The 72089-nt window shown below is 45.3% G+C and overlaps 1 pseudogene; it reads left to right on the plus strand.

Annotated features, from left to right (window-relative positions):
* Positions 1-25785: 25785 nt before the first annotated feature.
* LOC149457417 (uncharacterized) lies at positions 25786-48424 on the plus strand (annotated as a pseudogene).
* Positions 48425-72089: the final 23665 nt, after the last annotated feature.

Raw genomic sequence — 72089 nt, forward strand, 5'->3', positions numbered from 1 at the left:
TGACTATGTGTACCACCAAAACTTGACCGGGTTTGGGCTTTTGTGTTGCTTGAAAAGCTGGTTTGTGACTTTTGATGGCTGAATTACTGACATTATTTTAGACTGCCTGAACACTAAAGAACATATAATTCTGGAAGCAATAGTGAATTCCACATGTGTATCTAAGAATCCAGGACCTTGAATATTTTGTGTGATGTATTATACTTCAGAAGTTACAACTGAAAAAAAAACGTCAAGTTAAAAGAGCAGTTTAATTTTTTTTTCTAGCAGTTATACTTACCTGTCCCTTACCAGCTCTAAGAGTGAAAACTCAGCAATCAAAGACCACTGATTGCTCAGTACTCAGTGCTCCATGAGCAGAGAGTAGGTGGCTGTCAGTCACTGCTCTCTGCTCTGCCCCCGATTGTGCTCACTGGAGCTCTGGGCTATGGAGGTGCCGGAGCAACTGGCTCAGGGTTTCAGCAGATTGCTGAGAGGCTGAGCCAAGTGCCAGTCCAGACACCTTGGTGACTTTAAAGTCATGATCTTTCCCCAGCCTGGATAGCTGAGTGATATAAGCCAACAGTGGGCTTCAGCCCAGTATCAGCCAATAATGGGTCACAGGAGTGCAGAACGAACTGCACTTCTGTGATCCACAGAAGAAGTACAGCCAAATGAGCTTTGGCTGCACTTCTTTAATAACTTTCATGAGTTCAGAATCCATTTCCTTTTGTTTGATTTTGAATAGACTTTCCAAACATGGGGAATTACTGTGACTGATCCTATAGAATGCCTACCCAGTAGACATGAAGTAGGGATTGGACAACTTGTTTGCTGATGCAATGGGAACTAGTTATTGCTTCAAATAAAGTGCATATAAACTCTTAATACTTATTTGGTCCGTTTTAATCTGTTAAATATTCTCAATAAAGCATTTTGTTATATTTGTTTGAGTAATGCTAGAAAATACCTGTTCTTGCCAAAATTATTGTCAGATGATAATTGCCTTTGATTTGTGCCTGTGCAGCAGTCTTATGTTTCCAGTTTACAGACTACAGAACTCCTCCCATTTATGTTATGGAGAAGAGAATGGGGAGAACTTTTTTTTAATCTTGTCCTGATTCTTTATAAATATAGTACTAAGAGAGTGTTGTCACCCGAGGACAGGAAATGTATTACTGGAAGAATCAAAAAATGAAAAAGAACAAAGCTTGAAATATGGAAAATAATGTAGGTATCACATCCAGGATTGGTATGCTGAAACATATTCAGTTTCTGATTTTGGGTTGGATACATTTTTATATATTTTTGCTAAGTGCATTGTGATTTATTTCAAGTGTTCATACCTTTCTGCCTTCTGCCCAGAATTAGCAGGAATAGGATTCTAAACATCTAACACCTGACATATGTTCAAACAAGAACAAAACACATCTGTAGTCATGGCATACATTAAGCATATGGCTGCCAAGAAAACAAGTGCATTTTTAGTGATGGAAGGTTTAAAGGAAATCTGTGCCTATAGAATTATGGGGGCTGCCATTGCCGAACTCTCCTTTTGAAACCCTGATTTACCAAGCTGTTATGCTAGTCTAAAAAGCTTCAGTGCTTCCTGGGCATGCAGGTCAGGAGATAGGGTACCGGTTCATAATAGATTCGAACTCCTAACAGGTTGGAGTCAATCACCATCACAAACCTATCCCTAATCTCATGGGGGGGGGGATTTTCAAAGGAAAGACTATGGAGGTCCACCATGGAGGGGAGGAGGGGGTCCCCAGTTCAGAGGAAGGGGGGGGTCCCTTCTTTCTCCAATGAGAGGAAGAGGTGGGTGGAGATCAGGCCCCCCGATGTCACACTTGGGCACCTATACAAGAAATGGGAAAAAAGAGGGAGGGGTTGCAGAGGGGGGAAGAGAAAAAAAGAAAAAAGAAAGAGAGGCTTAAATCAACGAATTTTCATCCTTAATGATATTGAATTAACTGAGGAAGAACTAAAGGTTCTTGAATTAGGACTTACATTTTCCACAGATAAACAATTGGATAAAATAGATACTTATGTGGATTTACAGAAATTTATCAGAAAACTCAACATTAAGAAATATTGGGATAAGAAAGGATTCAGTAAAAGACAGGATGAGGGTATTTATTTACATACCAATTTAAAAAATCAGTCGATCTTCAATCCTAAAATTAGTAATAATTGTTGTGTGGACACCTTTAAGAAAATGGTTGAAAATGATTTGGAGACTCTCACCATCCATTTTACTAGGAGAAAAAGAGATATCATTCAGGGCTTGAGCAATTAGAGAAAAATAAGAAGATTGTAATAAGGCCAGCAGACAAAGGAGCAGGGGTGGTTATTTTGAACAAAAAGGATTATTATGAGGAACTTGACAGGTTGATAAAAGATCAGGAGACTTATGAAGACCTGAAGGGGAACCCTACTATTAAATATAAAGCTAAATTGAAGAAACTAATAACTTTGGGTGGGAAGGAAGGGTTTTTGAATAAGAAAGAGAGCAGATACCTTGTCCCTGATGCCCCGATTACCCCTGTAATATATAAGTTGCCAAACATACATAAGGATTTAAAGATACCACCGGGGAGAGCCATAGTGAGTGGGGTGGATTCCCTATTCGCTAGGATAGGGGAATATTTGGACCAATAACTCCAGCCGCTTGTTCAGGAATCCCCAGCTTATTAATATTCTGAAGGAGGTGCGAATTGATAAGCCATGTGTTATGGCAAGTGTTGATGTCAATTCTTTATACACAAATATTAGACATAATGATGCTTTGAGAGCTGTAAAATGGTCCTTGTAGAATAATATTCATATGGAAAATAAACAGAGTTCCTGTTGCAAAGTTTAGATCTAGCTATAAGCCATAATGTTTTTTGGCATAATGGCAAATTTTATAGGCAAAAAACAGGAGTTGCGATGGGGGCAAAGTATTCACGCTTGGTAGCTTATCTCTTCATGAGTAAGTGGGAACATGAGTTGATATACAACAAAAAAAAAAGCAGAATTAAGGTCCTAGAAGAGATTTATTGACGATATTTGTATTATTTGGGAGGGGACTGAGGAATCTTTGGAAAAGTTCATGAAAGAAATGGCAATGAATAATTATAATATATCATTCACTGAGAGTATCAGTACTGATTCAATCAATTTCCTGGACCTTAGTATATTTAGGAAGGGGGATAGATTATATACACGCACCCATTTCCAAAAAGTTGACAGGAACGGGTATATTATAACACATAGCTGTCATTATCATGGATGTCTTAAAGCGATTCCTAAAAGCTAATTCATGCGAATCAAATGAAATTGTGATGAAGAATTAGACTTTAGTGAACAGACAGACATCTTAATTAAATGATTCGAGGAGAAAGGGTATAGAGGAAAAGAGTTTAGGGACACCAGGAACAAGATTAAGAATATGAGTAGTGATGAATTGTTAAAGAAAAAAGTTAGAAAGGGAGATAACTTTGATCTGGCATTTATTATGGGTTTCTCTAAACAACACAAACTAGTAGAGAATATATTTAGGAATCACTGGCCAATTTTATTGCATGATGAGGTATTGGGGAAGCTTTTGCCCAAGAAGCCCAAATTTATTTACAGGAGACCACCCACCCTGAGGACTAAACTTGTGAAGAATGTCCCAGATCCACCTTCCAAGAAGGTTACCTTCTTGGATCATGTGGATTTTTTTAAATGTGTGAGGTGTATAGTATGTAAAACAATGAGGGGTGATAATATTAAGAGAAATTTGCAATTTCAGTCTCAAGGTAGAGGGGATACATATAAGATTTGGAAATTTATTTCATGTGATAGTAACCATGTAACTTACCTTCTGGAAAGCCCCTGTCATTTACAATATGAAGGGAGGACAAGTAAGAGACTTGCCGTGAGGCTTGGTGAACATATTAGGAATATCAAAAAAGGTTTCAAACATCATAGCCTGTCTTATCACTTTAGAAAATTTCACAACAGGGATCCATCTTTGCTTAAGTTCTGTAGGATTGAGAGAACTGAACCCCACTGGTGTGGTGGTGACATGAGGAGGTCAGTCTCACAGAATGAGACAAAGTGGATTCTAAAATTAAGTACTTTGGCCCCTAGGGAGTTAAATGCAGATATATACTTGAATTGTTTCTTATCCAATTGGTAATTGAAGGAAGGAAGTGTGATTAAAATTATAGATGAATCCAACATTGATTTATTTCTATAAAGAGTATAATTATTTTTTATTAATTTTATATATATATATATATATATATATATATATATATATATATATATATATAATATTTTTATTTGATTATTTATTATATTTGTGTTAATTATGGTTCCATATCAAAGGTTGAGTAATTAATATTGCTATTTAAATTGATTTGTAGGATAGTTTTTTCATGTATTATGCTGATTTTAGAGGTAATGATATTGCATTGTGAATAGTAGCCATAGGATTCCGATCAGGAAGTGAATTTGCAGTAGGAGTGATCAGAGGCGTCTCTTCCATTAAAAGCAGTGAATCAAATAAGTGGGAGGAGTAGTGGGGAGGTATATCTTGAAGCAGGAACTGGAGATCAATGTCTGTGATAACGCCCTGGAGGAAGGGCGAAACACGTTGATGCAATTTCTGGTTCCAACAGAGGCTTCATGATGTCACATCATGTCTGGAGAGTGGAACACATGCTGGTTGCAGTGTTTCAAGAGCCATTTTGTTGGAGAGGAGAGCACATCTCCATAAACTGCTGCCAGTTTATTTTCTAAAGCTGATGTGATCTGCTATTTTGCTTCCATGGATTAATGTTGATGGGGTATGTTATCTGCGTGAGGAGTCTATATGTTTAAAAAGGCTTGACATTTTTTTTTTTAAATGTGAGTGCAATATGGGCATCAATTTTTTAACTAATAAAAGGTTTATACAGTATCACACTTGATGTTTCTGTTATCTCTTTTGCATTGCTATCCATCTATAGGTGATCGTTTGGAGATTGTCAAGCAAGGATTTCCTGAGTGGGATACATGTGTGGAGGTTATACCCCACCTTTAAGCCTGTTTGACGCTTAAGCCATATCAGCTAAGAGTCCATTTCATCTGGTGAGTGCAGGCAGGATTGGAAGTCACGGTTGGTGTGGGCATATTGGAGAGTTTTTTTTAACACTATTTTCTGATTGGAGCACAATATTCACTACTGAGTTGGGACTTTTGGACTTTTGTTTATTAATATATTTCATTTATTATTTATTTTTTGTACATGTTTATTTATTGTTTAATTAATTTATTTATATAATTTTTTTTTGCGCTGCGGTTTGGTCACACAGATCAGTTCTGACTTAAGTTTGATTTCACTCGTTGCCTACTTTTTTGTTATACAGAAGTGTAAAAGAATTGAAGCCATAGGATCAGCTTGTTCAAGGCAACTATCATTTTCAAAAGCAGGTTAGCAATGGCAGCTCTTTTATCTCTCCAAGAGAATGTTTCTTTCAATAAACACATAAAGAGCTTTAAAGGACAAACTGCAGTGCACATCAAGATGAAGCAGCTCTTGCTACTGAAATATAAAAGTTATAGATCTGATTACAATACTGTAAAATGTTTTTTTTTTAAATCCTGCAATTATCCTAATTGTGGTCACATAACCTGATAGGTGACTGGCAGAGAGAAGAAACCCTCCCAAATGGTTCTGGATTACAGAATCTCATAAAAAGAGATACAGGACACCCAGGAAGCAGAGAGGTAGAACTGTCAGTATTGTATGCCTGAATGCTAGCATAATAATGGTCAAGTCAGGCCAGATCACAAAAAATTCATATATAAAAGAAAAAATTAAGGATGTAACATTGTCATAAAACAAATCAGAATTATTAACAGGAGACAAGCTGGGAAATATGAGTTTACTAGATGCTGCTGAGCAGCAATAGATTAGAATTAGGCATTCCAGATACCAAGAAATGCAGTCACAGTAAAATAAAATATAGACTGGCAACATATGTGTCCATACATAGCACAGGAAAGATGAGGCAAGACTAGAAATCCAAATAGTTTATTGGGCAGTTTTGCACTGATTTGATTGGTGTGAACATATTACACTATTTTTGTTTTGTTTTTTGTTTTGTAAAAAATAATTGTTTGAAGAGGCTGAGAAGATTTAGAGGAGCATCTTTGGAAAACCATGGTGCTAAGGATTGATGTGCAATTGGAAATTTGTGTTTTCAATATGGATACACACAATAGGGGAATGGAGACTGCCACAGCCACAAGGTGTTAAATGGCATGTTATCACATACACATGTGAGCATATTTTGAAAGAACATTTTCTATGAGATTTGGGGTACTAAACAATTTGAATTTTCTTCATTTTGGGTATGTGTATGAAGATGTATGAAGCAGGGGCGGACTGACCATTTGGAAACTCGGGCACTGCCCGAGGGCCTGGGGTCAGTAGGGGGCCCCATGAGATGCCCCTGGTACCTTTTTCATTGGCTTTTTTGAGTTTGGGCAAGGACACAGGGGCCCCATGATCCCCTATTGTCTGGGGGCCCCATGAGTTGTCAGTCCGCCCCTAGTATTAAGAAAACAACTAGAGAAGACAGGGAGATAGTTTGCAGAATAAAAGCTCCATTGGACCCATTTACTATATTTGTGTAGCACCCTCCAAGGTAGGTGCTAGGATTAGATACATATGATTACTTATGTTTTTGATAGGTAAATATAATTGACACTCTGCAGGCAGAGTGGCTGCAATTATTGCTATCAGCCTATCCCAAAGAGAGGGGTTCTAATGCATGCTGGATAACTGTATATATTTAGTAAACACAAGGGGTGTTTACAATATATATACTCTGAGTACTTCCTGGGTAGGATTGCGCAAGCCTGGGAGAGTGCATATTGCGCTCCCAGGCAGTGGCTGTCATAGACCTCAGGTGAACTACCTGAGGGCCTGAATTGCTGAGACCTGATACACTGCGACACTGACTGAGGAGCTGTCTCCTGAAGATGTGGTCTGGTATCATGGAGGAAGGCATCCAGTTGCTCTTGGGCCTTGTGAATACAGACATCCCTAAGGATTTTAGAGACTGTGTCAGGTTTAACCCCCCCTGGTGCTAGGAAGTCAGCTGGGGGTTTAGCAAAGGGAACACTGGCTGGTGTTCTGAAGAGCTTTGTCCATCTGTCCACTGCTACTTAAAGGGACATTGCTCTGGGTTCTAAAGAAGTTACTGCTGTCACTGCTACTACTTAGTGCTACTGCTTAAAGCTGAAGGCTACTTTTGATTCAAGCACGGACTGCGATATAGCTTGTTCTGAAGGTCAGACTAAGTCCTCAATGTACATAGTTCCCAATTTGGAGTATCCCACGGGGAAAGTTATTTTCTATGAGATTTGGGGTACTAGCAGCGGCGGATGATATAGTCCAACTCTTATTCAGCGTCTCTGTGTCAAAGAAAACAATTGTGCAGATAACTTCTATTAGAAAATTATTCTTTCTTTCTTTCTTGATAAACTCCTCTTCCTCCACTTAATGCACTCAAAAAAAAATATAAATCACATATAGTGCATTATCCAATACAAAAACGCACTTACAAAAATAGTGAAAGTATGTGTAAAACACTCTACCATGTGTCCACATCTAACCTTCTGTCATCCTTACTCTTAGCCTCTTAAAATTTATGAAGAGCATCTGCAAAGTCCACCTTCATTCGTGGTTGAACGCCTATATCCGTCCAATTTTGTATGGAAAATGTACCTCCAAAGGAATTATATATAGTGTCATATCTTCACAGTAGCATACGTGCTCCCCTCACATCAAATGTAGCATTTCCAGTGTTGGTGAACACACTGACCACCACCTCCTATCTTATGAACCTTACCAAATAATAAAGTCCACTTGCACAAAGAGGGAGGAGGGAGGGGGGCTCCTGTCACTCCACAGCGTGTCCGATTCAGAATGGCATCATAACATGTGATAAAAAAAAAACTTAGGCAATAAATAGGGATATTGTTCTTTAATTATAAAAATATGCTCACAAACAAGCAAGGTGTCTTAGCATAAACTCCTACTGGCAAAATTACATGAAAACCTTTCCAAAATGGCCACTCCGTAAGTTCCTGTTTACGTCCGACATCGCGTCGAATGCCTCAGATGAAGTCGGAAGTGACAAAACGTGTCAGGATGTGACATTCTTTGGGCATTAAGCTCCCTGGCGGCATTCCCGAGTGTAGCTCGGGGTAAAGTTTCAGTACCACAAGCGGTAACCTCGAGCTACACTCGGGCTTACCATGTGGAACTGCTCCGTGATCCCTCGATCACTTACCTTGTCCTGCGCTCCCGCGATGTCCCTCCTGCAGTATCCTTGGCAATGTAATCTGGCAGATGTCGGCATCTATCATCTGGGTTCCGTCCCCTGCGAGCGTCGGGACATACGGGGGACGGAAATGGCGGGAAATTTGAAAATGACAAAAAGTGACATTCACTAAAATCACATAGTAAAACATTACTGTATCAAACCATTTCACATACATTTTGTCCCGAGTGCTTTGTCCTGTGCCCTGCCTGCATTTTTACTGTTCTTTCTGCCTGGAAACTGAGAAAAGTCCATGGCATCCAAAAAGTGCCCCTTTAGGTCAAAAGCGGTTTTAGACCAGCTAGAGAACAGCGATAGTAAATTAGAACTACTTGCAGAATTGAGTGATAATGATTTGTGGGGAAATTCGTCATCAGACACTGAAAACAATTTTGCGATTTTGCTCAGTGATGTGCAAACTTGGTGCTATATTTCAAATTTCAGTGTTTTTGGTTTGATTATTTTATTGAATTAAATTTATTATTATTATATTATTATTTTTTATGATTATTTATTAAATTATAATTTATGATTTCGTGTTTCAAGTTTTATCCTACCCGGGATGTTTACTAGACTCTTGCTCGGACAGATTTCAGTGAGTTATTCCTAAAAATTACAGGCCTACAATAAAAAAAATACATATTTCCATGCAAAAAAAGTACCGCTTTGAGCACAGAAATATGGACATAACCAGACCACTAGGGAGGTTAAGGTAAAAAAAACCTTCCTGCAAGCAGCTCCCCTCCCAGCCCCCCTAAATACTTACCTGAGCCAGATCTCTATCCAGAGCCTCTCTTAGCTCTCTCTTTTTCCTCATTGGCTTAAACACAGCTGTGTGAGCCATTGGCTCCTGATGCTGTCAATTACAGCCAGTGATAAGCAGGGGTGGGGCCGAGCAGCACGCTGTGTGTCTTATGGACACACAGAGCTGGCTCAGGAATAAGCATGCATGAATGCCCCCATAGCAAGATTGTTATGGGGGCACTGGGCAGGGGTGGAGGGGCTAAGAGCACCAGCAGGGGACCCCAGAAGAGGATCGGGGCCACTCTGTGCAAAACTATTCCACAGAGCAGGTAAGTATAACATATTTGTTATTTTTCTAAAAAGTGAGTCTTTAGGATCACTTTCATTTTTAGTCAATAGATCTTATCTTAAAGCCTACGTTTAAAGTGGTTGTAAAGGCTTAAGGTTTATAACCTTCAACCTTCTGTGTGCAGTAGTTCCCCAACAGTACTTACCTGAGCCCCATTTCGATCCAGTAATGTGCATGAGAGCCTTGGCCATCCCCATCTCTCACTCCTCATTGAATGAGACAGCGGCTGGAGCCATTGCCTCCCACTACTATCAATCATAGCCAGCGAGCCTATGAGGAGAGAGTGAGGGGCAGGACCGAGCCACGGCTGTGTGTGAATGGACACACAGAGAAGTATCTTGGAAGTTAGCCTGTGCTGGTGCCCTCATAGTGAGCTGCTTGCTGTGGGGACACTTGGCAGGAGGGAGGGGCCAGGAGCCCCAGCAGGGGACCCGAGAAGAGGAGGATCAGGGCTGCTCTGTGTAAAACTACTGCACAGAGCAGGTAAGTATAAAATGTTTGTTGTTTAAAAACAATGTCTTTACAATCGCTTTAAGTACTGCATAGTTTTAATCTGCTGGTGCCATGGGAATTAATGCAAAGGCTGGAACTGTCACAGGCATTTATTAAGAATGTGCCTCCCTTTTCCACCCTCTCCTCCATTTATAAACACTGTACTATAGTTTTGATGCATGAAAAGAGCTCTATGAATAGATGAGAAGGACCTTTCATTAATCTGCCTGTCCTGCATTCATAGATTGCTTTTCAATGATATAAACTATAGTACAGGCTCTATGAATGGAGAAGGGGGGTGGAAAGGCAGGCATAGTCTGCATTCAGGACCAGTGCTCACATTAAATTAAAGGAAATATTACAGCTGCAGGGGTATGGGGGAAGGTGCAGATGACTTTGAATTTCAACTAAGACACCTGTCACCAACACCAGCAAAGGGACACTTGCATTAAATGTATGTACTGTATTGTTTTATAAAAAAAAATGTTTTCCTAAACGTAGGCTTTAATAGTGCATTAAATGTCTGTGAAATACTGCGTCAAGCACTAAAGCAAAGTCCAAATATACTTCACTCTCAATTTAAAAAAGCATATTTGACAGCTTCTGTTTTTCATAAATCCATGCTGGCATTTTTGTATGATAATATCTTAGCACAGCTGACACATACTCTTGTATCTGGCCCCTCAACTATCTCTAATTACAGTTGAAGGTAATCTTACAGGTTTGTTGTTCTTGATCCCTTTTTACATACAAACACCACATTTGCTTTGCTCTTTTTCTTTGCTAGCAAGTCAATCATAAATAATTCTCTAAAAATCAGAAACGACAGTATGGCTTAGAAATAACTGAGCTCAGCTCTTTGAGGACTTGCGGAGGTAAGCCATATGGTGCAGGTGTTTAATTCACATTTAGTTTGTCTAATTGTTTCTGGACCATATCAATGCTGAGCCACTGTGGTGCATTTTAAACTGTGTCAACATCATCTTCATATTGTACACCAGCTTGGCAATGTTCCTTTGTATACACAGAGCTAAAGAAAGCATTTAAAACGATTGCTTTCTCTTCATGCCCAGAGGCCAACTCTGAACTAATTTTTAAAGCACCTGTGTACAAAAAGAACTTGCTTTGTTATTATTAATAAAATTAAAGAATGTTTAGGGATTTCTTACTCTCTTTAGCAACCTGCTATGAATTTTGGGCAAATTAAAGAAAAGACACAATTTAATTCGGGCATTTGTTCACAAAAATATAATTAAGGCTAATTTACACTTGCAATCAGGGGCGGACTGACAACTCATGGGGCCCCCGAGCAATAGGGGATCATGGGGCCCCTGTGTCCTTGCCCAAACTCAAAAAAGCCTATGAAAAAAGTACCAGGGGCATCTCATGGGGCCCCCTACTGACCCCAGGCCCTTGTGCAGTGCCCGAGTTTCCAAATGGTCAGTCCGCCCCTGCTTGCATTTAAGGCCATCAGTGAATTCCAGCATTAAGAATCTGCAGACTCCTACAGCTGGAATCAGAGGTGGTTGCAAACAACTGCAGCGTGGAAGCCCACACAAAGTATTGGAAGGCTGACAGGAGACATAGCTACAGTGGGAATCGAATGTTTGGGCACCCCAGCTAAAAATTTGTATTAATGTGCATAAAGAAGCCAAGGAAAGATGGAAAAATCTCCAAAAGGCATCAAATTACAGATTAGACATTCTTATAATATGTCAACAAAAGTTAGATTTTATTTCCATCATTTACACTTTCAAAATAACAGAAAACAAAAAAATGGCGTCTGCAAAAGTTTGGGCACCCTACAGAGTTAATATCTTGTACTGCCCCCTTTGGCAAGTATCACAGCTTGTAAACGCTTTTTGTAGCCAGCCAAGAGTCTTTCAATTCTTGTTTGAGGTATCTTTGCCCATTCTTCCTTACAAAAGTCTTCCAGTTCTTTGAGATCTCTGGGCTGTCTGTCACGCACTGCTCTTTTAAGGTCTATCCATAGATTTTCAATTATGTTGAGGTCAGGAGATTGTGAAGGCCATGGCAAAACCTTCAGTTTACACCTCTTGATGTAATCCCCCGTGGATTTTGAGGTGTGTTTAGGATCATTATCCATTTGTAGAAGCCATCCTCTCTTTAACTTCAGCTTTTTCACAGATGGCATCAAGTTACCATCCAAAATTTGCTGAAATTTTATTGAATCCATTTTTCCTTCTACTCGTGAGATGTTCCCTGTGCCACTGGCTGCAACACAACCCCAAAGCATGATTGATCCAACCCCACGCTTAACAGTTGGACAGAGGTTCTTTTCATTAAATTCTGCCCCTTCTTCTCCAAACGTACCTTTGCTCATTCCGGCCAAAAAATTCAATTTTAACCTCATCGGTCCACAGAACTTGTTTCCAAAATGCATCAGGCTTGTCTATATGTTCATTTGCAAAGTTCAAACGATGAATTTTGTAGTGAGGACGTAGAAAAGGTTTTCTTCTGATGACTCTTCCATGAAGACCATATTTGTACAAGTATCTCTTTATAGTGGAATAGTGTACCACAACTCCAGTGTCTGCCAGATCTTTCTGGAGGGATCGTGCAGTCAAACGTGGGTTTTGAATTGTTTTTCTCACAATCCTGAGAGCTGTTCTGTCTGATATTTTTCTTGGTCTTCCAGATCTTGCTTTAACTTCCACTGTTCCTGATGACTGCCATTTCTTAATTACATTCCGAACAGAGGATATTGACATCTGAAAACGCTTTGCTATCTTCTTATAACCTTCTCCAGCTTTGTGAGCGTCAACTATTTTCAGTTTCAGTTTTCTAGACAACAGCTTAGAAGAACCCATGGTGCTGATTGTTGGGGCAAGGTCAGATGAGTCTGGGCATTTAAAACCTTTGAGATTGACATCACCTGGTCTTCCCAGACGATGATTGAGAACAATCCATGACACTGGCAGGTCTCAGCTTGGCAAAGGGGGCAGTGCATGCTATAAATTCTGCAGGGTGCCCAAACTTTTGCAGACGCCATTTTTTTGTTTTCTGTTATTTTGAAAGTGTAAATGATGGAAATAAAATCTAACTTTTGTTGACATATTATAAGAATGTCTAATCTGTAATTTGATGCCTTTTGGAGATTTTTCCATCTTTTCTTGGCTTCTTTATGCACATTAATACAAATTTTTAGCTGGGGTGCCCAAACTTTCGATCCCCACTGTATGTGCTGCTGTTTTCATGTATCCATTCAGTGTTTACCTTAGGGACAGGAGACCGGTCTTGGGCACATTTAGTCGGCCTCAAGGGCCAATCATCTTTCTCTAACAGCATGTAGGTAGGTGCATTCTACAGTCTCCACTGCAGGTGGCACTTGTCTGTAACTGCAATGCAGCTAGAGGAGGAAATCAAGAGAATCTGAGCTTTTCTATGGTTACCTCCCTGTAGCAGCAATCGTTGTAATGTTCATTACACTGGATCCAGGTGATCCTAGTGGCTATCTTGGATCAAGCAGAATCTATTTAGAACTCTGACCTACCACATGTCTTGACCAAAAGTCAATTTAAAAATGGACTGAGCCGGGTAGATAATTATTTTTACTTACTCTATCCTCTGCTCTCCCATGCTCCAGCAGTGGACTGTCCCTTGACATCGTCATGTCCAATGTAGGGCTGTATTGGTCTTGGTGACATAAGGACTTTAGACCGAGCATGGGAAAAAATTGCTGTGGGGATCCTTCTAGTAGCATGAAGTAGCAAATGTTTAGGTAGGTAAATCTTCTTTTCTATGCCCCCCCCCCCTTGTAAAAAACAAACAGTTAAGCGTTAGTGCAGCCTCACTGCAAGGGAGAATTTCAAGTTTTCCAGAGCTGGACTTTAAGCACCATCTAAGATCCTGGATCTAAAACGTTTTCTAACTCATTCCAACTCCACTTTCAAGCATGCTTAAATCAAAAGATTGAGGAATGTGCTGCCAGAAGAACACTACTCTATTCAATAAAAGTCTTTCTATGAAGTCTGAGAAATTAACATTCTGGTAGGGTTGATTTCCAGATCTCCTGCAGCTCTTACTGGTTCCTTCTGCTAACATTCACATTGGTACTGGGTTCTTTAATGATATAAGGGAGAATGGTAAAATATCAGTAGATGAATCGTTCTGCCAAACAGCATGGATGGAGGGATCTGCACTGCTGGCTATTGTTTTCAGACAGCTACTACACAGCTGCCTGAATATCTGAACATTTATTGCATCTGATAAGATGCAGTCACTGTTTCCCGGATTTTTCTTTAGTTGACTTTTGCTGAGACAGGTGGTGCTAACAGGACCACCCAAGGTTTGAAATTCACCTGTTTTAGCAGGAATCAGCCAACATTCGAGCTATGCATGGCTAGCTTAAGTGAATGGTATTTGCTTTGCTAAAGTAACATGTATCATAAACATTTTTTTTTAAATAAAATACCTGTTTTCACAATGTGAATGTGTCTCAATGTTGCTTGTTTCCTGCAGCCTTTTGCAGGCAGTATTTATCTACATAGATATATCCCAGTAATGTTATAAATTTAATTTCTGATAGCGGCTTTCCTAATGGTGTCAACAGTGGACTGTGCCTTTTTAACATGTGCTAAAATGGCTACTCTTGCAGCTTGTGTGAGAAGGTCACAATACAGGTGATCACTTGAGAAACAAGGACGATATACTGTATACCTTATAGAAGAGAGCAGCTTGATTTTCCCATGCTAATATTGGCAACCACTGTCTAATGATAATCCCAATTTCTCAAACCGTATGTCTAGAGAAAGCTTCTTTTTAGTTTTGGATAGACTCAGAAAGGTTTAGAACCCCTAACAAGTTTTTACTACTGACTGGGGCTCAGTTTCCACTCACAGTGGCAGTGGTTTCACGAGATAGGAAGTGAAGGAAAGTCTTCAATAGGGACACATACATCAAATAGACTCTAATCTCACCCTAGTCTACCAGTTTTTGCCAGCGCTGCTGCTGGTGATTTTTCCTCCTGTAGGGACCCTGCCATAAGCTGGAAAGCACATAGTTAATTTTCTGTGTTTGCTTTTCCACCCTAAGCATTTTTCAATTTTGCCTGCTACTGTTAAGCCTGGTACACACAGTAAGGTTTTTTATCACTCAGTCCAGCAGGAGCTTGTGAGGAGATCTCTGTGCTATGTAATGTTATTATTATTATACAGGATTTATATAGCGCCAGCAGTTTGCGCAGCGCTTTACAATATAAAGGAGACAGTACAATTACAATACATTTCAGTACAGAAGGAATAGGAGGGCCCTGCTCGTGGAGCTTACAATCTAAAGGAAGGGGGAGGTGATTCAAAAGGTGATAGCTGCGGGGGATGATCTGGTGGAGGTGATTCAAGTACTGTGCTTAGGTGGAGGTGGGGTAGGCTTCCCTGAAGAAGTGAGTTTTCAAAAATCGCCTAAAGGCAGACAGGGTGGGGGCTGACCGAACATGCTGTGGTAGGGAGTTCCAGAGGATGGGAGAGACCCTGGAGAAGTCCTGGGGACGAGCGTGGGAGGAGGTGATGAGGGAGTTAAAGAGGAGGATATCATGGGAGGAGCAGAGTGGGCGATTTGGGCGGTATCTGTGGATGAGGTTGGTGATGTAGCTAGGGCCAGTGTTGTGGATGGCTTTGTAAGCTGTGGTTAGTACAGTTATTCCCCCCTCCCGCTCAGCTATTGTGCTCCGGCAGGGGGACCGAGCCTCCTCCTCCCAAGAACATACCGGTTAGTGCTGAGAGCACTGATCGGGTGTCAATTGGCTTCTGGTTTTCCAGCATGCTTGTTTGACAGAAGCCAGCCATGAGATCAGCTTCTGTCAAACAAGGGCCTGTACACACTAAATTTCGGTTGGTATCTATTGTACTGGCTGATTTTGTCCAATATTTGGCCTGTGTGTATGGGGCTTTAGGTGTCTCCGGCAGACAGTGAGGGAAGAATCAGTGACTGAGTTATGAATGTTTGTCCACCCCAGCCAGTCACTAAGGAGTTTGTTCAGTGGTGGAACTGAGGGAAGGGGATAACTGTTTGGAGCAACCTTTCAGGTTGTTTAACTCCTTTGGGCTCAGCCCCAGACAGAGACCATTTTTAATGCTTTGCTGGATTACAGTTGCCTTGGTCTGTCCACAGGGAACTGTGCAAGAAAATGTCTGCCATCTTTAACTAAATCTGTGTTGGTGAGTGACCAGGTAAAGCTGGGTAGAAGTTGCTGATGAACATAGCAAGAAAAATTCTTTGCTTACAGAATAATGTGCCTGTGGCTGATCTGAAGGGGTTAAAGTCAAGGTCAAGATTTTATTTACAAAAATAGAAACAAAAATACAAAATGTCTGTACAGAGAGTAATTAGTGCCCATTTATTCCCCCTATTTTATGCCAAGGATTCTGCCCCAAGAATGTATGCGCCCAGATGGTTAAATACTGGGGTGTTTGGAGATGTCTGCCTGCTATACTACTTTAAGGTCATTCACCACCCTGAAAGAAGAATTGTTTAATTCTTTCTCTGGTGAAACCATTGTCATCAGGAAAATAAGTGAGGGAAAATCACTCTAATGGAGCCCCCTATAGCAGTAAAAATACAACAGGGGTCCTAAGCCTTTCCCATTCTGCTCAAGGCTAAAGCAAAAAGTTTTAACTGGACATACACTTTGAAAAAAGCAAAAACACTGTATAGTACAATAACACATTAAAACAAAAATTTATATCCCATGCAATATGCCCCCCCCCCCTCTCCATCACGACTAACAACACCACCATCAGTCCCACCCCGCAAGCCAAAGTCCTAGGTGTCACTCTAGACTCAAATCTGTCCTTCCAACCCCATGTCCAGTTGCTGGCAAACTCGAGCAGGCTCCACCTCTGCAACATCTCCAAAATACGTTCGTTCCTAAACCCAGACACTACTAAACAACTCATTCACTCCCTTATTATCTTATGACTCGACTACTGCAACTCCCTCCTCACTGGCCTACCTCATCACAGACTATCCCCGCTTCAGTCTATCCTGAACTCAACAGCCAGACTCATCCACCTTACCAACCGCTCTGCTTCTGCCACCCCCCTCTGTCATTCCCTCCACTGGCTTCCGATTTCCCAACGCATTAAATTCAAACTACTAACATTGACGTACAAAGCCATTCATAACGCTGCCCCAAACTACCTCACCGACCTGATACCCAAATACCACCCAACCCGTACTCTTCGCTCCTCACAAGATCTCCTACTTTCTAGCTCCCTGGTCTCCTCCTCCCACGCCCGACTGCAGGACTTCTCCAGGATTTACCCCATCTTCTGGAACTCACTACCCCAATCCATCAGACTGTCACCTACCCTCTCACCTTTAGGTGCACCCTGAAAACCCATCTCTTCAGGGAAGCCTACCCCACCCTCACCTAACAGCCGATCTCCTCCACTCCCCCCACCAATCCATCCCCCACAGGCACTTCCTCCTGTACCACTATCCCCTTCCTCCTAGATTGTAAGCTCAAAAGAGCAGGGCCCTCGAACCTCTCGTATATTGTTTTGTTACTGTATTGTCTCATGTACTGTCCCCCACTATATTGTACAGCACTGAGCAAACTTTTTGGCGCTATATAAACACTGTATAATAATAATAATAATATATTACAAACATGCTATTAAGCAGCATTGCTAACAATTAAAAACGTGTAAACTCTATTAAAACCATTAGTGATTTGTGATGGTAAACACCGTTCTATATTTATTATTTTTGAAAGTTCATCTTTCATTCCACTAGTAGAAATCACCAGGTCACTCCTCAGTAATCCATTGGGCAATACAAAATGTGCATATCCTCTTATTATCTTTTGGCCACTTGTCCTTATCACAAATCATTTCAACAATTAGAAAGTTGGCATGAAGTTGTAATCTCACAGGGATGGAACCATGGGAAAGCTTCAGGTCAGAAGCAGGAAACCTTGGCAGTTCCAGCTGGGGAAGTCTGTTGAAAATGTACAAAATCTGCCAGATGGCTCCAGCACAGAGTGCAAAGGTGGCAGTGTACACAGCTCCTTGCAGCTGAGGAACAGAATTATTTGCAGGCAGGCTTACCTGTCCCAAGAGCCAACGACCATCTGTTGTCCACAGCACACGCCGTCGCTTTATGCTCTTCTAGCCCAGTGATTTCAGGCAATTTATTTATGGGCATCAGTCACCCAAATAGGAGCGATTCCAGTAATTAATCAAATAAACTTTAGAATAACATGGGTCAACCCTGCAAGTTGGACGATGCAGCAATGTGTTTCCTGTGTCACCATTTCCTAATATATTTAGCCTTCTATTTAACCCACCAATCGAACAGTTTTCAAAGCATATTTCTAGACAAACATCAATCCCACTGCAGATGGATGATTCTGCCTGCCAAATGTTTGCTAGCTTTATTATTCAGAATTTGGAACACTTGTGACTTGCAGCAGAACCAGTTGGTTTGGCTGCTGCTTAGTAAATAAAGCTTATGCAGATGCAGAAATGATATTGCCCCTGCAGAAGGAAATAGCCAAAAATATTGCAGTAACTTGACTCATTTAAGGGGAATTCGTTGTGTGTTTTATATAAATTTTATATATACTATTAAGTAGATAAAAAAGTAAAACTTTTATTGTTATTTAACTTTTTTTTAACTGTATACGTTTTAGCAAGCTCACTTTTCAAACATAATAACATATATATGCCCCAAATTAATTGGTTATTTGTAACATAAAAATTGTCTTTTGTTTGTTCCTCCATATCTTATATTACTGTACTTGCATACACCTTGTACAAGTGAATCTGCTTCCTTGTTTATTATTTATCTTTGATAATTCAATAAAACATTTGATGAAAAAGAGAAATTGTATTTTTGCTTATCCAAAACAACCTTGGTTTCTATTTATCTAGAGCTCTAATCAAGATTCAAAAACCCAGTAAACACACATAATATCAATTGTATAGAACTTAAATATAGTATTCATGTAATTTCACCTGGGAGATTTGCCAATCTGCAAAGGTATAGAGAACAAACATTTTGAAGCCAAAGCTTTGTGTTACTTTAAATTTTTTTTTTGGTGAAGCTGACCCAAACAAACTATTTTCATCACTGAGAAACACAGCACTGCTTAGCCATTTAAAATAAACCTTGTATTTTTATAAATGGCTGTCTCTGGCTAAGGTGGAGAAGCAGGATGAAGAAATCCTGATCTCCACTTCAGCCATTCAATAGAAGCCTTATATTCATTGCTAAAATACAGGGCTTCCTGTGATTGGCTAAGCAGTGCTCAGCCTGACTCGATTTTGATCTTTGAATGGCCTGGAAGTCTGTTGGAACACAGTGCTGTATACTCTGTGCAGCACCCTCTAGTGTGTTACTAGAATAGTATAGTGTATTGTAGATAAAAATCATTGTGTATGACTCAATGGTAATTATGTGAGTCTGTGATTGAGGTCAGGTTATTGCAGGTCAGCTGGATGACTCAACAGGTTGTGACTCTATTGCCTCCTCCTGACTCTGGAGGACCATAGAACATTCCAGTAGTCAGTAAGCAGGAAGGGGTGGAGACCTAATTTTTTTTTAACTGGAAATTGATTTACAATTCCTCTGTGCCTTGGAAACATCTACATTAAACATTACATCAGAACAAATTTTTAAATGTCTTCCTTTTTTTGCTAATATGCAAACCCGGACAATGAATTTGTCTTATTTGGTCCCTTTTAAAAACTATTATATGCATTTTATGATATCTGTTTGATAAGTGCAAAAATGGCTTTAATCCTGCATTAATCTTGCTAGCAGATAGCTTCCTGTGCTCTCTGAATGTGCTGGATTCTTATTATCCCCATGATGCTGTGAGTGAAACATGTTAGGGACTTGGTTTTCATGGGAGAGAACAGTGTGCTCCTGCTATTCATGTACTCCTATTATCTATAATCCTTAGCTGGAGTTGAACGTCCTTGGTGTACAGCTCATCATTCGGATAGTGGACGACAGTGGAGCAACAGCAGACTCCAAGACCTTGGCACCTGGCTTGCCAGGAAATTGAGGAGGATACAGGCTGGCTTGTAAGCAGAGAAATGTGTTGGGTTTGTCTCAGGCTGGCCAAAAATTTAAAAATTGTCTTTCCTTCAACCACAGGAATCCCTCCTGCTGTGCTATAGTATTCTGATAGTGGGAAGTTTTGAATACGTTGATCACTGCTGGCAGCTATAACCGCTGGCACTTGTAGACAGATCAACTTTAGTACAACCAGCCTACCTATAGATGGATCAAAATTCAGCTGGTTCCTGCTGAACCAGCTGAATTTCGAACCATCTATGGCCAACTTAACTGCACTCTTATCAGTTACATTTGTTTACAGACTTACAAAACCTGTAAAAAGTAAATTAATTAATCCTACAAATCTAAGGACTGTTAAGCTGAAAATGGGTTTACATATAAGCTTTAAAGGGATACAAATGAGAAGATGGTAATGTCCATAATGTCCACTTCATCATGGACATAAAACTCGTGCTTTTAAAAATGAAAGGTGTAAATAAGAATTCTAACGACTCTTATAAAACATCAGCCCAAGTTACAGCTAGATCAAAATTATGTAATATTGTGTTTCTTCATATCTTTTACAAATAGTGGGAACAAATTCTGAAATAAATGAGTTTTCCACCTTCTCTTAGAGTTCTTGGCATGCCGGCTTCAGACAGAAGGCATATTACGACTGTTTTCCATGTTTGGTTTTGTTGTAGGCTCACCCATTTTCTTCTATATCTTGATGGATTAAGATAACAATTGCTTTTGACTAAGATGGATCTGAGCTGTAAACATTTGCCAGGAAGAAAAAAGTGCTGATTTATGTAATCTCACATGCAGAATTAAATTCAAAATAATATCTTCATCTTTATAATATTATATCACCTTGTTGTTCTCTTCAGAGCAAAAACAAAAAGCATAAAGAGCTAGCATATTGTAAGTAAATTGAGTTGGTGTGAACTGCAGTTCATGGATCCCAAAGCACATTGTCTATGCATTTATGCTGCATGGGAAGGAAGGTTATTGATCAAACAAGGAGTGATGTATCACTGGCAAAACCTATAGTTTTTCTTGTAATATCTTCCCTATCACAGATTCCTAAGAAAAATACAACAGGGATGCATGTTTTTATATGCCAGAACACATGGTAATTGCTTAACAAGCATTTACATTTCTGGCAAACATGTTCTTGAGAATAATTCCCCTGTAAAGGTTTTTCATGATATGTTTCCATTGTCATGTTCTTTTACATAATAGTTAAATATTGTGAATCATTGCAAAGGATAACACATGGGTATTTAAAACCCAGTTGAAGTCTCACATAATCTTTTTTCTTTATAGTCCTGTACTATTTTTTGCTATGATTTTTTAACTGATTATTGTTTGAAAATGCCATTAAATATCCTTTTCTCCCAGTGGTAATGCTACCTCCTTCCTTCCCTCCAACACTATTGTTTATTACCTCTTTGACTAAGTCCCGACGGGTGGGGAGAAATGTGTCAGCGAGCATGGTTTGTAGAGCAGCGCTGTCTGAGGCTGCTGTACACACAAATTACCATTAGGATTGGGTTAGGCAAGCAGCTGTTCTTTTGGTCTTTATGTCTACTTCTCACTGGATGAACTACATTACACGCTGGCACCTTAATATCCTGAAAACCAGTGGAACCTTATAGCTTGGGACAGCACCATTAACATTTTATGGGCCTATTATTCATTACTGGCACAGATGAGTGATCACTGCTCTTCACATACATCACCATGTGAACTTGTACTGCAGAGAAATAATGGTGTGTGTCTGACCAAATTAGTCAGCATGCAATGAACTCCTGGTGTCTATTGGACGCAAACAATATTTTTGGCTTTTGGCCATGGCAAGTTGGTTTGAGATGCTGCAGGTATATGCATGCATTTAAATACTGGCAGGTGTTAGTGCCCCTTTAAATGTTGCCTGTACTGTAGTGATGTAATGGGTGGAGATAGTGCTTCTTTATCTGACAGCTGTGGGTAAGGCCCATTGCACTTGGGGCTTGGGAAATGAACATCTGCACAGATATCCTGCACAGATATAGTACTGTGCTGGAACTGCATTAGAGAGCCCTTTAGCAGGGCTCAACTGTCAGGGTGAAGAGAGAGAACACATAGGAGCAGAGAGAGACCTTGACAGCCCTGACCTTCAACTGCAGGCATGTGGCTTGATTAGGGTGGATTCACACTTGATTGTAGCGACATTGAGCATTTTTTGCAAATTTTGCCGTGTGAATTTTGTGCATTTTGTGGGTTTTCATTCAGCAATTTTGAGCTTTGGCTTTTTTTTTTATCAGTCAATAGAATAAAAATATAATCTGTTTCACCATTTGTTGCAATGTTTTTCATCTGCTTCGTGGGTGAAATTTTTTCGTCTTTCTGTTTTTCATTGTTCTTCATGTTCTTTGCTGTGTTATGTGTAGTGTATCATGCTCTACAAAGATGAGTGATGATGAGATGGCGTTTTTGTGGCAGCAGCCACTGTTACATCATATTTGCTTTGTGAAAGAGAAAAGAAGAGTAGGGCACGCGGATACTGGATCCTCCCTGTAATTGCCGTTCGAGAAAAGAGTGGCCAGTTCTGGGTCATGTGCAGTGATCTAAGGTATCTCACAGAAGTGAGTACACCCCTCACATTTTTTGTAAATATTTTAATATATCTCTTTATGTGACAACACTGAAGAAATTACACTTTGATACAATGTAAAGTAGTACAGCTTGTATAAGAGTGTAAATTTTCTGTCCCCTCAAAATAACTCAACCCACAGCCGTCAATGTCAGAACTGGTGGCAACAAAAGTAAGTACATCCCTAAGTGAAAATGTCCAAACTGGGCCGAATTAGCCATTTTTCCTCCCCGATGTCATGTGACTCATTAGTGTTACAAGATCTCAGGTGTGAATGGGGAGCAGGTGTATTAAATTTGGTATTATCACTTTCACTCTTTCAATATCGTCACTGGAAGTTCAACATGGCAAATCTCATGGCAAAGCACTCTCTGAGGATCTGAAAAAAAGGATTGTTGCTCTACATAAAGATGGCCCAGACTATAAGAAGATTGCCAGACCCTGAAACTGAGCTGCAGCATGGTGGTTAAGACCATACAGCAGTTTAACAGGACAGGTTCCGATTAGAACAGGCTTCGCCATGGTCGACCAAAGAAGTTGAGTGTACATGCTCTGCGTCCTATTCAGAGGTTTTTTTTGGGAAATAGACATATGAGTGCTGCCAGCATTGCTGCAGAGGTTGAAGGGGTGGGGGTCAGCTTGTCAGTGCTCAGACCATACGCCGCACACTGCTTCAAATTGGTCTGCATGGCTGTCGTCCCAGAAGGAAGCCTCTTCTAAAGATGATGCAAAAGAAAGCCCGCAAACAGTTTGCTGAAGACAAGCAGACTAAGGACATGGATTACTGGAACCATGTCCTGTGGTCTTATGAGACCAAGATAAACTTATCTGGTTCAGATGGTGTCAAGCGTGTGTGGCGGCAACCAGGTGAGGAGTACAAAGACAAGTGTAGCTTGCCTACAGTCAAGCATGGTGGTGGGAGTGTCATGGTCTGAGGCTGCATTAGTGCTGCCAGCACTAGGGAGCTACAGTTCATTGAGGGAACCACGAATGCCAACATGTACTGTGACAGACTGAAGCAGAGCATGATCCCCTCCCTTTGGAGACTGGGGTGCAGGGCAGTATTCCAACATGATAACGACCCCAAACACACCTTCAAGACAACCACTGCCTTGCTAAAGAAGCGGAGGTTAAAGGTGATGGACTGGCCAAGCATGTCTTCAGACCTAAACCCTATTGAGCAGCTGTGGGGCATCCTCAAACGGAAGGTGGAGGAGCACAAGGTCTCTAAAATCTACCAGCTCTGTGATGTCGTTATGGAGCAGTGGAAGAGGACTACAGTGGCAACCTGTTAAGCTCTGGTGAAATCCATGCCCAAGATGGTTAAGGCAGTGCTGGAAAATAATGGTGGCCACACAAAATATTGACACTTTTGGCCCAATTTTGACATTTGCACTTAGGGGTGTACTCACTTTTGTTGCCAGCAATTTAGACATTAATGGCTGTGTGTTGAGTTATTTTGAGGAGACAGCAAATTTACACTGTTATACAAGCTATACACTCATTACTTTACATTGTAGCAAAGTGTAATTTCTTCAGTGTTGTCACATAAAAATATATAATTAAATATTTACAAAAATGTGAGGGGTGTACTCACTTCTGTGAGATACTGTACGTGCTCATGAAGAAAGATTTTTTGAGTACACCAGGATGTCTAAAAAAGGTTAGTCCAACTTCTTTTGAATCATGATTATTGTCATTGTTGCTTTCTTATCATCCACTACACCTCCTTTTTTTTCTGACAGTTTTGTCAAGCTTCTGGGTTTATTCAGTAGTGGCAGCAAATGGACACATACTTTCATAATAGTATACCTCCTTTTGAGTGACTAATCATCACGCGGAGGTAATTTGTATAATTTTTTTAAAATTTCGCACATGAGGAATAGAATGCATAAAATAAAAACCAAACACACTTGTCAAAAGTTTTACAAAACTTTACTTATGTAAAAAACATGAAACATTCTCAGAAGAGAAAAATTTCTTTTTTTTTAAACATGCATCTAGAAATAGACTTCAATATTGTTTTTTAAATAGTAACAAGTAGGGCAATAGAACAAGCTCCACACTGCCAAAACTTGTTATACTCCATGATGAAAATAGTACCAGCCTGGATACTGGAGTATGACTTTCAGTCCTGTTCACACATGAGTAAGTACGCATCCAACAACAAAGAATAGTTCTTCCCTAGAATTTAAACATATGTTGGACATAATGGTCATAGTCAAGATCAGACTACCTCCTACTTTGCAAAGCGCCCAAAAGTAGAGATGGTAGGAGTAGACTGGCTCAATGAGTGACATCACCACAATCATGGTGTGGGCATAATGCGATGAAGTGGACGAAGAGGAATTTTGAGGAACAATCTGCCAATTAGCAGAATGTGCTGTTGGCAGAGCAGAAATGGGGGGGGGGGGGCTAGGCAGGTTGCAGTGTTAGCTGATGATAGAAGGCAGGATGTTGTTTTAACAGATGACGGGGGGGGGGGCAGGCTGTTGTGTTGGCAGATGATGAGGGTGGGAAGAATGTGGTGTTGACAGATGAGGGGGGTGTTGTCAGGGAGAAGGTGAGGAGATTTGCATTGGAGCCATAAGGTGGTGAAGGATCAGAGGACCTATATGTAGTGGTTGGCGGGATAAAATCGGGACCTAAATCCTCATTTTCAGTAGAATCCTCCCAGCAGCTTTCCATATTAAACATAGAACATTTTTTGTTAGAACCTGCTGTTTTAATTTTTTTAATGATATACATACAGGTGATAGTTTACCTCCCCAAAGTCACAACTGTCTGAAGAAAATCCAAGTCTTTGGCATGGACGTACTCTGCTGCAGCACACGCCGAAGATCCACTCCTAAACTCCCTTAGCTGACATTGATGTCGAGTGTAGGCATCCCGCAGACTGCCACTTTCCTTTCAGAAGCTTCACTGTTAAAAAATAAAAAAATAAGGTATATTTATTTATTCATACATACCTAGCAACTGGACAATCATTGTTTATTCTACATTCGCCTTTCAGGTTGGAAAATCTACGGCAAATTACATAGTCCATAATCCCTGCTCTACTATTTGTGATGTGTTGAAGGATGTTGTTATGAAAAAAACCTACAACAGAAGAATGGTCACATTTCTCTGAAGTTTTCTGGCAACACTGCAATTTCCCATATTGTGCTGGAGCGATTGATGGGAAACACATCAGGATCATAAAGCCAATGGGCAGCGAAAGTCAATACTTTAATTACAATAAATATCTTTCATTTGTTTTAATGGCAGTGGCTGATGCTAATTATTGCTTTTGTTATATTAATATTGGATCATATGGCAGCAGGTCTGACTCAAGCATGTTTGGCTATTCTTCATTTGGACAGATGCTGTGTGCAAATAGGCTGGACCTTAAAGAAAACATTTCACTCAAATGGCCCTCCTCTACCCAATGTTTTTGTGGGGGATTGCGGCCTTTTCCTTGGGTGAGCATCTGCGATGCCCCAATTTGGGTCACAGTCTAACTGTACAGAAGAGAGTGTTTGATTATCAGCTAACAAGATCATACATGTGAAACTCAAAAAATTAGAATATCGTGCAAAAGTTCATTTATTTCAGTAATGCAACTTAAAAGGTGAAACTAATATACAGTCATGGCCGAAATTGTTGGCACCCTTGATATTTTTCCTGAAAATCAAGTATTTCACACAAAAAAGGTATTGCATTAACACATGTTTTGCTATACACATGTTTATTCCCTTTGTATGTATTGGAACAAATATAAAACAGAGGCAGAAAAGCAAATATGACATAATGTCACACAAAACCCCAAAAATGGGCTGGACAAAAGTATTGGCACCCTTAACTTAATATTTGGTTGCACACCCTTTGGAAAACATAACTGAAATCAGTCGCTTCCTATAACCATCAATAAGCTTCTGACACCTCTCACCCGGAATTTTGGACCACTCTTCCTTTGCAAACAGCTCCAGGTCTCTCTTATTGGAAGGACACCTTTTCCCAACAGCAATTTTAAGATCTCTCCACAGGTGTTCAATGGGATTTAGATCTGGGCTCATTGCTGGCCACTTCAGAACTCTCCAGCGCTTCTTTGCCATCCATTTCTGAGTGCTTTTTGACGTATGTTTGGGGTCATTGTCCTGCTGGAAGACCCAGGATCTTGGACGCAAACCCAGCTTTCTGACACTGGGCCCTACAGTGCGACCCAAAATCCTTTGGTAATCCTCAGATTTCATGATGCCTTGCACACAGTCAAGGCACCCAGTGCCAGAGGCAGCAAAACAACCCCAAAACATCATTGAACCTCCACCATATTTTACCGTAGGTACTGTGTTTTGTTCTTTGTAGGCCTCATTCCGTTTTCGGTAAACAGTAGAATGATGTGCTTTACCGAAAAGCTCTATCTTGGTCTCATCTGTCCACAAGACGTTTTCCCAGAAGGCTTTTGGCTTACTCAAGTACATTTTGGCAAACTGTAGTCTTGCTTTTTTATGTCTCTGTGTCAGCAGTGGGGTCCTCCTGGGTCTCCTGCCATAGCGTTTCATTTCATTTAAATGTCGACGGATAGTTCGCGCTGACACTGATGCTCCCTGAGCCTGCAGGACAGCTTGAATGTCTTTGGAACATGTTTGGGGCTGCTTATCCACCATCCGGACTATTCTGCGTTGCAATCTTTCATCAATTTTCCTCATCCGTCCACGACCAGGGAGATTAGCTACAGTGCCATGGGTTGCAAACTTCTTGATAATGTTGCGCACTGTGGACAAAGGCAAATCTAGTTCTCTGGAGATGGACTTGTAACCTTGAGATTGTTGATATTTTGCCACAATTTTGGTTCTCAGGTCCTCAGACAGTTCTCGTCTCCTCTTTCTGTTGTCCATGCTTAGTGTGGCACAGACAGACACACAATGCAAAGGTTAAGTGAACGTCTCTCCTTTTTATCTGCTTTCAGGTGTGATTTCTATATTGCCCACACCTGTTACTTGCCCCAGGTGAGTTTACAGGAGCATCACATGCTTGTAACATTCTTATTTATCCGCAGTTGTGAAAGGGTGCCAATACTTTTGTCCAGCCCATTTTTGGAGGTTTGTGTGACATTATGTCGAATTTGCTTTCTTTCCTCCCTTTTTTTGTTTTGTCCCAATACACACAAAGGGAATAAACATGTGTATAGCAAAACATGTGTTAATGCAATACGTTTCGTGAGAAATACATGATTTCCTGGAGAAATATCAAGGGTGCCAACAATTTCGGCCATGACTGTATGAGATAGTCTCATTACATGCAAAGCAAGATAGTTCAAGCCATGATTTGTCATAATTGTGATGATTATGGCTTACAGCTCATGAAAACCCCAAATACACAATCTCAGAAAATTAGAATATTACATGCAATCAATAAAACAAGGATTGTACAGAGAACAATATCGGACCTGTGAAAAGTATAAGCATGCATATGTACTCAGTACTTGGTTTGGGCCCCTTTTGCAGCAATTACTGCCTCAATGCGGTGTGGCATGGAAGCTATCAGCCTACAGCACTGCTGAGGTGTTATGGAAGACCAGGATGCTTCAATAGCGGCCTTCAGCTCTTCTGCATTGTCCGGTCTCATATCTCTCATCTTTCTCTTGGCAATGCCCCATAGATTCTCTATGGGGTTCAGGTCAGGCGAGTTTGCTGGCCAATCAAGCACAGTAATCCCATGGTCATTGAACCAGGTTTTGGTGCTTTTGGCAGTGTGGGCAGGTGCCAAGTCCTGCTGGAAAATGAAGTCAGCATCCCCATAAAGCTCGTCTGCGGAAGAAAGCATGAAGGGCTCCAAAATCTCCTGGTAGACGGCTGCATTGACCCTGGACTTAATGGAGCACAGTGGACCAACACAAGCAGATGACATGGCTCCCCAAATCAACACAGACTGTGGAAACATTACACTGGACTTCAAGCATCTTGCAGTGTGTGCCTTTCCATTCTTCCTCCATACTCTGGGTCCAAATGAGATGCAAAAGTTGCTCTCATCAGAAAAGAGGACTTTGGACCACTGAGCAACAGACCAGGTCTGGTTTTCTTTAGCCCAGGTAAGACGCTTCTGATGTTTGTTGTTCAGGAGCGGCTTGACAAGAGGAATTCGACATTTGAAGCCCATGTCCAGGATCCGTCTGTGTTTGGTGGCTCTTGATGCACTGACTCCAGCCTCAGTCCACTCCTTGTGAAAGTCCCCAACACTTTTGAATGGCCATTTCCTGACAATCCTCTCCAGGCTGCGGTCATCCCTGCAGCTTGTGCACCTTTTTCTTCCACACTTTTCCCTTCCACATAACTTTCTATTAATGTGCTTTGATACAGCACTTTGGGAACATCCAACTTCTTTTGCAATTATCTTTTGAGGCTTTCCCTCCTTATGGAGGGTGTCAATGATGGTTTTCTGCACAACTATCAGGTCAGCAGTCTTTCCCATGATTGTGATTCCTACTGAACCAGACTAAGAGACCATTTAAAGGCTCAGGAACCCTTTGCAGGTGTTATGGATTAATTAGCTGATTAGAGTGGGACACTTTGAGCCTAAAATATTGCACCTTTTCACAATATTCTAATTTTCTGAGATTGTGGATTTGGGGTTAACATGAGCTGTAAGCCATAATTAGAGATGAGCGAATTGAACTTGGCGAAGTGGAATTCGTTTCGAATATTAGGAAAATTTCGATTCGCGACGAATCCGAAAATTAGCAGACTTCGAATGCGCGAATCGAAATTTTTCCAAAAATGGCGGCGACATGTGCGGCGACGGAGCGGGGATCTCTTGGAAGGCGCGCAGACAAGGCGCGCTGACCCATAATGCATTCATTCATGACATGTGATCGCATTAGCCAATCAGCAGCCAGCCAGCCAGCACTGTGTAATGGTCGAGCTATAAATTGCGGCCATTTTAGAATTCTCCATTTGCCTCCAGTCATTCAAGAGAGGCAGACCTGTCTGTATTGAGGGAGAGAGTTAGGGCCACAGAACCGTTACTTAGGGCCACAGAACCGTTACTTAGGGCCACAGAACCGTTACTTAGGGACACAGAATTGTTACTCAGGGACAGACACAGAATTATTACTCAGGAACAGACACAGAATTGTTACTGAGGGACACAGAATTGTTACTGAGGGACACAGAATTGTTACTCAGGGACAGACACAGAATTGTTACTGAGGGACACAGAATTGTTACTGAGGGACACAGAATCGTTACTCAGGGACAGACACAGAATTGTTACTCAGGGACAGACACAGAATTGTTACTGAGGGACACACAATTGTTACTGAGGGACACAGAATTGTTACTGAGGGACACAGAATTGTTACTCAGGGACACAGAATTGTTACTCAGGGACACAGAATTGTTACTCAGGGACAGACACAGAATTGTTACTCAGGGACACAGAATTGTTACTCAGGGACACAGAATCTTTGAATTAAAGAGTATGTCAGACAACATGCAGAGGAGTGGCAGAGGAGGCAATGTTTTAGGAGCGAGCAGACGTGGCAGCAGAGGAAGGGGTCGAGGCAGCACTAGTCGCAGCCAGAGGCCAGTGCTCTTGGTGTCATCCAGAGGTCGTGTCTCCACCGACAACCCTGCCGTCATCGATTGGTTGGCTCGGTTGTCTTCCTCTTCCCAGGTCACCTCTGACACCTACAGCCAACAGTCAGTGGGTATGTCAGACACAACCGTTAGTTGGCATGGCCCGGGAGCAAGCCCACTGAAATCACGTGTCCTCGACCTGCCCCTGTCCTTTGGTGTTCCCTCACCAAGTGAAGTATCGCATGCTGTGGGCTCAGCCCCACTGTACAGTGAGGAAGAGCTAACAGAGGGCGGTCAGGAACGGGGGGAGACATCCGCCTCTTCAGCAGCCAGGCAAAGAAGTACTGGCGAGGAGAGTGGCTTGGTAGCCGGTCTAGAGACAGGTCTGTCTCCTGACCCACGCGCAGCCGAGGGGGCTAGTAGTGAGGCGGAGACCCTAATTGATGATGATGAGGCTGATCGCACTTGGCAGCCTCGTCGTCATCAGGCTATTGCTTCCGCATCATCAGGAGAAGAGGGTGGCAGCTTGGCAGCGAGCAAAACAGTCGGTGGGTTGCCCAGGAGGCAGCAGGGTCGCAGCAGTGTCAGTGGAGGCAAACGGCCACGGAGTAGAGCACCAGCTCCACTGCAGCCTACCACCACGGCCAGTAGTGGTGCCGGTGTGCACGGAGGAAGCAGCAGTCAGCCAGTGAGGAGTAGCGTGGGCAAACTTTCCTACTCGGCGGTGTGGCAATTTTTTGTCAAGCCGCCCGAGGAAGTAAACGTAGCCGTATGTCGACTATGTGGCCAGAAAGTCAAGCGTGGCCAGGGGGCCCATGTTGGGACTACAGCGTTGCGTCAGCATATGCAGCGTCGCCATTTGGTGGCCTGGGAAAACCGTGATAAAGATACGGCGGTTCTGCCTGCCCCAGCCCCGCTCCATCACCCGCTCCGTTACTTGCTCCGTCACCCGACGTCAATCGCCCTCTATCAGCCAGTCAAGGCTCCAACACCTCTGCTGAGGGGAGTTGTCGCTCGTTGGCATCTTCCGCTCGTTCAGATGCTCCTTCTCCTGCTACTCCTCTTCACGGATTCCGTCAGCAGTCTTTCTTGGAATCCGTTTCCAAGAGACAACAGTTTGCGAGCACGCACCCGACGGTGCAGAAGCTGAACGTCCTCCTGTCCAAGTTGCTGGTGCTGCAGTCCCTCCCTTTCCAAGTGGTGGACTCAGCACCTTTCCGAGAAATGATGGCTTGTGCCGCGCCGTGGTGGAGAGTGCCAAGCCGTCATTTCTTCGCCAAAAAGGCAGTGCCAGCCCTGCATTCACATGTAGAAGAGATGGTGGGCCAGTCTTTGAGCATGTCGGTCTCTGCCAAAGTGCACGGCAGCGCCGACGTGTGGAGCTGTAACTACGGTCAGGGACAGTACATGTCATTTACGGCCCACTGGGTGAACGTGGTGCCGGCACAGCCGCACCAGCAACTTGGACAGGTCACGCCGCTTTTGCCTCCACGTTTGCACGTCCTTGGTCCGGCAAAGATGTCCGCCTCTACCACCTCTTCTTCCGCCGTGTCCTCAGCCGCCACCCCCGTGCCAAGTCCCATTACCCGACCGGCATATCACATGTGCAGGGCGCAACGGTGTCACGCTGTGCTGCACCTGGTATGCCTTGGCGAACGTAGTCACACAGGGGAGGAACTTCTGAGTGTAATGAACAGAGAAATCGACAGATGGCTGTCTCCGCGCAAACTGAAAATCGGAACCATGTTGACTGACAACGGAAAGAACATGGTGTCTGCTCTGCGTCAAGGAAGGTTGTGCCATGCGCCATGCATGGCTCACGTGTTCAATCTGGTTGTCAAGCGGTTCCTAAAATCCACCATCCCACTGCAAGAAATCCTTAAAATGTCACGTAAACTTTGCATGCATTTCAGCCATTCCTACACCGCAAAGCACACCCTCCTTGAGCTGCAGCAGCAGAACGGAATTCCACAGCATCGCCTGATCTGCGACGTTGCAACAAGGTGGAATTCAACCCTACACATGTTAGACCGCCTTTACGAACAGCGAAAGGCCATCACCGATTTCCTGATGTTACAAGCGGATAAAGGTACTCCCCTGTGTAACTTCGATGTCAGCCATTGGCAGCTCATGCGTGACACCTGCCGCTTGCTCAGGCCCTTTGAGGAGGCCACGCTATTCGTGAGTCGGCAGGACTATGGGATGAACGACGTCATTCCTCTGTTGCACGTCCTGGAACAAATGCTGTTAACAATGGCTGGTCAGGGTGCGGTAGACGTGGCGCACAGATCTCAACGCCACATGACCCCTGTAGGAGCAGGACAGGAAGAAGAGGAGGAGGTAGAGGAGGACATTTGTGCTTAGGAGTTATTGAGTGAAATGGGTGGTTTTTCCACTCAGCGGACAGGAGTGGAGGAGCAGGAGCATCTGGTAGAGGAGGAGGAGGAGACAGAGGACCCAGACGCACCGTGGCAGTATGCTGTGGAGATGGAGGCAGGGAGTCCCTCGCATTCCTTGGCACAAATGGCCCATAGCATGCTCAGTTGCTTGCGTAGCGACAGCCGAATAATAACCATCAGACAGAGGGATGACTTTTGGCTGTCCACCTTGTTGGACCCTCGCTACCGTTCAAAAATGGTGACCTTTTTCACACCTGCTGAGAGGGAGGCCAAAATAACGTACTATAAAAACCACCTATGTAGTCAGTTGGTCTCTGCCTTTCTGCGCCAACGTCCATCCTCAGACACTGTGGGCCCTGTGCGCTCGCGTTCCGCTGCCATGGCAGCAGGGGAGGGGTGGGGTGGTAGGAGCAGTGGCAGCTCCACCAGCAGCAGCTGCCTCAGTCTGCAGTCGATGATGAGTAGCTTTCTTCACCAGCGCAGTGAGGAAACTACTAACCAGCCGCAGCAGCATCAGGTGGACCTGGAGCAGGACCTCAAACAACAGGCTTGGGCCTACTTGGACAGCACCCTGCCAACGGAGGTAGACAATCCCCTTGACTACTGGGCAACGAAACTTGACCTTTGGCCCCAACTAGCTGAATTTGCCCTTGAAAGGCTGTCATGCCCGGCCAGTAGCGTGGCATCGGAGCGCGTGTTTAGTGCGGCAGGAGATATTGTAACTCCGCGGAGGACACGACTGTCCACAAAAAGTGTGGAGAGACTCACGTTTGTGAAAATGAATCAGGCGTGGATTAGTCTGGATTTCAAACCACCAGTTCCTGACACAACTGACTAAATCCGCCATGAATCATACCCCAAACATGTGCCACTTTCAGGTCTCCTCACACTGCTGGTGTGTTCCATTTTGTCATAGGGTGCTGGGAGTTTACGGGCCTCCCATTGCTGCTGCCAGGCCCGTAATCTGCCATGGGCCCCTGTACCGCCTCCTCATGCTGCTGCCAGGTCCAGAGTCTCTCATGGGTCCCTGTACGGCCTCCCATTGCTGCTGTCTCCATCGCCACACTCTGCCATGTGCCACTTTCAGGTCTCCTCACACTGCTGGTGTGTTCCATTTTGTCATAGGGTGCTGGCAGATTACGGGCCTCCCATTGCTGCTGCCAGGCCCGTAATCTGCCATGGGCCCCCGTACCGCCTCCTCATGCTGCTGCCAGGTCCACAGTGTCTCATGGGTCCCTGTACGGCCTCCCATTGCTGCTGTCTCCATCGCCACACTCTGCCATGTGCCACTTTCAGGTCTCCTCACACTGCTAGTGTGTTCCATTTTGTCATAGGGTGCTGGCAGATTACGGGCCTCCCATTGCTGCTGCCAGGCCCGTAATCTGCCATGGGCCCCCGTACCGCCTCCTCATGCTGCTGCCAGGTCCAGAGTGTCTCATGGGTCCCTGTACGGCCTCCCATTGCTGCTGTCTCCATCGCCACACTCTGCCATGTGCCACTTTCAGGTCTCCTCACACTGCTGGTGTGTTCCATGTTGTCATAGGGTGCTGGCAGATAACGGGCCTCCCATTGCTGCTGCCAGGCCCGTAATCTGCCATGGGCCCCTGTACCGCCTCCTCATGCTGCTGCCAGGTCCACAGTGTCTCATGGGTCCCTGTACGGCCTCCCATTGCTGCTGTCTCCATCGCCACACTCTGCCATGTGCCACTTTCAGGTCTCCTCACACTGCTGGTGTGTTCCATTTTGTCATAGGGTGCTGGCAGATTACGGGCCTCCCATTGCTGCTGCCAGGCCCGTAATCTGCCATGGGCTCCCGTACTGCCTCCTCATGCTGCTGCCAGGTCCAGAGTCTCTCATGGGTCCCTGTACGGCCTCCCATTGCTGCTGTCTCCATCGCCACACTCTGCCATGTGCCACTTTCAGGTCTCCTCACACCGCTGGTGTGTTCCATTTTGTCATAGGGTGCTGGCAGATTACGGGCCTCCCATTGCTGCTGCCAGGCCCGTAATCTGCCATGGGCCCCCGTACCGCCTCCTCATGCTGCTGCCAGGTCCAGAGTCTCTCATGGGTCCCTGTACGGCCTCCCATTGCTGCTGTCTCCATCGCCACACTCTGCCATGTGCCACTTTCAGGTCTCCTCACACTGCTGGTGTGTTCCATTTTGTCATAGGGTGCTGGCAGATTACAGGCCTCCCATTGCTGCTGCCAGGCCTGTAATCTGCCATGGGCCCCTGTACCGCCTCCTCATGCTGCTGCCAGGTCCACAGTGTCTCATGGGTCCCTGTACGGCCTCCCATTACTGCCGTCTCCATCGCCACACTCTGCCATGTGCCACTTTCACGTCTCCTCACACTGCTGGTGTGTTCCATTTTGTCATAGGGTGCTGGCAGATTACGGGCCTCCCATTGCTGCTGCCAGGCCCGTAATCTGCCATGGGCCCCCGTACCGCCTCCTCATGCTGCTGCCAGGTCCAGAGTCTCTCATGGGTCCCTGTACGGCCTCCCATTGCTGCTGTCTCCATCGCCACACTCTGCCATGTGCCACTTTCAGGTCTCCTCACACTGCTGGTGTGTTCCATTTTGTCATAGGGTGCTGGCAGATTACGGGCCTCCCATTGCTGCTGCCAGGCCCGTAATCTACCATGGGCCCCTTTATCGCCTCCTCATGCTGCTGCCAGGTCCAGAGTCTCTCATGGGTTCCTGTACGGCCTCCCATTGCTGCTGTCTCCATCGCCACACTCTGCCATGTGCCACTTTCAGGTCTCCTCACACTGCTGGTGTGTTCCATTTTGTCATAGGGTGCTGGCAGATTACGGGCCTCCCATTGCTGCTGCCAGGCCCGTAATCTGCCATGGGCCCCCGTACCGCCTCCTCATGCTGCTGCCAGGTCCAGAGTCTCTCATGGGTCGCTGTACGGCCTCCCATTGCTGCTGTCTCCATCGCCACACTCTGCCATGTGCCACTTTCAGGTCTCCTCACACTGCTGGTGTGTTCCATTTTGTCATAGGGTGCTGGCAGATTACGGGCCTCCCATTGCTGCTGCCAGGCCCGTAATCTACCATGGGCCCCTTTATCGCCTCCTCATGCTGCTGCCAGGTCCAGAGTCTCTCATGGGTTCCTGTACGGCCTCCCATTGCTGCTGTCTCCATCGCCACACTCTGCCATGTGCCACTTTCAGGTCTCCTCACACTGCTGGTGGGTTCCATTTTGTCATAGGGTGCTGGCAGATTACGGGCCTCCCATTGCTGCTGCCAGGCCCGTAATCTGCCATGGGCCCCCGTACCGCCTCCTCATGCTGCTGCCAGGTCCACAGTGTCTCAGGGGTCCCTGTACGGCCTCCCATTGCTGCTGTCTCCATCGCCACACTCTGCCATGTGCCACTTTCAGGTCTCCTCACACTGCTGGTGTGTTCCATTTTGTCATAGGGTGCTGGCAGATTACGGGCCTCCCATTGCTGCTGCCAGGCCCGTAATCTGCCATGGGCCCCCGTACCGCCTCCTCATGCTGCTGCCAGGTCCACAGTGTCTCATGGGTCCCTGTACGGCCTCCCATTGCTGCTGTCTCCATCGCCACACTCTGCCATGTGCCACTTTCAGGTCTCCTCACACTGCTGGTGTGTTCCATTTTGTCATAGGGTGCTGGCAGATTACGGGCCTCCCATTGCTGCTGCCAGGCCCGTAATCTGCCATGGGCCCCCGTACCGCCTCCTCATGCTGCTGCCAGGTCCAGAGTCTCTCATGGGTCCCTGTACGGCTTCCCATTGCTGCTGTCTCCATCGCCACACTCTGCCATGTGCCACTTTCAGGTCTCCTCACACTGCTGGTGTGTTCCATTTTGTCATAGGGTGCTGGCAGATTACGGGCCTCCCATTGCTGCTGCCAGGCCCGTAATCTGCCATGGGCCCCCGTACCGCCTCCTCATGCTGCTGCCAGGTCCAGAGTCTCTCATGGGTCCCTGAACGGCCTCCCATTGCTGCTGTCTCCATCGCCACACTCTGCCATGTGCCACTTTCAGGTCTCCTCACACTGCTGGTGTGTTCCATTTTGTCATAGGGTGCTGGCAGATTACGGGCCTCCCATTGCTGCTGCCAGGCCCGTAATCTACCATGGGCCCCTTTATCGCCTCCTCATGCTGCTGCCAGGTCCAGAGTCTCTCATGGTTTCCTGTACGGCCTCCCATTGCTGCTGTCTCCATCGCCACACTCTGCCATGTGCCACTTTCAGGTCTCCTCACACTGCTGGTGGGTTCCATTTTGTCATAGGGTGCTGGCAGATTACGGGCCTCCCATTGCTGCTGCCAGGCCCGTAATCTGCCATGGGCCCCCGTACCGCCTCCTCATGCTGCTGCCAGGTCCAGAGTCTCTCATGGGTCCCTGTACGGCCTACCATTGCTACTGTCTCCATCGCCACACTCTGCCATGTGCCACTTTCAGGTCTCCTCACACTGCTGGTGAGTTCCATTTTGTCATAGGGTGCTGGCAGATTACGGGCCTCCCATTGCTGCTGCCAGGCCCGTAATCTGCCATGGGCCCCCGTACCGCCTCCTAATGCTGCTGCCAGGTCCAGAGTCTCTCATGGGTCCCTGTACGGCCTCCCATTACTGCTGTCTCCATCGCCACACTCTGCCATGTGCCACTTTCAGGTCTCCTCACACTGCTGGTGTGTTCCATTTTGTCATAGGGTGCTGGCAGATTACGGGCCTCCCATTGCTGCTGCCAGGCCCGTAATCTGCCATGGGCCCCCGTACCGCCTCCTCATGCTGCTGCCAGGTCCAGAGTCTCTCATGGGTCCCTGTACGGCCTCCCATTGCTGCTGTCTCCATCGCCACACTCTGCCATGTGCCACTTTCAGGTCTCCTCACACTGCTGGTGGGTTCCATTTTGTCATAGGGTGCTGGCAGATTACGGGCCTCCCATTGCTGCTGCCAGGCCCGTAATCTGCCATGGGCCCCCGTACCGCCTCCTCATGCTGCTACCAGGTCCAGAGTCTCTCATGGGTCCCTGTACGGCCTCCCATTGCTACTGTCTCCATCGCCACACTCTGCCATGTGCCACTTTCAGGTCTCCTCACACACTGCTGGTGTGTTCAATTTTTTGACATAGGGTGCTGGCAGATTACGGGCCTCCCATAGCTGCTGCCAGGCCCCTAATCTGCCATGGGCCCCTATACCGCCTCCTCATGCTGCTGCGAAGTCCAGAGTCTCTCATGGGTCCCTGTACGGCCTCCCATTGCTGCTGTCTCCATCGCCACACTCTGCCATGTGCCACTTTCAGGTCTCCTCACACTGCTGGTGTGTTCCATTTTGTCATAGGGTGCTGGCAGATTACGGGCCTCCCATTGCTGCTGCCAGGCCCGTAATCTGCCATGGGCCCCCGTACCACCTCCTCATGCTGCTGCCAGGTCCACAGTGTCTCATGGGTCCCTGTACGGGCTCCCATTGCTGCTGTCTCCATCGCCACACTCTGCCATGTGCCACTTTCAGGTCTCCTCACACTGCTGGTGTGTTCCCTTTTTGTCATAGGGTGCTGGCAGATTACGGGCCTCCCATTGCTGCTGCCAGGCCTGTAATCTGCCATGGGCCCCTGTACCGCCTCCTCATGCTGCTGCCAGGTCCACAGTGTCTCAAGGGTCCCTGTACGGCCTCCCATTGCTGCTGTCTCCATCGCCACACTCTGCCATGTGCCACTTTCAGGTCTCCTCACACTGCTGGTGTGTTCCATTTTGTCATAGGGTGCTGGCAGATTATGGGCCTCCCATTGCTGCTGCCAGGCCCGTAATCTGCCATGGGCCCCCGTACCGCCTCCTCATGCTGCTGACAGGTCCGCAGTGTCTCATGGGTCCCTGTACGGCCTCCCATTGCTGCTGTCTCCATCGCCACACTCTGCCATGTGCCACTTTCAGGTCTCCTCACACTGCTGGTGTGTTCCATTTTGTCATAGGGTGCTGGCAGATTACGGGCCTCCCATTGTTGCTGCCAGGCCCGTAATCTGCCATGGGCCCCCGTACCGCCTCCTCATGCTGCTGCCAGGTCCAGAGTGTCTCATGGGTCCCTGTACGGCCTCCCATTGCTGCTGTCTCCATCGCCACACTCTGCCATGTGCCACTTTCAGGTCTCCTCACACTGCTGGTGTGTTCCATTTTGTCATAGGGTGCTGGCAGATTACGGGCCTCCCATTGCTGCTGCCAGGCCCGTAATCTGCCATGGGCCCCCGTACCACCTCCTCATGCTGCTGCCAGGTCCAGAGTCTCTCATGGGTCCCTGTACGGCCTCCCATTGCTGCTGTCTCCATCGCCACACTCTGCCATGTGCCACTTTCAGGTCTCCTCACACTGCTGGTGTGTTCCATTTTGTCATAGGGTGCTGGCAGATTACGGGCCTCCCATTGCTGCTGCCAGGCCCGTAATCTGCCATGGGCCCCCGTACCGCCTCCTCATGCTGCTGCCAGGTCCAGAGTCTCTCATGGGTCCCTGTACGGCCTCCCATTGCTGCTGTCTCCATCGCCACACTCTGCCATGTGCCACTTTCAGGTCTCCTCACACTGCTGGTGTGTTCCATTTTGTCATAGGGTGCTGGCAGATTACGGGCCTCCCATTGCTGCTGCCAGGCCTGTAATCTGCCATTGGCCCCTGTACCGCCTCCTCATGCTGCTGCCAGGTCCACAGTGTCTCATGGGTCCCTGTACGGCCTCCCATTACTGCTGTCTCCATCGCCACACTCTGCCATGTGCCACTTTCAGGTCTCCTCACACTGCTGGTGTGTTCCATTTTGTCATAGGGTGCTGGCAGATTACGGGCCTCCCATTGCTGCTGCCAGGCCCGTAGTCTGCCATGGGCCCCCGTACCGCCTCCTCATGCTGCTGCCAGGTCCAGAGTCTCTCATGGGTCCCTGTACGGCCTCCCATTGCTGCTGTCTCCATCGCCACACTCTGCCATGTGCCACTTTCAGGTCTCCTCACACTGCTGGTGTGTTCCATTTTGTCATAGGGTGCTGGCAGATTACGGGCCTCCTATTGCTGCTGCCAGGCCCGTAATCTACCATGGGCCCCTTTATCACCTCCTCATGCTGCTGCCAGGTCCAGAGTCTCTCATGGGTCCCTGTACGGCCTCCCATTGCTGCTGTCTCCATCGCCACACTCTGCCATGTGCCACTTTCAGGTCTCCTCACACTGCTGGTGTGTTCCATTTTGTCATAGGGTGCTGGCAGATTACGGGCCTCCCATTGCTGCTGCCAGGCCCGTAATCTGCCATGGGCCCCCGTACCGCCTCCTCATGCTGCTGCCAGGTCCAGAGTCTCTCATGGGTCCCTGTACGGCCTCCCATTGCTGCTGTCTCCATCGCCACACTCTGCCATGTGCCACTTTCAGGTCTCCTCACACTGCTGGTGTGTTCCATTTTGTCATAGGGTGCTGGCAGATTACGGGCCTCCCATTGCTGCTGCCAGGCCCGTAATCTACCATGGGCCCCTTTATCGCCTCCTCATGCTGCTGCCAGGTCCATAGTCTCTCATGGGTCCCTGTACGGCCTCCCATTGCTGCTGTCTCCATCGCCACACTCTGCCATGTGCCAATTTCAGGTCTCCTCACACTGCTGGTGGGTTCCATTTTGTCATAGGGTGCTGGCAGATTACGGGCCTCCCATTGCTGCTGCCAGGCCCGTAATCTGCCATGGGCCCCCGTACCGCCTCCTCATGCTGCTGCCAGGTCCAGAGTCTCTCATGGGTCCCTGTACGGCCTCCCATTGCTGCTGTCTCCATCGCCACACTCTGCCATGTGCCACTTTCAGGTCTCCTCACACTGCTGGTGTGTTCCATTTTGTCATAGGGTGCTGGCAGATTACGGGCCTCCCATTGCTGCTGCCAGGCCCGTAATCTGCCATGGGCCCCCGTACCGCCTCCTCATGCTGCTGCCAGGTCCAGAGTCTCTCATGGGTCCCTGTACGGCCTCCCATTGCTACTGTCTCCATCACCACACTCTGCCATGTGCCACTTTCAGGTCTCCTCACACTGCTGGTGTGTTCCATTTTGTCATAGGGTGCTGGCAGATTACGGGCCTCCCATTGCTGCTGCCAGGCCTGTAATCTGCCATTGGCCCCTGTACCGCCTCCTCATGCTGCTGCCAGGTCCACAGTGTCTCATGGGTCCCTGTACGGCCGCCCATTACTGCTGTCTCCATCGCCACACTCTGCCATGTGCCACTTTCAGGTCTCCTCACACTGCTGGTGTGTTCCATTTTGTCATAGGGTGCTGGCAGATTACGGGCCTCCCATTGCTGCTGCCAGGCCCGTAATCTGCCATGGGCCCCCGTACCGCCTCCTCATGCTGCTGCCAGGTCCAGAGTCTCTCATGGGTCCCTGTACGGCCTCCCATTGCTGCTGTCTCCATCGCCACACTCTGCCATGTGCCACTTTCAGGTCTCCTCACACTGCTGGTGTGTTCCATTTTGTCATAGGGTGCTGGCAGATTACGGGCCTCCCATTGCTGCTGCCAGGCCCGTAATCTACCATGGGCCCCTTTATCGCCTCCTCATGCTGCTGCCAGGTCCATAGTCTCTCATGGGTCCCTGTACGGCCTCCCATTGCTGCTGTCTCCATCGCCACACTCTGCCATGTGCCACTTTCAGGTCTCCTCACACTGCTGGTGTGTTCCATTTTGTCATAGGGTGCTGGCAGATTACGGGCCTCCCATTGCTGCTGCCAGGCCCGTAATCTGCCATGGGCCCCCGTACCGCCTCCTCATGCTGCTGCCAGGTCCAGAGTCTCTCATGGGTCCCTGTACGGCCTCCCATTGCTGCTGTCTCCATCGCCACACTCTGCCATGTGCCACTTTCAGGTCTCCTCACACTGCTGGTGTGTTCCATTTTGTCATAGGGTGCTGGCAGATTACGGGCCTCCCATTGCTGCTGCCAGGCCCGTAATCTGCCATGGGCCCCCGTACCGCCTCCTCATGCTGCTGCCAGGTCCAGAGTCTCTCATGGGTCCCTGTACGGCCTCCCATTGCTACTGTCTCCATCGCCACACTCTGCCATGTGCCACTTTCAGGTCTCCTCACACTGCTGGTGTGTTCCATTTTGTCATAGGGTGCTGGCAGATTACGGGCCTCCCATTGCTGCTGCCAGGCCCGTAATCTGCCATGGGCCCCCGTACCGCCTCCTCATGCTGCTGCCAGGTCCAGAGTCTCTCATGGGTCCCTGTACGGCCTCCCATTGCTGCTGTCTCCATCGCCACACTCTGCCATGTGCCACTTTCAGGTCTCCTCACACTGCTGGTGTGTTCCATTTTGTCACAGGGTGCTGGCAGATTACGGGCCTCCCATTGCTGCTGCCAGGCCTGTAATCTGCCATTGGCCCCTGTACCGCCTCCTCATGCTGCTGCCAGGTCCACAGTGTCTCATGGGTCCCTGTACGGCCTCCCATTACTGCTGTCTCCATCGCCACACTCTGCCATGTGCCACTTTCAGGTCTCCTCACACTGCTGGTGTGTTCCATTTTGTCATAGGGTGCTGGCAGATTACGGGCCTCCCATTGCTGCTGCCAGGCCCGTAATCTGCCATGGGCCCCCGTACCGCCTCCTCATGCTGCTGCCAGGTCCAGAGTCTCTCATGGGTCCCTGTACGGCCTCCCATTGCTGCTGTCTCCATCGCCACACTCTGCCATGTGCCACTTTCAGGTCTCCTCACACTGCTGGTGTGTTCCATTTTGTCATAGGGTGCTGGCAGATTACGGGCCTCCCATTGCTGCTGCCAGGCCCGTAATCTACCATGGGCCCCTTTATCGCCTCCTCATGCTGCTGCCAGGTCCGGAGTCTCTCATGGGTTCCTGTACGGCCTCCCATTGCTGCTGTCTCCATCGCCACACTCTGCCATGTGCCACTTTCAGGTCTCCTCACACTGCTGGTGGGTTCCATTTTGTCATAGGGTGCTGGCAGATTACGGGCCTCCCATTGCTGCTGCCAGGCCCGTAATCTGCCATGGGCCCCCGTACCGCCTCCTCATGCTGCTGCCAGGTCCAGAGTCTCTCATGGGTCCCTGTACGGCCTCCCATTGCTACTGTCTCCATCGCCACACTCTGCCATGTGCCACTTTCAGGTCTCCTCACACTGCTGGTGTGTTCCATTTTGTCATAGGGTGCTGGCAGATTACGGGCCTCCCATTGCTGCTGCCAGGCCCGTAATCTGCCATGGGCCCCCGTACCGCCTCCTCATGCTGCTGCCAGGTCCACAGTGTCTCATGGGTCCCTGTACGGCCTCCCATTACTGCTGTCTCCATCGCCACACTCTGCCATGTGCCACTTTCAGGTCTCCTCACACTGCTGGTGTGTTCCCTTTTTGTCATAGGGTGCTGGCAGATTACGGGCCTCCCATTGCTGCTGCCAGGCCTGTAATCTGCCATGGGCCCCTGTACCGCCTCCTCATGCTGCTGCCAGGTCCACAGTGTCTCAAGGGTCCCTGTACGGCCTCCCATTGCTGCTGTCTCCATCGCCACACTCTGCCATGTGCCACTTTCAGGTCTCCTCACACTGCTGGTGTGTTCCATTTTGTCATAGGGTGCTGGCAGATTACGGACCTCCCATTGCTGCTGCCAGGCCCGTAATCTGCCATGGGCCCCCGTTCCGCCTCCTCATGCTGCTGCCAGGTCCACAGTGTCTCATGGGTCCCTGTACGGCCTCCCATTGCTGCTGTCTCCATCGCCACACTCTGCCATGTGCCACTTTCAGGTCTCCTCACACTGCTGGTGTGTTCCATTTTGTCATAGGGTGCTGGCAGATTACGGGCCTCCCATTGCTGCTGCCAGGCCCGTAATCTGCCATGGGCCCCTGTACCGCCTCCTCATGCTGCTGCCAGGTCCAGAGTCTCTCATGGGTCCCTGTACGGCCTCCCATTGCTGCTGTCTCCATCGCCACACTCTGCCATGTGCCACTTTCAGGTCTCCTCACACTGCTGGTGTGTTCCATTTTGTCATAGGGTGCTGGCAGATTACGGGCCTCCCATTGCTGCTGCCAGGCCCGTAATCTGCCATGGGCCCCCGTACCGCCTCCTCATGCTGCTGCCAGGTCCAGAGTCTCTCATGGGTCCCTGTACGGCCTCCCATTGCTGCTGTCTCTATCGCCACACTCTGCCATGTGCCACTTTCAGGTCTCCTCACACTGCTGGTGTGTTCCATTTTGTCATAGGGTGCAGGCAGATTACGGGCCTCCCATTGCTGCTGCCAGGCCTGTAATCTGCCATGGGCCCCCGTACCGCCTCCTCATGCTGCTGCCAGGTCCTCAGTGTCTCATGGGTCCCTGTACGGCCTCCCATTGCTGCTGTCTCCATCGCCACACTCTGCCATGTGCCACTTTCAGGTCTCCTCACACTGCTGGTGTGTTCCCTTTTTGTCATAGGGTGCTGGGAGATTACGGGCCTCCCATTGCTGCTGCCAGGCCTGTAATCTGCCATGGGCCCCTGTACCGCCTCCTCATGCTGCTGCCAGGTCCACAGTGTCTCAAGGGTCCCTGTACGGCCTCCCATTGCTGCTGTCTCCATCGCCACACTCTGCCATGTGCCACTTTCAGGTCTCCTCACACTGCTGGTGTGTTCCATTTTGTCATAGGGTGCTGGCAGATTACGGGCCTCCCATTGCTGCTGCCAGGCCCGTAATCTGCCATGGGCCCCCGTACCGCCTCCTCATGCTGCTGCCAGGTCCACAGTGTCTCATGGGTCCCTGTACGGCCTCCCATTGCTGCTGTCTCCATCGCCACACTCTGCCATGTGCCACTTTCAGGTCTCCTCACACTGCTGGTGTGTTCCATTTTGTCATAGGCTGCTGGCAGATTACGGGCCTCCCATTGCTGCTGCCAGGCCCGTAATCTGCCATGGGCCCCCGTACCGCCTCCTCATGCTGCTGCCAGGTCCAGAGTGTCTCATGGGTCCCTGTACGGCCTCCCATTGCTGCTGTCTCCATCGCCACACTCTGCCATGTGCCACTTTCAGGTCTCCTCACACTGCTGGTGTGTTCCATTTTGTCATAGGGTGCTGGCAGATTACGGGCCTCCCATTGCTGCTGCCAGGCCCGTAATCTGCCATGGGCCCCTATACCGCCTCCTCATGCTGCTGCCAGGTCCATAGTCTCTCATGGGTCCCTCTACGGCCTCCCATTGCTGCTGTCTCCATCGCCACACTCTGCCATGTGCCACTTTCAGGTCTCCTCACACTGCTGGTGTGTTCCATTTTGTCATAGGGTGCTGGCAGATTACGGGCCTCCCATTGCTGCTGCCAGGCCCGTAATCTGCCATGGGCCCCCGTACCGCCTCCTCATGCTGCTGCCAGGTCCACAGTGTCTCATGGGTCCCTGTACGGCCTCCCATTGCTGCTGTCTCCATCGCCACACTCTGCCATGTGCCACTTTCAGGTCTCCTCACACTGCTGGTGTGTTCCATTTTGTCATAGGGTGCTGGCAGATTACGGGCCTCCCATTGCTGCTGCCAGGCCTGTAATCTGCCATGGGCCCCCGTACCGCCTCCTCATGCTGCTGCCAGGTCCAGAGTCTCTCATGGGTCCCTGTACGGCCTCCCATTGCTGCTGTCTCCATCGCCACACTCTGCCATGTGCCACTTTCAGGTCTCCTCACACTGCTGGTGTGTTCCATTTTGTCATAGGGTGCTGGCAGATTACGGGCCTCCCATTGTTGCTGCCAGGCCCGTAATCTGCCATGGGCCCCCATACCGCCTCCTCATGCTGCTGCCAGGTCCACAGTGTCTCATGGGTCCCTGTACGGCCTCCCATTGCTGCTGTCTCCATCGCCACACTCTGCCATGTGCCACTTTCAGGTCTCCTCACACTGCTGGTGTGTTCCATTTTGTCATAGGGTGCTGGCAGATTACGGGCCTCCTATAGCTGCTGCCAGGCCCGTAATCTGCCACGGGCCCCCGTACCGCCTCCTCATGCTGCTGCCAGGTCCAGAGTCTCTCATGGGTCCCTGTACGGCCTCCCATTGCTGCTGTCTCCATCGCCACACTCTGCCATGTGCCACTTTCAGGTCTCCTCACACTGCTGGTGTGTTCCATTTTGTCATAGGGTGCTGGCAGATTACGGGCCTCCCATTGCTGCTGCCAGGCCCGTAATCTGCCATGGGCCCCCGTACCGCCTCCTCATGCTGCTGCCAGGTCCAGAGTCTCTCATGGGTCCCTGTACGGCCTCCCATTGCTGCTGTCTCCATCGCCACACTCTGCCATGTGCCACTTTCAGGTCTCCTCACACTGCTGGTGTGTTCCATTTTTTCATAGGGTGCTGGCAGATTACGGGCCTCCCATTGCTGCTGCCAGGCCCGTAATCTGCCATGGGCCCCCGTACCGACTCTTCATGCTGTGACGTTGCAACAAGGTGGAATTCAACCCTACATATGTTAGACCGCCTTTACGAACAGCGAAAGGCCATCACCGATTTCCTGATGTTACAAGCGGATAAAGGTACTCCCCTGTGTAACTTAGATGTCAGCCATTGGCAGCTCATGCGTGACACCTGCCGCTTGCTCAGGCTCTTTGAGGAGGCCACGCTATTTGTGAGTCGGCAGGACTATGGGATGAACGACGTCATTCCTCTGTTGCACGTCCTGGAACAAATGCTGTTAACAATGGCTGGTCAGGGTGCGGTAGACGTGGTGCACAGATCTCAACGCCACATGACCCCTTTGGGGGCAGGACAGGAAGAAGAGGAGGAGGTAGAGGAGGACATTGGTGCTCAGGAATTATTGAGTGAAATGGGTGGTTTTTCCACTCAGCGGACAGGAGTGGAGGAGCAGGAGCATCTGGTAGAGGAGGAGGAGGAGGAGACAGAGGACCCAGACGCACCGTAGCAGTATGCTGTGGAGATGGAGGCAGGGTGTCCCTCGCATTCCTTGGCACAAATGGCCCATAGCATGCTCGGTTGCTTGCGTAGCGACAGCCGAATAATAACCATCAGACAGAGGGATGACTTTTGGCTGTCCACCTTGTTGGACCCTCGCTACCGTTCAAAAATGGTGGCCTTTTTCACACCTGCTGAGAGGGAGGCCAAAATAAAGTACTATAAAAACCACCTATGTAGTCAGTTGGTCTCTGCCTTTCTGCGCCAACGTCCATCCTCAGACACTGTGGGCCCTGTGCGCTCGCGTTCCGCTGCCATGGCAGCAGGGGAGGGGTGGGGTGGTAGGAGCAGTGGCAGCTCCACCAGCAGCGGCTGCCTCAGTCTGCAGTCGATGATGAGTAGCTTTCTTCACCAGCGCAGTGAGGAAACTACTATCCAGCCGCAGCAGCAGCAGCATCAGGTGGACCTGGAGCAGGACCTCAAACAACAGGCTTGGGCCTACTTGGACAGCACCCTGCCAACCAAGGTAGACAATCCCCTTGACTACTGGGCAACGAAACTTGACCTTTGGCCCCAACTAGCTGAATTTGCCCTTGAAAGGCTGTCATGCCCGGCCAGTAGCGTGGCATCGGAGCGCGTGTTTAGTGCGGCAGGAGGTATTGTAACTCCGCGGAGGACACGACTGTCCACAAAAAGTGTGGAGAGACTCACGTTTGTGAAAATGAATCAGGCGTGGATTAGTCTGGATTTCAAACCACCAGTTCCTGACACAACTGACTAAATCCGCCATGAATCATGCCCCAAACATGTGCCACTTTCAGGTCTCCTCACACTGCTGGTGGGTTCCATTTTGTCATAGGGTGCTGGCAGATTACGGGCCTCCCATTGCTGCTGCCAGGCTCGTAATCTGCCATGGGCCCCTGTACCGCCTCCTCATGCTCCTGCCAGGCCCGTAATCTGTCATGAGTCCCTGTACGGCCTCCCATTGCTGCTGTCTCCATCGCCACACTCTGCCATGTGCCACTTTCAGGTCTCCTCACACTGCTGGTGTGTTCCATTTTGTCATAGGGTGCTGGCAGATTACGGGCCTCCCATTGCTGCTGCCAGGCCTGTAATCTGCCATGGGCCCCTGTACCGCCTCCTCATGCTGCTGCCAGGTCCAGAGTGTGTCATGGGTCCCTGTACGGCCTCCCATTGCTGCTGTCTCCATCGCCACACTCTGCCATGTGCCACTTTCAGGTCTCCTCACACTGCTGGTGGGTTCCATTTTTGTCATAGGGTGCTGTATGGCCTCCCATTGCTGCTGCCTCCACCGCCACACTGTGGCTCCACACTCTGGTTTTGGCCCCGTGACTGCCCAAATGAGTGAAGTGTGCGGTGATCCTAAGATCGACGGCACTCATCTGCATGTCATACTGACTGAGAGTATTATTTCTCTTCCCCAGCAGACTCCAAGGGCATTTAAATTAAAGGTACAGTGTTCTGCACTAATATAAAGGCTCTCTGAAGCCTAGAAACACCCTTTTATAAGTTAAATTCGCAGCGAATATATTCGACTCGAATCAAATTTATTCCTCGAATTCGCCGAATCAGCCGAATCGAATTTTTGAATACTTCGCTCATCTCTAGCCATAATCATCACAATTATGACAAATCACGGCTTGAACTATCTTGCTTTGTATGTAATGAGTCTATCTCATATATTAGTTTCACCTTTTAAGTTGCATTACTGAAATAAATGAACTTTTGCACGATATTCTAATTTTTTGAGTTTCACCTGTAGAGTTGTTGAATGCGCAATTGGAATTTTATCTAACAAATGGTGGCTTCTGCACACTCCCATCATATTGAATATGCAAAATGCAATCTGTGCTAATAAAGCTGCATGTCCCTTGCACAACCTTGTTCGGCAGGGCAATGGATTCCTGTTTGAAGGCTCATTAATACACAATATGGAAAGAGCTCATTGGACTGGGGATTGGGGAGCAGACAAGGTACACATATCAGGGATCAGTTTACATTCTACTTTATGTCTCCAACAGGACAGGTCCCATTGCAGCTTGAGGCAACTGAATAATTGTACATTTTGACAAACATGCAGAGTTTTACTCTAAATCTGTTGGTTAATAAAACTATCTTCTAAGCTCTGTTGAATAATCAAAAAATTATTTATTTATAAGAAGCCTCCCATTTTTTTTAAATATATGTATACTATATCTTTGTTTACATCATCCATACAATATCCACTATACCATATACTAGAGGTCAGAGAGTGCCCTCATGTATTTGTGACATGCTGACTCTTATCTACTTGTGTGTCCCCATGTAGCCTTGTTATCCCTCCTGCTGGCAGCTGCTGTGGGGTACAGGAGGAGGAGAGGGATGGTGGGTAGGTCTAGTAAGTGATATATCTTAAACCTGTATAGATAAATATATAATAAATAAGTATACAATCTTACTTGGGTGGGTGTGGGGGTGGTTTGGTTTGCATGGATTAGCTTACCTTTATCATCCTTACCAGTGGCATTGAAGCCTGTCCAGTTTTGGAACACGTGGCTGCCAAATTAGTCCCATGCCCTCCTCTTGCTCACTTGGGACTTGTAGAATGGATCTTTTGGATCATACAAACAGGGGCAAAGCTTCACTGTTCAAATAACATTTTCAGGATCTAACAGAGACACTGCCTCATCTATGTTGCTCCCAATGTCTGCTAAACAAAATGGAGATCTCTGCATTTCCTGGGAAATATTTTGTCATTTCCTTTTTGGCAGTTAACTTTCATTTGAGCAGAAAAAAACATGCAAAAATTAGCCATTTGTGCGTTTCCATTAATTTCTGTGGTAATAAAACCTCGCCAAAAACACGCAAATCTACCTAATTTGAGTGACAAACATGCTCCAGAACTTGACTGAGCTTCAGGTGACTTGGAGTAGAGATGTGAGCTATCTCCATTGAGAATAGTTGATTTTTCTCCTCAAGCTATTTGGAGCTTTGAGCTTCAAGCTACAGTCACTCTGGTGTGAATGGGGTCTTAGACTGACTCCTGGGCCTATGAAGAATCTCCTTTGCATAAGAGACAGGAACAACCTCTGTGAGTAACAGGGGTGGACTGACAACTCATGGGGCAATAGGGGATCATGGGGCCCCTGTGTCCTTGCCCAAACTCAAAAAAGCCTATGAAAAAGGTACCAGGGGCATCTCATGGGGCCCCCTACTGACCCCGGGCCCTCGGGCAGTGCCCGAGTTTCCAAATGGTTGGTCCGCCTCTAGTGAGTAACACCTTTGCAATGGTTTTGCACAGAGCAGACACAATCCTCCTCTGCTCGGGTCCCCCACTGGGGCTTCTGGCCCCTCCCCTTTTCCAAGTGCTCCCCAAAGCACACGTCTCTGGGATACACAGAGCTTGGCAACGTCCAGTCCTCTGCTCCCTCTTTACTGGCAAATGGTTCCCAGCCCATGAGGATAAAGAGACCTGGGAGAAACTCTACTCTCATGCACATGGCTGGATTGAGATGAAGCTCAGGTAAGTATTAGGGAGGTTGCAGGGGATCTGCACACTGAACATACAATGCAGTGCTGCCAACCCACCGAAGTGAAATTTACTGAAAGGACATCCAACATTTACAAACAGCACCACTTTTTTACTGACAAAAATCATGACATTTACTGACAGAGCCACATTTTTACTGACACTTCAAAAAAGTACATAAAATGGCCGTTTTAATTGCAAAACAATGCAAAAATCAATATTTAAGCTACGAACATGTAGCTAGTGCTATTAGCAATTAGGGTTGGGCTTCATGTTCGAGCCGAACATGGGCTGCTCATTTGGCATACGGCAAACACACAAAAAGTAAGGGCGTCCAGCGGGTTGGTCGCCCACCACGCCCCACAATGCACTGTGCCCTGACAGTGCACTGTGATTGGCCAAAGCAATGCACCTGACCACAATGATGTCACAAGGGGGGCTAGATAATATTGCTCACTTGTGATGTCATCATAGTATTTAAGAACTGTTTGAATGTTCGACGGGGGGTGTTTGGCCCATCACTATTAGCAATGTGTTTAAGTTATAACAAAATATTTCTCCATTTACATGAAGGTTAGGTTAATATAATCTAGCCAGCACAGAGTCCCCCTTACATCAGAGTCTGCAGGATTCCCCGTTACAGTGCAAGGGAAACTCTGATGCAAAGAAAAATGCTGTGGATCATGATGTAAGGGGGATGTTGCAGACTTTTGTGTAAAGAGAAAATCTGATATAAGGTGGTCTCTGGTCACCAGAGCCCTCCTTACATCAGAGTCCACAGCTTTCTCCTTTACATCAGAGTTCCCCCTTTACATCAGGGTCCACAGAGTACCCGCTTGCATTGTAAGGGGAAATCCTGCAGATTGTTATGTAAAGGGGAACTATGAGAACATTGATTTAAGGGAGACTGTTGGGAACTCTGATATGTGGGGGGGACTCTGGTGACCACAGACCACTTTCATATACCCATACACTATGGTAAGGGGAATAATAAAGTCCTTGTAAAAAACTGAAAAACATATCTTCACATGCTCCAAATTTGTGTTAGTGCAATGTCCACACACCTATAATAGAAAACTTGCTCCCAGTATCCATGTGCTACACCTCCATGTGCCTCCACCTGTCAATGCTGCCACTTACCTTTACTTATTGACCAACTCAATGGTTTTCAAAAAAGCCAATATGGTAGGGGCGAAATAAGAGCTCCTTCATAGTGTAGTAATTCCAAAGATATCGATTTATTCACATATTAATAGAATAATACTCACAAACATAGTGCACTAATCCCGTGCACAAGAATAATCGCCTGTTTCATTAAAAAACAAGTTGCCCCCTTAAGGATAATCATCCATCCAAAATACAGCAAGTAAGATGGTCAACCTTCTGCTTCCGGAGTGATGACACACAACACCCCTGACATGTTCCGTCATGAACAGCGTGACTCCCACATAAAATAAGGCATGACATCTACCCCTTACTTATATAGGATTCCTGATTACTGATCACCCAGCAAGAGTGGCTATTTTGTGATATCCCAGACACTAGAGGTATATACTAAATAAAAATCCACACTGGCAAAAACTACAAATTTAATAGAATCAAACATAAAAATATAAATGATAGCCAGTAAAGACTAGATGAACCACTGGATCACTACCAAAGTAGTATAATGTTACCATAGTAACATTGTACTACTTTGGGGAAGTGATCAGTATTTTTTTTTACACAATTTGCTTATAGCAAAGAATTTCTTTGCTATAAGCAAGCATTTACCTAAATGACATCGATTCATTCAAGGGTTTTTTTGTGCTTACCTGTGATTTGGCCACAGCTAATCATATGACACAGCTGGGCTGTGATTGGCCCTGCTTGTGCATGTGATCGCTGTGATCATTCACAGCTAGACACACTTGTATACAATGGATGGCATGAAAGGAAGCCATCCATTGTATACAACTATCATGTGATCTGCTGTGATTGGTCACAGCAGGTCACATGGTACTGGCAACGGGGCCGGTACACAGATCTGTTATCAGCCGTGTCCTAGGTACACGGCCATTGACAGATCGCGCTGCTGTGCAGCCCTGCGGGTAGGCGCAATGCTCATGCCTGGAAAGAAGCCATATGGAATCCACCCGGAGAGACGAGCTGTTTGCCTGGCCGCCATCTGGCTATAGGCCGGGCAGCAACTGGTTAAGCAATATTCCAAAAGGACAACTAATGAGAGTGAGGAGAAACTGCTCTAACGATAATGATTATTTACAACAAGCTTTTATAGAGAGTAGATTATAGAGAGTAGACTTCTTAAGAAATAATATGAAGAAAAGGTGATTAGGGAGCATGTGGTAGGTAGGTCAGGTGGATAGGACCGAACTGTTGAAAGATAAGGAAGTTAAGACACAAGGTATTAATTTTTCCACAGCCATGGTTTTGGATTACAGTTGTCAACATAACAGAGTAGAAAATATAATTAAAAAAATATATTGGTCAACCGTTAGAGCTGATAAACAGCTGGGAGCTATTTTGCCAGAAGTGACTAGGTTCATTTATAAACGAGCCCCCCACTACAAGAGATAAAGTGATGAAAACTGTTTTAGACCCTCCAGTAATTAATATACCTTTTTTGCACATAATGGATTTTATGCATGTGGGAGGTGCCAGGGATGTAGTAAAACTATTGGTAATTGAAAGAGAAAGAAAACATTTATATCTAAGGTGCACTAAAAGAATATGAAATTAGAAACTGCATTACATGGGATACTGAGGAAGTGGTCTATTCTATCAGGTGCCCATGTGGTAAGCAATATATAGGGTGCACCAAATGCGGGTCAGCAAAACGAATACAAGTACATTTGTACAACATTACCACAGGGTATAAGAAGCAATTTGTGTCCATAAATTTTAGACAGACACACAATATAGGCCCTACAGGGCTGCAAATGTGGGGAATAGAGAGATACAGTATAAGAGTTATTGGGGGGGTTCAAATAAAATTAAACTGTTAAACCAAAAAGAAGCAAAGTGGATTTATATGATGAGAACCCTTATACCCCTGAGCCTTAATGTGGATTTTGATTTAAATTGCTTCATTGATGATTTTTTATCACCATAATTTGGGTAGATTGGACAGTCTATGGATAAATCTCCCAATGTTTGGTGGGCGGTTGTTTTGTTACTTGTAAGGGGGTAGTACATATTTTTACATATATATATATATATATATTTTACTCACTGCTTTATTGAGGATTAGTAATTATTTTATTTTAGGTAGATTGGATAGTCTATGGATAAATCGTGCAATCTTGGTTGGGTGTTGTCTGTTTATTGAAAATTAGGGGGTGTTTTATATCTTCTATCCACTAGATGGGGTTGCTGTTCCTTATTCATTTGTTATTTTCATGAGTTTTGACCAATATTTAATATATTTTTTTTTTTTATTATTATTTTGATTCTTTGCTTTTGGTTTGATTATATTTTTATAAAAAGGATAAACATCTGCCCTAAATTGGTGTGGGGTGTGACTTTTCGTATACAATATATGCATATATTTATATATTTATATAATGATATAGTATTTGCCATTGTAATTAGAAATGGTGCTCATGTACTTATGAATGTACAGTACTTAACAATTTAATAAAAAAAACAAAAATTTAACTATTGCCGTAGTCCCCAAAAAAGTGTGCAATACTACCACAATAAAAGAATAATAAAGGTCTAAGCGGACCGCGCATTTGTATTATACATATAGTCATGTGCATATGATTCACATTTTAACTATTCCAGTAATATACAACATAAATTGCCGTTATTAACGTCCCAAATAGCAAAACAAGTGCCCGTGTTTGTGCTCCAACTTGGTTGAAGTAATTCTTTTATTCAACTAATTCAAAGTGCTCCACAGTGCTCAAAAATGTACCCCACATGGACTAAAACTCACCCTTAGCCGATAAACATCTATTTCTAGAGTGGTCTACAACGCTTGTGGGTCATTACCCAATGAAGTTGGTTCTCTCCTGATCACCACAAGTTCGGGAGGGACATATCACAAAAAGAGCAAGAAGGGGTATCCCATAGTGTAAAATCATATGATGTCTTATTGATGAATAAGTGAAAAAAATATAACTCACAAGTAAAGTGCCTGGTGTACTCAGCCTTATCATTATTATTATTAATATTATTATTATTTATGCACCCACTAGACATTTTAGCAAATTTTAAGCCTAAATGATTTTAGCAACTATTACATAATATATGGCTATACCATGATGTCATTTTTTATTTTTGTTTTAGGTCGCACAGATTATTTTGTCTGAGGTAAGGTGATTGTTACTTATACAGTCAATTCCATTATGTGCAACATTTGATATAGTATGCGTATACGTTTTGATATTAATAAAGCATTTATATACTATTCATGTGTTGGTTTACTGCATTGTTCTTATATGTAACCGCTTTTTTTTGTGTGAACATTGTATTCATATATTCTTTAGTCATTTTGGTCTTTGGTTACTGGACAGCACATATATTTGCACTGCAGAATCTAATAATCATAAACCTCCGTCCATATCTTTATAATTATATTTTCAACCTAACTTGACAGTTGGTCAATAAGTGGAGGTAAGCGACAGCATTGACAGGTGGAGACACGTGGATGTATAGAACGTGAATACTTGGAGCAAGTTTTCTAATATATGTGTGCGGACATTGCACAATTTGGAGCATGTGAAGATATGTTTTGCAGTTTTTTACAAGAACATTATTATTACTACATCATTTAATATTTATATTTTGCTTGGTATTTGTTTCATCATTGAGTCATTAGGTATTTTTTATATTATATTTCTATACACTTACTTAGTGTAGACATGTATGGAAGTGCACACTTATGGGTATTATTGGTATTGTACACTTTTGATGTGGAAACACATGACAGTTGCTAGCAGCAACACTTCATTTAAATATTTATTGTAGTTTAACACATTTTTGTTGTAATTTTATTTCTGTGTACATTTTCTGGTAAGCATGGGATTTTTTGGGGCTTATTTAATTTACTATGGTAAGTAGGTTACTGATATAAGAGGGAAACTTTATATCAGTGCCCCCCTTACCTTACTGTATTCACACACCCCTACATCAGTGATCCCCCCCCGTCAGACTGGCCCTGCATGCTGCTGTCACTGACGTCCTCTCAGGTGCACTGTACAGGGCTCAGTCATACGGTCCACACTGGGCTCCAGCTTGGGGGCTCTGATTTCTTTCTATATTTTCCTCTCCACAGTCAACACACCTCTGACTGCTCCCGTGACCCCTGTATCAGTGGTGCTCCCAATCTTGACTTCTCTCTCAGGAGATAGTCAAAGACTGCAGACATGATACAAGAGATGGTCAGAGACTGCAGACATGATACAAGAGATGACCAGAGACTACAGACATGACATGATACAAGAGATGGTCAGAGACTATAGACATGATACAAGAGATAGACAGAGATTGTGGACATCATACAAGAGATAGTCAGAGATTATGGACATGATACAGAAGATGGTTAGAGGTTGGGGACATGGTACAGAAGATGTTCATAGGCTGCAAAAATGATACTAGAGCTGGTTAAAGTCTGCAGACAGGATACAGGAGATGTGTAGAGGCTGCAGACATGATACAAGAGATGGTTAGAAGCTGCATACATTGTAAAGTAGATATTCAAAGGCTGCGAACATGATACCAGAGATGGTAAGAGACTGCTGACAGGACACAGGAAAAGGTTAGAGGCTGAAGACAGGATACAGGAGATGTGTAGAGGCTGCAGACATGATATAAGAGATGGTTAGAAGCTGCAGACATGGTACAGGAGATGTTCACAGGCTGCAAACATGATAGCAGAGATGATTAGAGGCTGCTGACAGGACACAGGAAAAGGTTAGAGGCTGCAGACAGGATACAGGAGATGATTAGAGGCTGCAAACAGGATACGGGAGATGGTTAGAGCCTGTGGAGAGGATACAGGAGATAATTAGAGGCCACGGACATGGAACAAGAGATGGTCAGAGGCTCCAGACATGGTACAGGAAATGGTTAGAGGCTGTGGACATGGTACAGGAAATGGATGGTGCAGAGATGGTACAGAAGATGTTCATAGGCTGCGAAAATGATACCAGAGATGGTTAGAGGCTGTGGATATTATACCAGAAATGGTTAGAGGCTGAGAACAGAATGCTGGACATGGTTAAAGGCTGTGGACAGGATACAGGAGATGGTTAGACGCTGCAGACATGGTGCAGGATATATTCAGAGGCTGCAAATATGATACCAGAGATGGTTAGAAGCTGCGGACAGGATACAGGAGATGGTTGGAGGCTGCAGACAAGATGCAGGAGATGGTTAGAGGCTGTGGACAGGATACAAGAGATGTTTAGAGGCTAAGGCCATTAGATTTAAGTATGTTATTAATGGTTCTGCTGGTCTGACCAGTGCGGAGACACACCCTGCTGTCACTACTAGATCTCTAGCCCAGTGACAGACTACATAGGAAAAGTGACCTACAGATTTATAAATGCTCTTAACATATTTTATTATAGAGCTCACGTACTGTATAGGGCCCCAGGGCCCCCTGTTCACTTACTGGCAGCTGATGTCTCAGGATCCAGGGACAGAAGCTGAATGGGTCCCTGTGCATTAAGCAATGTTGTAGGGTGCCAAGACCATGCCCCTAGGGGATAGCTGAGGGCTCTAGGAATACCAGAGCTGGCATCTGGTGCTACCAACAGGCAGATCCCAGGGTGGAGGGGGCTAGGGGCCAGTTTGGGCCAGCTTCAGGGTACTTTATAGCAGTGAGTCACCATCTAAGAGGCTCCTATAGCTGGGAGCACTTGCCGCTGCTGCCATTCACAGTGCCAAATGGCACCATGATGTTAGTGACCATGCGCCCGCCTGGCAGAAAATGGCCAAGCATGTCTGAGTTTGCAAGAGCCTGGCTGGCTTTGAAACTGAGCATGCGCAGTTTCAAAGTCGGCCAGCAGCCACATTTTCTTTACACGCTGCTGCTGTCCATGACAGACATTTACGGACAGTCTGTCCATAAATTTACGGATAGAGAATTAATATTATATTAGTCACTGTAACTACTTCATTCCATTAAACCATACATATACTGTATATGCAAAACAGTAACATAATTAAAATATAGTAACTTAAATGCAGCATTCTGATTAATGCTAACTACAAATATGCATGGGAGACAATTTGTTCTCTCTTGTAATTGTAGTCATTGAAATCTGGAACATTCCAGTAGTATAGATTTCCTTTAAATGTCAGAATGGTAGGTGAGAGTAATCCCTAAGGCAGAGAGATGACCAAGAATGGAATGCTTTCTACCTAATAGAGTGAAGTGGATATATACAACATTAGTTCAGTATTTGATTTGAATTGCTGTCCCCATGTAACAATAGCCTGGGAAAAAGCAATCCCAGGAATATGTTTTTTAAATGAAAAACAGTTCTTGTTGGGTAGGTGATCATTCCTCTCATTGTGGAAGTCATTGAAGGACATTGTTTCATATCGTCCTATTTTAGGGGAAGAATCCTCTCATCTGACATTATTACCTATTGGTATGCCGAGATCTTGAATGGCGCTATCCTTATTTATTTTTTGGAGTAGACTCCTCTCGCTAGGCTTGAGTGACAGACAGTGGGTGAGCAATTCCTAATGAAACATAGGCTGAGCTAATATTGGGTGTATTGACACAGCATGAACTGGAAGCGTTCATTAACCACTTGCCCTCCTGAGAATTTACCCCCCTTCCTGACCAGGCCATTTTTTGCGTTACGGCGCTGCGTTACTTTAACTGACAATTGCAGTGTCATGCAATGCTGCACCCAAATGAAATTTACATCCCTATTTCCCCACAAATTGAGCTTTCTTTCTATGGTGTTTGATCGCCTGTGCATTTTTTATTTTTTGCACTATATAAAAAAAATGCCAACAATTTTGGGAAAAAAAATTTTTTTTACTTTTTGCTATTAAACATGTCTAGTAAAAAAAATTTAAAAATTCAAATGTTGTCAGAAATTTAGGCCAAAATGTATTCTGCTACATGTCTTTGCTAAAAAAATCCCACTACGTGTAAATTAATTGGTTTACATGAACGTTTTAGCATTTTCAAATGGCAGAATATATACTGGGATTTTTGCTTTTAATTTTTATTTTCACTAGTAATGGCGGCAATCAGCGAATTATAGCAGGACTGTGGGACTGCAGCAGGCATTCTGACACTGGGGGGAACTGATTTGGTGTTACTGACATCCCCAGTGACACCAATACAGTGATCAGTGCTAAAAAAAGCACTGACACTGTACTAATGGCACTGGGCAGGAAGAGGTTAACATGAGGGGCGATCAAAGGGTTAACTGTGTGCTGTGTGCTGTTTTACTCTGTGCTGTGTCTGTGTGCTTCACTGTAAGCACATTGCTTTGGATGGCTGTGCTGTGCAAAGCCATCCAAAGCAATGTGCATGAACTGACAGGGAGGAAAACTGTATTGTTTACATACAGTTCCCATCCCCATCGGAGATGCTCGTGAATCACCGGGCTCCAGCGAATAATCACCGGCTGGGACAGCGTGTTCCCCCTACATGGACATGCAAAATCATATATATATATATACAGATATATATAGATACACGTGATTTTGCGCACCCGTGCTGCCCTGTAGCAGTACATCTGCTATAGGGCGGTTGGGAAGCGGTTAAAGTGGAACTCCACTGAAAAGTTCAGCTTTAAGTACTGGTCCCCTCCCGTAAGGAATTGGCACTTTTGGAGTGTGGGAAGGAAGCAGGTACCCGATTTTGACAGGTACCTACTCCAACTTCTGTTGAATCGGAAGCAGAAGTTGTACTCCCTCCCTCCGCGTGGTCTTTTGGGAAATGTGACAGGTCCCAGAAGAATACAGGACCATTCACAAGGTGCAGAGCTACTTGCACAGGCTCAGTGGGCATCCGGCTGTGAAGCCGCAAGCTGTCACAGCCGGGTTACCACACTGGATTGTGGGACAGGTGAGTGGCTGTTTTTTTAAAAATCAGCATCTACAGTTTTTGTAGCTGCTGACTTTCATTTTTTGTAGGTTTGACTGGAGCTCTGCTTTAAGAAAATTGCAGCATCTAAAAATTCTGATCTGATATTTGCCAGATAGCATAGTGTGCTTATGTTTGTTGTTATTTTAATAATTAGCTAGTTAATTATTCTTGGAGAAGTAGGACATTATCCTAAAGTATATATGGGTCATGTCAGCAGGTGTTCTTGGTGCCCTCGGCAGAAATTAGGTGCAACCTTGAAAATTCAAAGACACAGCGACCTAAAAACAGTGCAATTACTGATCAAAAAAAAAAAATAGAGACAAATAGCATGTTTCATCTTATATTTTGTTGTTGTGGCTATAACAGTGTTCTATTTTGAAAGCATAACACAATCTGAGGTTTTCTTTTGTGTTAGTGACTTTAAAAACATAAATATTGACAAAGAAAATGTATTAATGTAAATTAATAGCCGCAATCCCCTCAATTTAATATCAGTCCCCGTGCTCCCAAAAACCACCCTCCCTTTTTCATGTGCGCTCTGGAATGCCTGCTCTGTCTGTAATAAGCTCACCTCTGTCCATGACCTTTTTGTCTCCCGCTCCCTTAACTTAGCATGCTCCCTGGACCCACTCACCCAGACCCAGTGGTCGGAAAGGAGGAGGGGTTGGTTTGCTTCTATCCCTACTCAGCACCTTTCAAGTCCTCCATAACCCTTCCTCTCTATCCTTCTCTTCTTTCGAGACTCACTGCATTCGGGCTGTTTTCTACCATTTCTCTGAGGATTGCAGTGATCTATCGGCCTCCTGGACCGGTGTTCCACTTTCTTGATGATTTCTCTGCCTGGCTACCCTACTTTCTCTCCTCTGAAATACCCGCTATCATTCTCGGAGATTTTAACATCCCCATTAATGTCAACAACCCGGCTACATCCCAACTCTTCAACATAACCTCATCTTTTGCATTAGCACAATGTATACAGTCCTCCACTCACCCTGATGGGAATACATTAGACCTTGTTTTCTCCCATCTTTGCACTCCCTACAGCCTCACAAACATCCCCTTTCCTCTCTCTGATCACAATCTCATCTCCTTCACAGTGTCCTCATCTTCAAACACTTATCCCTCCAAGCAGCAAACAGTTACCCGCAGAAACTTTCACAACTTGAACCCTGCTCCTTTCCACTCTGCAACTGACCAACTCTATGACAGAATCTCTCCCCTGTCCTGCCCTGGCCATTGCTGTCTACAACAGTTCGCTTTCATTCACACTAGACTCACTTGCTCCTCTAACTACATGAAGTATCAGGCCCCGATCATTACAACCGTGGCAGACTGACGACACCAGAAATCTTAAGCGACATAGTCGTGTGCTGGAGCGATTGTGGTGTAAAACTAAATTGCACCAAGCATTCACCTTATATAAATCTGCTTTTGTAACATACAATTCCTCCCTCCATGCTGCCAAACAAGCCTACTTTGCCACTCTCATCAATAGCTTGTCATCCAGTCCTCGTCGTCTCTTCTCTACTTTTAACTCTCTACTTTCTCCACCTCCACCCAGTACCTCACTCACTGCTCACAAGATTGCAAATCATTTCAAAAACAAGATTGATGCAATTTGTAGGGGCAACACTACTGCACAGACATCCATCCCACTTAGCATACCTTATACTAAACCTCCCTCAACACTTTCCTCTTTTGACCTTGCTACTACCGAAGAGGTCACCAAAGGTTTTCCCAGAAGCCAGTCTCACTACCTTTCCCCTGGATCCTGTCCCCTCACAACTACTATGGTCACCTTCTTCTTCCATCCTATGCTCCCTCACTCACATCTTCAATATCTCCCTCTCTAACGGTGCCTTCCCCTCCCCTCTCAAGCATGCACAGATCACTCCCATACTTAAAAAGCCCTCCCTGGATCCCACCAACCTGAACAACTTAAGACCCATCTCCCTGCTGCCATTTACCTCTAAACTTCTAGAACGCTTAGTCTACAATCGCCTGAGCTCCTACCTCACTGACAACAACCTTCTTGACCCTTTACAGTCTGGATTTCGCTCTCTACACTCCATTGAAACTGCCCTACTAAAACTCAGTAATGTTCTACTAACCGCTAAAACCAATGGCCACTGCTCCATACTCTTACTACTTGACCTCTCTGTGGCTTTTGATACGGTTGACCATCCCCTCCTCCTCAAAAAACTCCACTCTCTTGGCCTCTGAGACTCTGCTCTCTCCTGGTTCTACTCCTACCTATCGCAGCGCTCCTTCAGCATAACCTATAACTCTGCCTCCTCCTCTCCACTCCCTCTTTTCTGTAGGGGTCCCTCAAGGTTCTGTCCTTGGACCCCTTCTCTTCTCCATCTATACCTCCTCCCTTGGTCAATTGATAAACTCCCACGGCTTTAAGTACCATCTCTATGCTGATGACACACAAATCTATCTTTCTACTCCTCACCTCACCCCTTCAGTCTCCTCTCGCATTACTAACCTACGAAGCGACATATCGGCATGGATGTCACTCCACTTCCTCAAACTCAATCTTTCCAAAACTGAGCTCTTAGTATTCCCTCCAGCCCGTGCCCCCTCCCCTGACTTCTCCATCATGATCAATAACACAATCATCAGTCCCTCCCCTCATGCCAGGGTACTAGGTGTAATCCTAGACTCCCATCTGTCCTTTCAGCCCCAAATCCAATCATTGTCTAAATCTTGTAGACTTCACCTCTGCAACATCTCCAAGATACGCCCGTTCTTAACCTTGGAAACCACTAAGCAACTTATTCACTTCCTTGTTATCTCTCACCTTGACTATTGTAACTCCCTCCCCATTGGCCTACCTCATCGCAGGCTATCCCCTCTTCAGTCTATCATGAATGCTGCTGCCAGACTCATCCACCTTACTAACCGTTCTGCATCAGCCACCCCTCTCTGCCAATCCCTCCACTGGCTTCCCATTGCCCAACGGATACAATTCAAAACATTAACAATAACATATAAAGCCATTTATAACTCTGCCCCAAATTACATCACTGATCTTGTCTCCAAATATCACCCAAACCATACTCTCCGCTCCTCACACAACCTCCTGCTCTCTAGCTCCCTTGTCTCCTCCTCCCATGCTCATCTCCAGGACTTCTTCAGAGTTTCCTCCATCCTCTGAAATTCTCTACCCCAATTTATCAGACTATCGCCTACTCTGCTCACTTTTAGGCGATATCTGAAAACCTATCTCTTCAGGGAAGCCTATCCTGCCCTCAGCTAGTAATGGAATCTTCTACTCTTCCTACCAGTCCATCCCCCACAATTACTACCTTTTGTACCACTAGCCCCTCCCTCCTAGATTGTAAGCTCTGAGGAGCAGGGCCCTCCTATCCCTCTTGTATTGAACTGTATTGTTGGTGTATTGTCTCCCATTATATTGTAAAGCGCTGAGCAAACTGTTGGTGCTATATAAATCCTGTATAATAATAATAATTAAATTATCAAATCTGTTTTGCTGCTTTTAAAGAGCTTATTAAGCCAAAACGTTTGTTTATGATTTTGGATAAAGAATGTTTAAGATCCTTGTTCTTCTTGTTTTTTTTAACCTGTTTTCTATAAAAGAGACTTCCTTTCACATCCTGTTCCAGAGACACAACAAAAAGTAAAAGGAAATCTCTCAAAGCATGGGGACATTCCCTCATAGAAAGCTACCAGAATGGGTATCCCCATAAAAGCATTTCCTCTCGTTTTCTGTTCCTATGACAAATCTCAAATGTTGGATTTCCCTTCACTTTCATTACTGGAGATGATAATTCTTTGGACAGAGAGGATACATCTGTCCAGTGGGGATGTAAGTGCAATGATACCAGACTCTTCCTTTTGACTTTTCATATACTGTAAAGATCAGAGATTAGAGTTAACTTTGTATGTTGCTAAATTGTAATTATTAGTACATAGGAAAGGTAGTGATGTTGTCAGTAGCAGCTGGTAAAATATTTGTTTGCAGTGAACTACTGTACACTCTGTTACATTTTGGTTGTCTCATTATACAGCTGAAATACTCTGCACAGCACCAAATTAAAGAGTATTTCAACCTTGATACCTGTTGTCACTGTACAAAAGTGGTTCTGTTAGAGGGTAGAAACCTGCACAGATGTGCAGTTTGTCCTCCAAAGGCCAGCTCTGTCCTACACTTAACATTAGTGGATCAGAGCTGATAGCCATAGGATCAGGGGACTGTGTGCATGTATACTATATTGCCAAAAGTATTGGGATCCCCTCCAAATCATTGAATTCAGGTGTTCCAATCACCTCCATGGCCACAGGTGTATAAAATCAAGCACCTAAGCATGCAGAGTGCTTCTACAAACATTTGTGAAAGAATGGGTCGCTCTCAGAGGCTCAGTGAATTCAAGCATGGTACCGTGATAGGTTGCCACCTGTGCAATAAGTCCATCCATGAAATTTCCTTGCTACTAAATATTCCACGGTCAACTGTTAGTGGTATTATAACAAAGTGGAAGCAACTGGGAACAACAACAACTCAGCAACGAAGTGGTAGGCCTTGTAAAATGACAGAGCAAGGTCAGCACATGCTAAAACGCACAGTGCACAGAAGTTGCCAACTGTCTGCAGAGTAAATAGCTGAAGACCTCCAAATATTATGTGGCCTTCAGATTAGCACAACAACAGTGCATAGAGACCTTCATGGATTGTGTTTCCATGACAGCAGCTGCATCCAAGCCTTACATCACCAAGTGTACTTGCAAAGAGTCAGATGGAGTGGTGTAAAGCACATCACCACTGGACTCTAGAGCAGGGGAGACGTGATCTCTGGAGTGACAAATCACACTTCTCTGTCTGGCAATTTAATGGACGTGTCTGGGTTTGGCAGTTGGTACTTGCCTGACTGCATTGTGCAAAGTGTAAAGTTTGTTGGAGGAGGGATTATGGTGTGGGGTTGTTTTTCCGGGGTTGGGCTTGGCCCCTTAGTTCCAGTGAAGGGAACTCTTAGGGTGTCAGCATACCAAGACATTTAGGACAATTTCATGCTCCCAACATTGTGGGAACAGTTTGGGGATGGCCCCTTTCTGTTCCAACATGACTGTGCACCAGTGTACAAAGCAAGGTGTATAAAGACATAGATGAGTGAGTTTGGGGTGGAGGAACTTGACTGGCCTGCACTGCACTGTCCTGACCTCAACCTGATAGAACACCTTTGGGATGAATTAGAGTGGAGACTGTGAGCCAGGCCTTCTCGTCTGACATCAGTGCCTGACCTCACAAATTTGCTTCTGGAATCTTTACAGTGATATTAAAGGCAAAAGGTTTTTGACCTTATTGGATTCTCTGCAATAAGGTAAAAACCTTTTAATAGTAGCTCCCCAGCCCCCCTAAATACTTACCTGAGCCCAATCTTGATCCAGTGCTGTGCATGTCTACAGCAGCTCTTCTCCCCTCTCCCTTCTCTCACTGGTTTGGCTGAGAGCAGCAGGAGCCGATGGCTCCTGTGGCTGTTAGTCAAAAACTGTGAGCAGAAAGCAGTGGGAGGTGGGGACAATTGAATATTGAATAGACACTAACAGCTTGGCTTGGGATTGAGCGCTCATGGGTTCCCCCATAGGAAGTGGCTTCATACGGTGAGCACCTGACAGGGGGAGGAGCCCAGAGCGGCTGTAGGGGACTCCAGAAGAGGAAGTTTGGGGCCACTCTGTGTAAAACCACTGCAAAGAGCAGGTAAAAATGGCTTGTTTATTATTTTAGTGAAAAAGCCCTATCTTGCCTTCCTCTTTGCTCTGGCTTCCCCCATCTTCCAGACCCAAACCATTAAATCCGATCCTGGCCCATTCCTTATGAATTTGGGACTCCTGTAAATATTCTGCAAGCTTATTGTCTCTTCACCTATCTCTTCTTCAATTATTCGATTGCCCGTTATTTCCCCCAGGCGAATCAGAGAAGGGGGCCTTCCATTTGTGGATAACTCATGGTTTTACAACAATCTACTCACTGCTAACGATCCAGGGTTACGTACGTTTGCCCAACTTTGTGAAAGTCACAATATCCCACCTTCTGAGGTCTTTAGATACCTACAGATATGCCACTTTCTTGAACCTCTTGTCTGCAAACAGGATTTCCCCAGAACTTTAACAAATTTTGAATCACTTTGCAAGGTGTCAGCATCAACCAAGGGCACTCTCTAGAGCATCTATTTATCAATCTGAAATCATATAGCAGAGCCCCTACCTACTTACTGTATTCAATGGGGTAGAGAGCTTCAGGAATAGTTTTCTACGGAAGATTGGGTGCCCATATGGCAAGCGGTTTCTCGGTGCTCCCAAAACATACAGGTGTTGAAAAACTCATATAAGATCTTATCCAGAGGGTACTTTACACCTGCCCGAATAGCTAAATATGTATCAGGATACGACCCACATTGTTTCCGTGGTTGTAATATGGTGGTTGGTATGATGCTCCATATATGGTGGACCTGTCTGATAGGTCATCGTCTATGGACCAGAGTCTATAACCTTATTTACTCTGTCACGCATATCAACCTCAAGAAAGACTCCACTGAAACACTGCTTTTTAAACCCCTCTGTGACAGACCCTTGTAAAACTCGAACACTGATTAGTTTTTTTTTCATGGCTACTAAACAAATTGTAACACATTCTTGGAAATCCCCTACTCTTCAATTTGAGCAAGTCAAGTCTAGAATCCAGGGCTTCTTTGTCAGCGAACAACTAACAACCGTGTTGGAAGATAACTATGACAAGTTTCTTTCTGTTTGGCAACTCTGGGTGGACTATCATCCACTCTCCTTCTTCACCACAAGATTTATTTATTTATTTATTCATTTCAGGTACTTATATAGTGTTATCAATTTACGCAGCACTTTGCATATATATTGTACATTCACATCAGTCCCTAACCCTCAAGGGGTTTACAATTTAAGGTCCCTAAGTCACATTCATACATACACATGCTAGGGCAAATTTAGACAGGATCCAATTAACCTACCAGCATGTCTTTGGAGTGTGGGAGGAAACTAGAGTACCTAGAGGAAACCCACGCAGGCAGAGGGAGAACATGCAAACTCCAGGCAGGTGGTGCCATGGTTGGGATTCAAATCAATGACCCTAGTACTACCAGGTGGAAGTGCTAACCATTCAGCCGCTATGCTGCCCATTGACCAACCTCTAACATACAGGGTAATGCTCCCCCTGCTCCCCTTTGTGGGGGCAACGTTCTCCTGCGCTCCTCATTGGTGAACTCCTTTTCTTCTCCTAGTCTGTATCCCCCTACCTCCCCCCCCCTTCTTCTCCATTTTTCTTAATGTTTCCTTCTGAGCTGATGGGATCTCTCTCTTCCCATCTTCCTCCGCTTTTCTTTCGCTATTTTTTACTCACTTCTCTCTTTTCTTGATTGGTATAATTAATAAGGCCGATCATACGTCCTTTCTTGGAAAGCTCCAGTAATGGTGATGAGGACATAGGAGGATTTGAGCAACTATATGGAGCTGTGTTTTTTCCTTTGAAGCATAGTTGTTGCCCTATTGCTCTCCTCCACAGAGAAAACACACTTTGTGGCCCAGACATACTTAGCCTGACATACCTTGGTTCCTCTTATGTATCAGTACACATCACAGCAGGGTCTTCAGGGAGTTTACATCTGTACAGAAAGGGGGATCTGGAGAGTAGTGGGGGGCTGGCCTTGGTTATCCAGGTCCCTTGTCGGGAGGGGGAGGAAGGGGAGGGAGGAAGGGGGGCTCTTTTAGGTGTTGGGGGTGATCCGGGAGGGTGAGGGTAGGGTAGGCTGGTTGGGTCTCCTGGGGGGAGTTGGCACGGGGAGGTGTGTTTGGGGGGGAAGTAGGCCGGGTGGGATACCTGCACTGATTCATGTAATGTTTTTACTGTTACGTCTGGAATAAATATATGCTGTTTTTAAGCCTTGGGGTGCTCTATACTTTTGTGGAGGGCTTTCTTTGTAGTGTTTAATTACTAAGGCCCCTGTGCCCACTATTTGATGTTGTTCTTCGTCATCCTTCTTTATTCCCACCCCCCCACCCCCTTCCTCTTTTTTTTTTCTTTCTCTCCTGGGGTGAGTCATTAATGGGATATTGATGGGAGGCATCTCAGCACCAGGGGCAGACTGACCATTAAAGCACTGAGGGCCCAGGGTCAGTAGGGGACCCCATGAAATGCCCCTGGTACCTTTTTATAGGCTTTTTTGGGTGTGCTTTGAGTGTGGTCAAGGACGCAGGGGCCCCATGATCCCCTATTGCCTGGGGGCCCCATGAGCTGTCTGTCCTCTCCTGCTCAGCACTCAGGTTCTATGACTCTATCGTGGTTACTTATTGTAGACTATCAGGTGTTGGTATACTTTTGGCTATGTGCTAGATGTATCTTCAAGTTTTTACTCTAGAGCAGTGGTTCTTAACCTGGGTTCGATCGAACCCCAGGGGTTCAGTGAGTCAGTCTCGCGGGTTCGGCGGAGGTGAAGACCCACACCCGACTCATATGATTCGTGCAGTAAATATTCATTATTATGTTTTTGTTTTTGTGTGAAAATCATGTTTTAATGGTTTTCTTCTTTGTTCTTAACGGTTTTGTTCATTTTGTGCACCTATGTATAAATATATACCTAAATATATACCTATGTTTTGAATTTTAAAAATCATATTTTATTTTTCCAATTAAGAAGGGTTCGGTGAATGCGCATATGAAACTGGTGGGGTTCAGTACCTCCAACAAGGTTAAGAACCACTGCTCTAGAGAACCGTACACCAAGCTTCTTTCTGCTACATGTACCCCTGCATGGGTCATATTTGTTCTTATGAAACTGTACTTAATTTTCTTTGCTATGGAATGTTTGTTCAATTACGTATCACATACGTTCCTATAATCTGTATGTTTTCTTTAACTGGGAGATGTGATAATGGGAAACATTATGATCCAGTGTATTTTAGGAATCCTCATCAGACTTATTAGTATGACATTAAAGGCATGGAAAGCTTAAAGTGGTGGTAAACCTAAAAACAAAAATGTAATTTGTTGCAGCTTATCAGTCCTTAAATGTGTAGACTCCATTCATTTTATATAGGCATTTTTCCTTTATTTTCTCCTGGTGGTCAAGGCAGAAACACATTTCCCAACCTAGGGTGTCTCTACATAATAAAATGTTGTTTTGGGGTTTACTACTGCTGTAGGTAGGTGTGACCTAAGCTTTCTTTTCATGTTATTTTACTGTAAACACAATGGAGGTTATTTACTAAAACTGAAGAGGGCAAAACTGGTGCAGCTCTGCATAGTAACCAATCACCTTCCAGGTTTCATTGCCATTGCTTAATTGCCCAGTCTGAAGCTAGAAGCTGACAGGCTGCCATATACAGCTGTACCAGAAACAGAGTGCACAGATTTTAGTAAATCTCCCCCAAAGTCTTTCAGCAATTAGCAAAGTGTTAAGCGCAAGGGGTAAAATGTATGAAAGTTGTGCTAACATGTATATTTCTATTTGTAGAAACCAGTCAATACACCTTTTCATTTTTCAAACATAAACTTCACAAATGACGTTTGAAATCTGCTATGGGTATTCTCACTGGCATACGTTTGTTCCCACTAGCGCACTTTTAAAACATCAAGTCCAAACTGCAATAGCCAAAGCAACTATTTAAAGTTCATCTTTTCTAGCTCTGGCTGCAGAAATTTTGATTTGTTCTTATTTTCCCTTGTATTTAGCACTTTGCCTCTTGTGCCTTTTATAGAAGAAGGAGATCAAATACCTAATGGGTATGGGGGAATTACTAAAGCTGGAATACTCAAAATCTGGTGCAGCTGTGCATAGTAACCAATTAGCATCTAACTTCAGCTTGTTCAATTACAGCCCGATCACATCAAGCCCGACTTTGAAATCCTGCGACTAAGCCCTCATGCACATGGGACATTTTTACAGCTGATGCTTTTGGCTTTTGATGTTTTTTTCTACAGCTAGTAAACCCCCAACATGTTATCCTATGTGTCCATGCACACATAGACTGTAATCAACGTGTTTGGCAGGTATGTTTTTTGACTGGAAAAAAAACCCCAGAACTAGTGGGCTTCTAAAGGAGTTTTTTTAGCTGTAAAAACGCTCTAACGCTGCGGTAAAAGGCCACAAACTGGCGTTTTTGGACTTTTTTTTTACAAAAACATTTTTTTTTGGTACAAAAAAATCTCTAAGAACACAAATGCTGGAAAACACCACTAATTGCGGCAAAGCACCGATAACACTAATGCAAAAATGCTAAACAAAGCTGAAAAACCTCACGTTTTTAACGTGACTTTACACAGCTAATGTTACCAGCATTATCAAAACGTCCAGTGTGTATGAGGGCTCACAGTGAAGTCGCACAATTTCAAACTCGGGGGGCATGACGATTTCAGGTGTGATTTGCAAGACAACTGACACAGATGTCTATGCAAATCGCACCAAAAGTAGTGCATGTACTACTTTAGAAATTGGCGCAACTCCGACCAAGTCGACACCGCACCTCTTTGACTGCTGTAATTGCGGACAATAGGGTGCTACTTTGCACACGATTTGCAAGTCACATGGCATGCAAATCACATGCAAAGTCGCACCTAGGTATAAACCATGCCAAGTTGCACCTAGGTCGCGACCGGGGTATAAAGCTTTGAAAATAAAACCTGGAAGCTGAATGGTTACTATGCACAGCTGCACAAGCCTCTGTGTGCTGCAGTTTTAGTAAATCCTCCCCCAACGTGTTCCACTGCAGAATTATATTTGATAATAAAGCTAGGTACTATACATTTTTTCTATTAATTCCTATATAATTAGGAAATTATCAGGGATCTTACAAATTTCAGTTTGTTGAACTCCAAAGAAGTCAATTAAGGATATCAGGTACTCTAGACAATTGTGAATAGTTTAATTGTGCTTAATTACATGCAGATGTAGGTAATTATAAGCTGCAGGTTCAGGCAAAATAAAGGTCCCTGCTTGTTTTATAAAATTTGTGACTTTTTCGGGTAAAATACAGAAACTTAGAAGAGAAATTTCCTATACTTTGAACATTTTTTTATTTTGATACACTGTTGGTAAAAGGTATTATATTGTTGTGATAAACAGTGTTAAGCACTCCTATATGAAGGAAGCATGAATCCCTCCTGAACCTAGACCACCTTCATGCCAAAATAAGAGCTTAAAACAGGCAATGAGGAGACAATACAAAGTCTCCTCACTGCCTGTTGAATGCTCTCTGAACAGTGACCCAAATGAGAATCACTCTTCAGAAAGCAATGCTAGTGTAACTTAGCTCTAAAGGCAGAGCCATAATTGCCTTTGGAGTGACCTGATCTTTACATAAATGGCAAGGTTAAAGGGGATGTAACTCCTACCCCTCAAAAAAAGTAATCTATTGCCACCTACCAGTTCTTAGATAAGGGTGCATTAGTTTTCTTCTTAAGAAATAATTTATGCAAGTAAAGAAAAATATCCATTATTCTTGCAGGACAGATGCCAACCTGGCTTCTGTTTGTAAATAAACCATGGGATCTATTATTTAGCAGTGGGAGCACTACAGGTACAATAGTGCTACCGCAGCTAAATGACGGCTGAGGAACCTGGGTGACATCACTGACCAAATAGAACCATATTTGGTCAATGACATCACATAGAAGCCAGCTGGGGATCTGTCATTTGTAGAAGTGGGTTATTAGAATTAAGGGGTTGGGATCTACATCACTGGATGACATGATTTATGTTGGATTACAATGGTGCACATTTATTTCTTTTATTAAAGGCTTTTTTTTTTGCAATTTGTGTGTTTTATTTACTTTTCTAACATATTCTTTGAATAGGATATCACCCTTTAGAGAGATATCTTGCCCCCTTCCTAAGAAAATGAGTTCAGGGTACTCACAGTAGTACTTCTTGTTACTCTTTTTTCTTTTTTTTAAAGTGAAAAGTAGATTTAAAAATCCATGAAATCCATTAAACAGTCCTTTATTAAAAAAATAAACAATGTCCCATTAAGTAAGTCCAGTGATGTAGATCCATGTCAGTCACAATGACACAACAATTTACTGCCCGAATATGTTTACCTACAGCTACGCCTGCCATAAATGTAGGGTTGCACCTCATCCCTTTAAACCCGAACACATTAATTGCACAGGTTCTGAGGCTAATTTAACCACTTTCCTGCTGTCCTATAGCAGAAATACTGCTACAGAGCGGCAGGGGTGCACAAAATCACGTATATATACACGTAAATTTGCTTTTCTGGGTAGTGACTGCGTGCGCTATTTGATTACTCGCCAGCACCCGGTGATCGCCGAGCATTACTGATGAAGGGAGAGAACTGTATGTAAACAATACAGTTCTCTCCCCTGTCAGCTCCTGCACACTCCTTTGTATGGCTGTGCATACAAAGCAGTGTGCTTACAGTTGAAAGCACTAACACAGCACACAGTAAAACAGCACACAGTTAACCCTTTGATTTCCCCATTCCTGCCCAGTGTCATTAGTACAGTGTGAGTGCTTTATATTAGCACTGATCACTGTATTGGTGTCCCTAGGGACGTCAGTGGCACCAAGTCAGTTCCCCCTAGTGTCAGAAAGCCTGCAGTCTCGCTATAAGTCACTGATCGCTGCTATTACTAGTAAAAAATAAAAAATCCCAGTGTATATGCTGCCATTTGTAAATGCTATAACTGTCATGTAAACCAATTAAGTTACATGTATTGGGATTGTCTTTAGAAAAGACATGTAACAGAATACATTTTGGCCTAAATTTATGATGAAATTTGATTTTTTTACTGGACATGTTTAATAGCAAAAGTAAAAAATACAGTTTTTTTCTGAAACTTGTCGGCCTTTTTTATAGCGCAAAAAATAAAAAAGGCAATCAAATACCACCAAAAGAAAGCTTTATTCGTGGGAAAAAAGGATGTAAATTTCATTTGGGTGCAGCATTGCATGACCACGCAATTGTAAGTTAAAGTAATGCAGCGCCGTAATGCAAAAAATTACCTGGTCAGGAAGGGGGGAGTAAATCCTCCGGAGTGCAAGTGGTTAATATAGATAAGGCACTAAGTGAGTTTAATTACTACCTTAATCAGCCACAGAACCTGTGTAATTAATATGTGTTCGGTTTTAAAGGG

This window comes from Staurois parvus, unplaced genomic scaffold, assembly GCF_062004578.1.
Source record: "Staurois parvus isolate SC_StPar_1 unplaced genomic scaffold, SC_StPar_1.0 ptg000321l, whole genome shotgun sequence".
In the NCBI taxonomy this organism is placed as follows: Eukaryota; Metazoa; Chordata; class Amphibia; order Anura; family Ranidae; genus Staurois; species Staurois parvus.